The sequence below is a fragment of the Hakea prostrata genome, chromosome 2 (genome assembly GCF_041222555.1).
Source record: "Hakea prostrata isolate BN-2017 chromosome 2, UWA_Hpros_2, whole genome shotgun sequence".
NCBI classification, from domain to species: Eukaryota; Viridiplantae; Streptophyta; class Magnoliopsida; order Proteales; family Proteaceae; genus Hakea; species Hakea prostrata.
The window spans coordinates 40,508,284-40,580,372 of record NC_142601.1 but is presented as its reverse complement, the minus strand read 5'-3'; the positions used below and the strand labels follow the sequence as shown (position 1 = coordinate 40,580,372).

The window sequence follows — 72,089 nt, the reverse complement described above, 5'->3', positions numbered from 1 at the left end:
CGTCTTTTTCACTTGAAGGCTGGTAATTATATATTGGCTTTGTAAACCTTGTCTCTAAGATTACTAATGGCATTTATTAACCCTACCCAATGCACAGCCTTCACGTGTGAAGCTCACAGACATTCTTTTCAAGAACATCAAGGGTACATCTGCCACCAAGGAAGCAGTTGCCCTCATATGTAGTCAAGCCGTACCATGCGAAGGAGTACAGCTCGTTGATATTGATTTGACATCAAGTGATGGTGACAGCACCTCTGTTTGTGAGAATGCAAAAGGGGTTACCTCGGGCGTTCAAATGCCAAGTCCGTGTTTTTGAGTCCATTCAATTTTGATTCTCGTACATCTGTGTAATTGGCTTCTTATGAATTGCTTTTAAAGAGTGATTCCTCAAGCTGGAGTATCTAGTTGTGTTTGGTTCAAGTACCCCAGCAAAGGAGAAACTATGGAAGGAGAAAAGCATATGACACCTTCTCCATTAAAACATAACTACCTACCTATATTACTACTTCTCTTTGACTTGATTCAAAGTTCAATATATTGAAATTTAATTTCTTACTAAATATTCAATCTTTGATGGTCAATTTGTCTGGTTGCAAGGAAATTGAAGGAACGGAAGGGAAATGTTCATACTTAAAAAAACAAATTTTCTAATAATTCATATTCATTACTCTAAGAAACAATATAAATAACATCAAATAATTTAGAAGTTGATTATTAGATTTCACTTTACTTTGCACCCGATCAGCTTCGATTTCCAGAAGTAAATCATATTAACATACTACTTTTATAAACGCATGAACTCATGGAGGATGATAACATTTTTATTCCTAGAATACCCTCAATTACTCGCCAAAAGGGTTTGGTTACTTATGTAAAAAATTGTTATTGTACTTGCTCATTAATTAGTCTTTTACTCTAATTATATATTAATATTAATTGCAATGAATCTCCTCCATTAAAACCCAACTTATGATCTTCTTGATATTCATGCATAAATCCCAACTGTCTCAAATCCCATTAGAGAATTAAATCTATTAACCCCACCCCACCCCTTAAAAAAAAAAAAAAAAAGATGTAGAAAAGCGTCACTATGGCATTGCGAATATATCCACTCGTTTATCTATAGAAAAGGGAAAAGAAAAATATATTCATTTGCAATTTAGTATTAATTGTAATTAATCATCTCCACTAAAGCACAACCTCTTGATATTCATGCTAAGAATCAACCATCTCAATTCTCATACGAACTCCATATACTACAATAGTCCTCATAAAAAAAAAAACATTGTACGAAAATGCCGCTACCAAATGAAATCAAGTGAATTAATCATCTCCACTAAAGCCCAACCTCTTAATATTCATGCTTAGAATCAACCATCTCAAGTCTCATATGAAATCCATATACTACAATAGCCGTCATAAAAAAAAATTGTACGAAAATGCCACTGCCAAATGAAATCAAGTGATCAACACACCTATAATTATTCAAAAACCAACAAAAACTCACTTGCATTGCATGTAGTACTTTACTAGTTATACAAAGTGCGTATATTCCTATTTCATGGAAAATTTTAACTTGATGAATTTATCCTCTATTTTAATTGAAATACCTTTATTTTCTTATTACCTATCATTTATTTACCTATTATTTTCTTTTCATTTTTTCGGTCACATATTCTTGGTAATTTATTTACTACCTTTTAAAAAAATATCTTCAAAGTAATTTTGTGCCTCCTCCACAATTTCAAAAAGAAATCCTTATTGGAAATTTAGTTAACTTTCTTTTCTTTTCTTTTTCGAAGAAATCTTCTCCTGAATTTTATTAAACTCGAATAATGTGTGAGGATAGAGAAGCTCCGAGGGACATGGGGGCTCCAAGAGAATCTGTGTTCCAATGTTTGAAACATCCTGAGGAGGCAGGTAATGGAGGTGCTGGTGGTGGGGAAGGGAAGAAGTCATATGTTGGTGTTGTGGGAAAAATCCAAGGGTCCCTAACATTGACTCTCTCCCATCTCCTGTGCATATTGGTTCTTATCGGAGAACTATGATACCCCAACAGGAGTATGATGAATTGCAAAGCATCCAATTTCATTGTTCATTGATCAACAGATCCAATCTTCGACTTACTTCTATGGATGTGTAGTGAGATCTAGCAAGGAAATCCTGAAAATTAAGTTCGGGGGTGGACTAACATTTGTTGGGTTGAATTTTTATAATTTTTTCTTTCATTTATGAGGGAGATATGTTAGAGGTGTAGCGTCTTGGATAACGGAAGGTGGCAAAATCAGTTTATTCACTTGCAGAGATGGCATCCGGATTTTAGTATTCATGGTCCTCAACCAGTGGCCAAGCTGGTGTTGCAATTGAACCAATCCCTTGAGTTTAGAAAATAGATAATTGTATTAGCATAAAGGACCCATGCAACTTCATTATGGCATTGTGAAAGGACTCTAGAATATATAAAAAAACAATTAATCTCTCTTCATGATCAGTGGAATGAAGTAGAAGAATTAAAACTATTAAAATCCTTCAACAACAATTTCCTGTTTTGAGAAAGTCCAATTTGGCTGTGGATTCTCTCCCACGCAAGGCCTTAACTTGTACGACAGAGCTAGTTTTGCCCATATCCGTTCCTTGGATTCTAGAGGCATGTAATCTGGATTTTAGGCATTTTTCTAGCAATGAAATTAGTCTACTCTTCAACAACAACAACAACAACAACCCAAAAAAAAAAAAAAAAAAAAAGAAGAAGAAAGAGAATTAATTAGGTCCAGAGTATGCTGTGTTTGTTAGCTTAGTCTCCACTTGTGTCATCCCTGTAACTTATTGTGATATTCGTAGTCTGCTTTTGACTCAAGTGCTCCGACTCAAAGATGATTCGACTCTCTTCAATATACCTCAGGCAACTGCTAATATGGCTTGCAGTAGTTGGTCACATAATTTTGCTGGCAACGATGCTTGTTAAATGGTTCCCGTCGCCATGGCTATTGTGGACATTTTGGCAATTATCGTGGTGGAATCTCATTGATCTTTTAGCCAGCCGCTCTTCAGACGATGTTGCCTCCCACTCTCACCATGGTTCTAGTGCTCATCCTTCATCTAATGCATGAAACATATTGTCAGATCTGCAATAAATGGCTCATAAGGCCCTTGATTGTCGCCAGCAATCAGACACGTTCATAAGGCCCTTCTCCTATACAGAAGGACATCGTTATTATGTTTTGTTTCTTAATGCTTTTAGTAATTTATTTGGGTGTCTCCAATTGCCCTTAAATATGAGGCTTTTCCTGTGTTTCAGAAGTTTAAAATGTTGGTAGAGAATGAATTTGAGCCGCAAAATTAAGAGATTCCATAGTGATTGGGCGAGGAGTACCCAACAATCTCTCACTTTCTTAACCAAGCTGGTATTGCACATCGTGTTACACGCTATCCTTCAATTGAGAAGGAGGGAGGTGCAGAATGCGGACTTCGTCGTATTGTAAAGATTAGGCTAGCCACATGCACATGCCCGTACCTTGGAATTTTTGGCAATAAGCATTAACTAAAGCAATTTTTTATCACCGTTTCCCACCCCTATACTACAAAAATCTCTCCAATGTTTTGAACGCATGTTGTGCATCCAACTTACGATCACTACCGATCTTGATGTGCATTATACATTGGCATGCTTCAACCATCCCCTACCGCATCATCCTTTCCCAAAACTCACCATCCTCTCCACCTACTTCCCCTTCACATAGTACATTGACTTCGCCCTCTCCTTCCCAAGCCACTCCCATTCCCGCAAGGACCTGTGGTTGACCCACCGCTCCTCCACCTCCTCCCAAGCATCATCCTATGGTAACTTCAACACGATGGCACTAACCGTCCCAAAGTTTACGTATCTATCTCGGCCCTCTAATTGTTGAACCCACCTACTTCACCATTGCAAACGAACATCCGAATGGCGTCAAGCCATGGACAATGGGTTTAATGCTCTCACAAGAAATGGTACTTTGTCCTCGTCCAAATTTGTCCGGGTTTGAACATCATCGGTCCAAGTGGGTTTTTCGTATAAGAGAAAGGTTGCGCGCTTCATACATATAGAGCACGCCTTGTAAGGGTTACAATCAAGGAGGAGGCCTCGCTTATAATGAAAAAAAATATATATATATATATATATATACCAATATAAGGGTAATCCAGAAAGTTTTAAGTTCGCGGATCAAACTATGCAAAAACTATGCAAATCCTATATGAAATATGACCTATACTCTGAGTATTTTAACAAGATATCTGAAATAAATAGACGAAAACACAAGGCCATAGGGCTCGATACACATCGACCAACCGAGACTTATGGCAAGCCCGCTGAAGTTGCACGCAGCGTGGATGTTTTTTGCATTTCCTTTTGGGCCAAGGAGTGCATGCTTACCTCAACCGGATTTCAACTCTTTTTGAGTTCTAAATGCTTGGATGCAAACTAGAATGGTGTGAAGGTCAAGTGAAAATTTCAAATTTTCGAGGAGTAACCCAACCAAATTAATGGTCTTTGTCTCTTTAGGCCAAGAGAGGCTTCCATGAACGACTCATCTTGAGGAACTGCGACAACGGGACTTACACTCACGCCTTCACGGCTCGCGAGGCCTTTAGCCCTTGTCATAGCCATTCCCGGCTTTATGGATAGGGTCCTTTAACTCTACTCATTCTTTAAGATTTAAAAGACTTTCAGACGCGCACCTCACCGACTATTTCACGGGGTTATAAAAGTCATCCGAAGTTCGAATAATTCTTAGGATTATTTAACATCGCTTCATAAGTTTTTCACCAATTCTAGACAGCACTGGAGTTGGGTCTCTTTCAACTCGTACTATCGAGCATACATCTAGTTTCGGTTATCCACCGAAACTACCATCTGGGATTATTGATGCAGATGATCCTACATGAATGCGGTGGTGGTCGTCACCAAGAACAGAGGCACTCACGAGGCATGTTCCACGGTTATCCACCCGAATATGCATGCAAATGACATGAAATACATAATTACTCCACTACTACAAGCCCAATCTTTGAAACGACTAAAGAAAAAAACTTACTTGGGAGGAAGGGTTCCACGCTTGGATCTTCTTAAGACAAGTGAATATTGGAGAATAATACTTATTAATATCTAACTATTACAAACTAGAGCTCTTACTATTACAGAGCTTCTTTCTCCTTTTTCCTTCTCTCTCGATGCATTTCTAGTAACAAGAAGTCTTATTTATAAACTCGGACTTCAAAGTTTATAAAACATAACTTAATAAAAGATAGAACGAAATTCAAAAACTATTAAACATAGTTTGACAAAAGATAAAAGAATCTTCTTTACGTTACATAGTGTTTGGTGACGCAGATTGCGCAAGAACATCTTTGCATAGTAACAAAGATCTTTTTGTGGCATCGATGACGTAGGAAATGTGTAGGCGGTATTTTCGGACAATCGTTCCTACTTAAATCTTCATTTGTGAGGCTAATGACTTCAGAATAGTCTCATTGTATCTCGGGGTTCATCGTCCATCATCTCCATGATGTTGGACCTACATCTCCTTTTAGCCTTTGTAGTAACTTTCATCATGCTTCTTTTCATATTTTTTCGTAAAACAAGCGCTTTCTTTTTCTTGAATCTTCGCCCAAGTATTTGTCCATATCTGTTTACCCATCTTGGAATCGGACGATCTCCAAGTTCGGCAATGATTATTCTTTCAGATCTTCGTTGTGTTCACTTCTTCTGAAGGCCTTCTACGAGCCATCTGATCTTGTAGAACGGATGAACGGGTCCACCATCTTCCACCGATAGTAGCTTTAACCGCACCAGATTTCATCAATGGATCGACATATTGCTGGATGGGAGGCTCTAGAGCTTCTACAACTGCTTATCCGTAGTGAGATTATCTTTGGGAACTTCATTTGTCTTTTTCTTGTGTTTATTGACAAATGAGGTCATAATCTCCAACTCATTCATGACTAAGAGGTCTTTGGCACGAAGTAAATGAGCTATTAACTCGTCTTTTCACCGCCAAGCTTGCGGTTTGCAAGCCTTAAGTCGTTAACTTCTTCAACAAGACGGAGCGAGCCCGTCTCGTATATCTCACACGTTTCGTTAAATCTTTCATTTCCATCTTTGTGATGGAACACTCATCACATGCCATGAGTGCGCCTTTAAAATCTTTTTGGTCAACTTCTCAATCTTGGGATCTTTGTAGAAGTTGATACCAAGGGTTTTCCGGCATCCTTCGAGCTTCGAAAGATCAACATAACCTTTGTATAGAGGCTTGTCAAAGTTTCGATACAAACAGAGACATCCGACCATTGTGTGTAAATTCGGGAAGCTTTCCTTAAACACAACGTAATATCTGTAGCTGGATTTTGACTTGGAGTAAGCCATATTCATCGATAATTTAAGCAATTCATGACCGAACCGAAGTAGTCACGTTTGCTCTTATCCGGTTCTTGGACACTCTGATGGTGAGAAATCCAAAGATTATCTAAAATTGTTCTATCTTCTTCTTCAACTTCAAGTAAAACCTTGAATTGAAATCTTTCATCTATGGTGTAGAGATATCTCTGCCCATACATAATCTTCTTTGGTACATGCTTCCTTTTCAAGATAGCACTTCCCATCTGAGAAACTTTATCTTTGCTGCTCCGGTATTAACCACGAAGCTATAATCTCTTCGATAGAAGTATCTTTTGACTGGGCCGACCGTATCTTCGAATCTTTGGGTTGGGAATCAGCCATATCTATTTCCTACAAATTATTTTCCAAATAAGGATCTGGATAATCCATCTGCAAGGAAATTATCTTTACCATTAATATGTTCAAAGGTTATATTAAAACCCTTGTTTATAATTGTATCTCTAAAAATCAGCCATCTTCTTTGGGAAATCTTTTTCTCATAAGAGAATTAAGCAAATTGCCCAAAAGCTCCCTCCATTGGAAATCCCCTCTAAAGGTACCCGCAGTTTGCAAACAGATGCCAGTGACAAATTATGGGCAGCAATCCTCTTTGAAGAACTCCATGGAAAAAGACGGGTTTGTGGTTATAAAGGTGGTACTTTCACTACAGCTGAACAGTCATACCATAACAACTTTAGAGAGATCCTTGCTGTCGGAACATGCATTGAAAATTTTCAAATCCACCTCATTGGTCATACACTCTAGATTGAAATGGATATGACAACATTCCCCCCACATACTCCAATTCAAGTCAAGGATGCTTCCAGATTCTCAATTGTTAAAACGGGCGCAATGGTTCAGTAAATGGTCATTTACAAGAAAAGATGTCAAAGGCAAACATAAGGTGCCAACAGATTTCTTATCTAGACCCTTGAAGCCACCCTGTATCCAACCGCCCTCCCTCTCTGCTTTCCCATTTACTCTTGGGGTTTCGTCCTCAAGACCACCTCCGAATTCCCCCAATGGAAAATCTCCTTCGATGACGACATTGGACCACCTCATCTCTCCAACCTACCTCCAACAATTTATAGTGATATCCCCCGTCGCACTATCACCAGCCGATGCGTAACCACTTATCAAGATAATTTGGCAGTTCTCTTCTCTAAATATGGCATAAGAGATGACTGGTTGAAGTGTCATCTAGCTTTTCCCTACCACACCCAATTCAACATCTTCCATACTTGATCATTCTCCAAAGAATATTACGTGTTCTTCCAAAATCTCTTTCTTGTGCACAAAGTAGCCCTTTTCGTCCCTTGCCATTCCATTACGCGTTACCTTCAACACTACCTCCAAGATACTCATCCCACTCTTCCTATTCCACCAGCTTATCAAGGTCCTCTCGCATTGTGGAACCCGACTTACCACGAGGAGCTTGATAAGCATGCATTTACCATTATTTATTTGATTTACATTCCCCATACTTATTTAATTGAAGAGAGCTAATTGAGTATTTTTGTGTATTTTTCAGGAATAAGGTGATTTTGGATATTAGAGATTATATGGAGTAAAGTTGGCAAATATATTAGATATTGGTGGATTTTAAATCATGGCATTCAATCTTGCTGCCCAAGAAATCATGAAAAATGAGATCTTAGTCAAATTGGAAATAGGTGGAGGTCTAAGGAACAAAATTGGTAAAAAATCTGAAAATCGGGTAAATAGACATACCTTCAGTATTTTTGGCATATCTCTCTCGTATGAGCTTGGATTGTGGTGATTCAAGACACTATGGAACGATATTGAAAATATATAAAACTTTATAGTCTTGAGTTTTTCCGAAATCCGAACAAATAGAGGTCAAATATACAGGTAAAAAGAGGGGATTCATTGTGTGCGGGAGACATAAAAGAGAAGCCAGCCAAAGAGAAGAAAAGAAGTCGGCGAACGCGGCTCTCATCTCTCTCATTGCTGAAGAAGATGACCACATCTCTCTCTCTCTCTCTCCCTATGTTTCATCTTTATTTTTCTTATGATCTTTGTGATAATGAGTAGCTAGATCATTTTCTTTGGGATGTAGATGAACCATGTTGATTTCATTAATTTCATTGTTCTGTCTCTTCTAGTTGATTGTGTTTGAGTTTGGCCAAAGATGTTCTATAGCTCAGCGAACTAAGCGTGCCAAGCTTCCACGAAGGACGATAGTCTTGCGAAGATAGGGCATATCTAGGAAGTCCATCCCTAATTTACTTTGAAGTGTAGAGTTATATTGGTTAAGGAAAAGCATTGGGGATTCAAAATCTTCAAATATTCAAAGTTTAAGTTTTTGCATTAATTAATAGATTTAGTTTAAATTAGGTTGTGTTAAATTCAATCTTAGTAACTTAGCCTTTTACTTCCCCATAGTTCAACCCCGTACTTTTTGCTTGCTAGATTAGCATAGCATTTTATTTTTGATTGGTTAGCGACTTGATCAAATTTTGGCGCCATTGCCGGAGAACCAAAGCACGGTTGCTAGGATTGATTTTTGTCAATTAGGCATAAATTTTAGAGTTTTTAATTTTTAATTTTTGTCTTTGATTATTTAACTAATCTCTTTTTCTTTTGTTTTATAGGTTACTGCAAGAGTAGCAATTCGATAATTAGATTAGGTTGTTATCTTTTCTTCTTAGATATAATTGTATTTAGGACTTTTCAATTGTAATATTTGCATTAGATTGGGTTGTTTAGGTTAATTTTTAAAAATCCCATCCCTCAGATCCCACATGTGTAACATTTGTTCGAAAGATCATGTGGATTGCGCTTCAGCTACGTCCTAAACTCTCCCTTTTGCTATACTTATTTTCTTTTAATTTTACTTATTTCGCTTCTTCTTTTTTTTTCTTCTTCTAAATGCATGCATGGTCGTCGGTCCCTATACCTTGAGTTGACTCCACTTGACTTAGAGTTAGAAGAGACTTTGGCCAACCTTAGAAGGCAAAGAACCATGGCAAACTATGAGCCTCCAATGAGGCCCTTGAGTGAGCATTTCATTCCTACGATATATACTCCGGTTTCCTGTATTAAGTTGCCTGAAATAGAGGCGGCTCAATATGAGATGAAATCTAGTGTGATTCAAAATGCTACCATCTTTTTGTGGACTTGCCAATGAAGAGCCTTATAAGCACTGAGATAAGTTTTTAGAGTTGTCCTCCATGGTTAAAAGTCAAAACCTTTCAGTTGATGCTTTAAGGTTACTTCTTTTCCTATTCTCCCTTAGAGATAAAGCTATGCATTGGCTTGATTTTTTAGACAATGTTAAAATTTCTAATTGGGCAGAAATGCAACAAGAGTTCCTTAAAAAGTTCTTCCCCATTGGCCGTACCAATAGCATTAGGAGAGTGATAAAGAGTTTCTCCCAACAAGAAGAAGAACAGTTCATGAGGCCTCGGCAAAGACTAAAAGAATTACTAAGAAAGTGCCCCCACCATGCTATTCCTAAATGGAAATTGGTTCAATGCTTTTATGATGGCCTTAGAGACCGACATAGGCAAATAGTTGATTCTTCTTGTGGTGGGACTTTCATGCACAAGAATGAGAATGAGGCATGGGAACTTTTTGAGACCCTTAGTGAAAACTCCCAACACCATGCTTCAGCAGCTAGGACTGAGATTCCATCCATTGGGCAACCAAAGATGAGTGGTCTCTATGAGATCAATCCTACCATTGAGATGAGCACTAAGGTTGACTTGCTACCAAAGAAATTGGACCATCTCTTATCATTAGGACAACAAACCCCATCTCCACTTCCTACAAGTTCCTCTCCACCTAATCAGATTGAAACATGTGCTTTATGTTCTAGCCTATCCCATTATGTCACCGATTGCTATTTGGCTACACAATATCCTGAGTTTGTTAAGGAGCATACACATTTAGCCCAAGGAGTCTCTAAACTGGGCAATGATCCATATTCCAATACCTACAACCCAGGATGGCGAAACCACCCCAATTTTTCATGGCGAAACTCAATGCCCAATCCCTCTAATCAAATGGAGGCACACGTCACCTATTCTCTCTACGTCGGCTTTCCGATAGACTTGGCCTACATCGTCCCGAATGCCATGTGCGCAAGGCACACACAAAAACAAGACTTGAGCTCATTCTTCTCTATTTTGGGATTCCTTCCTTTATTGTTTCATCCAAACAAGCAATTTCTCCCCCTTTGGACCTCTTAACAGAAAAACAAACTAACCACATGGGATAACTCAAGTAATGGGCCATCCCCTACTTGGAGGGAAACCCAAGCCAAACAAAATCATCTTAACCTTCTATTTAACAAGTTAATATATTCACTAAAACAAACAAATAAAATATTGAACATGTCTCGTACAAAAAAAAATACTAAGTATGTGTAAGGCTTCTTCTATACAATAATTGAATGATCATTCCGTGGACATTTAGGATCTTTCTTCCGTGTGTGCTTCTATATTGGGGTAATCCCATAATTGCCAGATTGGTTACTTACTTTGCTCCATAGAGGACCCAGTCCCTAAATACATCAACAATAACTGAAAATTTAACACCATTATGTGGTGACCTTCCAGCAGTGTAGCGGATCCAAGTTCCTAAATTTATCATCTATACATAAAGCCAGACCATAGACCAACATAAATCCTTTTATTTTTTTCTTTACAAAAAATAAATAAAACATCTTTATGAAAAGGGGATAAAAAGGATTACAAGGAAAAATAAACACTCAAACTGGCAACAACAACTCCCCCAATACACCCATCGCTCACCAGTTCCTTATCAAGTGGTATACTCAGTTGAGGGAGAATCCCCTGACCAAGAACCTTCATTAAGAAATTATTCCACTCACTCAAAAAGAGAGAAAAACAAACTGCGAAACAGCATAACCAAACTAACAAGCCAAAGAACCACATATTACCTACTCTCTTTTTCTTCCTCTCATTCTTTTTCCTAAAGAAAAGGGCAGCCAATCCTTATTTGAATGTGGATTTCTTACCGCACAGTTAATATTAACAAGAACAGTGAGTTAAGATCTCTCTCGCTAAATTCACGTGTAAAGCCCAAATATGGATGGAAATTCAGAGCATAAATATCAACTCCCTCCCACAAGCGTTACAACTTGAACGGAGTCCACTAGACATCTGTTGGAGTTCGTATCAACCAAACCTCTCGTCCCAAGCAAGGTCTCTAAGGCTCTGCCTGATCCTTGTTTATGATCCTAGCTCGTTTGCCTTTCTCACTTGTCTTATAGTCTTTATTTTCTTAGGAGAAATCAACGATGGATTCGGGCAGGCTTCTTATGTTAATATGTTTACTAGGCTTCCTTCTATGGGTGGCTAAAGCTAGAACTATTGAGACTCGGCTTCTCAAATCAAAACATAAAAAAGGAACCTCGAAAGGTGAAACTCCGATCGGAACGCCATCACCAGCATCCGCACCGAGAGATGCTCCGGGCCGCCACCGGGTGATGATTCACAGGGTATGAGTGTTTGATGTCACCAAGTATGGAGCAGTTGGCGACGGGAAAACAAATAATAATAAGGCCTTCCTTAATGCATGGGCCGCTGCATGTAAATCTACTGAACCATCCAGCCTTTTGGTCCCAAAAGGTGACTACTTTCTTACTTCAATCATGTTTAGTGGTCCTTGTGGAAACAAGAAATCTCCTCGTGTTGAGATAAGCGGCAAATTAATAGCTCCAACTTCCTCGGGATCTACCGAGTCATGGATCACATTTGATAGTCTAAACGAGCTGGACATCACCATTGGGTCCGGAACTGGATCTCTCGGATGGTCAAGGAGAAGCCTCTTGGGGCAGTAGTTGTGATCACAATAGCAATTCAAACTGCAAAATGGCTGAATCAGTGAGTTATTGTATTTTTACATGGAAACAATTGGATCCTTAATATTTGTTTCCCTTCTTGAACTTTCGCTTTTGTTGCAGACCTTGCGCCTTTTTAAAATTACCGGCGGATCATTAAGCGGCATCACTTTAATCAACAGTAAGGCTTTTCACATAGGTATTGTTGAAAGCAGTGACTTTACCGTCCATGATATCAATATCCAAGCCCCTGCGACGAGCCGAAACACCGACGGTGTGCACATCGGCGACTCATCGCGGCATCACCGTTAACAAGTAATATTGGAACCGGTGATGATTGTGTTTCTGTCGGAGACGGTACTTCCAACATTTTAGTCTCCAATGTGAATTGTGGACCAGGTCATGGCATCAGGTAATGACATATTAATCATGCCTAAATACTTTGATAAATCTCCTAGTAATTAGTACATCAGATCTGAAACAATAAAGGGGTGTCAGAGAAAAAGCAACTAGCACAAGCACCCTGAGCCCAAATAGGATTAGATCGGGCCTGTATTTGAAGTTAGGTGTGGGCTAGGTTCATCATATATAAAGCATGTGCTTGATATAAATGGGCTTTGATGAGCTTTGTTATTTCCATGATATTATGGGCATTAAAGCTTGGGCTTAGCCCTAGTAGGATGCAATGGGTTTGCAAGTTCCATGACTACATGGGTGCATGATAATCAAGGTCAACTAGGGGTGGGCAGTTGTTGGGAAAACCCTTCTAGGGTTGGTCTGGGTCAAGTTTACGCTTGGCCCTAGCAGGGTTACGCAGGGCTAGGTATTAGATTAAGGCTCCTACGGTTGGGTTAAATCTCAAAGCCCCCTCCGCCGCCAAAAAAAAGGAAACAAGAAAAGGAGGGATGATGAAAATTGTTTCAAACGGCTTTCTCCAAGTTTTGTTCTTTGTTTTGCAGCTTGGGAAGCCTTGGGAGATATCAAAATGAAAAGGAAGTGAACGGTATCACAGTGAAGAGTTGTACTTTTACTGGAACTGACAATGGCGTCCGGATCAAAACATGGCCAGCATCAGAAGACAACAAAGTTTCTAATGTTATATTTGAGGATCTTATCATGAAAAATGTGAAAAACCCCATCATCATCAACCAAGAATATTGTGACAAGAACCAGTGTGACTCCTCGGTAAGTTCGATGAGCCCAACGAGTAAAATAATGTGACATCAACAAAATACTACCCAATTTGATTGTACGAGTCATTGACGGTCTCTCTCCAAGCACAATTAGCATTTTGTTAGAATCACTCTCTTTTCATCAAGTTAATACATATATGCTCCCCACCCAATTAGACTTCGTGTGTGAGCTCACCTTGTCTAGGTTGGCATAAGTATGTTCGTCTAACCATCCCCTTTTGTGTTTGATAGAAGGGAGGTAGGTCGATCGAGGTCATAGGAGAGGATCCTGATTGCTCTACCTCGTCTTTTTCACTTGAAGGCTGGTAATTATATATTGGCTTTGTAAACCTTGTCTCTAAGATTACTAATGGCATTTATTAACCCTACCCAATGCACAGCCTTCACGTGTGAAGCTCACGGACATTCTTTTCAAGAACATCAAGGGTACATCCGCCACCAAGGAAGCAGTTGCCCTCATATGTAGTCAAGCCGTACCATGCGAAGGAGTACAGCTCGTTGATATTGATTTGACATCAAGTGATGGTGACAGCACCTCTGTTTGTGAGAATGCAAAAGGGGTTACCTCGGGCGTTCAAATGCCAAGTCCGTGTTTTTGAGTCCATTCAATTTTGATTCTCGTACATCCGTGTAATTGGCTTCTTATGAATTGCTTTTAAAGAGTGATTCCTCAAGCTGGAGTATCTAGTTGTGTTTGGTTCAAGTACCCCAGCAAAGGAGAAACTATGGAAGGAGAAAAGCATATGACACCTTCTCCATTAAAACATAACTACCTGCCTATATTACTACTTCTGATTCAAAGTTCAATATATTGAAATTTAATTTCTTACTAAATATTCAATCTTTGATGGTCAATTCCCTGCGTTGCAAGGAAATTGAAGGAACGGAAGGGAAATGTTCATACTTAAAAAACAAATTTTCTAATAATTCATATTCATTACTCTAAGAAACAATATAAATAACATCAAATAATTTAGAAGTTGATTATTAGATTTCACTTTACTTTGCACCCGATCAGCTTCGATTTCCAAAAGTAAATCATATTAACATACTACTTTTATAAACGCATGAACTCATGGAGGATGATAACATTTTTATTCCTAGAATACCCTCAATTACTCGCTAAAAGGGTTTGGTTACTTATGTAAAAAATTGTTATTGTACTAGCTCATTAATTAGTCTTTTACTCTAATTATATAATAATATTAATTGCAATGAATCCCCTCCATTAAAACCCAACTTATGGTCTTCTTGATATTCATGCATAGATCCCAAACTGTCTCAAATCCCATTAGAGAATTAAATCTATTAACCCCACCCCACCCCTTAAAAAAAAGAAAAAAGATGTAAAAAAGCGTCACTTTGGCATTGCGAATATATCCACTCGTTTATCTATAGAAAAGGGAAAAGAAAAATATATTCATTTGCAATTTAGTATTAATTGTAATTAATCATCTCCACTAAAGCACAACCTCTTGATATTCATGCTAAGAATCAACCATCTCAATTCTCATACGAACTCCATATACTACAATAGTCCTCATAAAAAAAAAAACATTGTACGAAAATGCCACTACCAAATGAAATCAAGTGAATTAATCATCTCCACTAAAGCCCAACCTCTTGATATTCATGCTTAGAATCAACCATCTCAAGTCTCATACGAACTCCATATACTACAATAGCTGTCATAAAAAAAAATTGTACGAAAATGCCACTACCAAATGGAATCAAGGGATTAACACACCTATAATTACTCAAAAACCAACAAAAACTCACTTGCATTGCATGTAGTACTTTACTAGTTATACAAAGTGCGTGTATTCCTATTTCATGGAAAATTTTAACTTGATGAATTTATCCTCTATTTTAATTGAAATACCTTTATTTTCTTATTACCTATCATTTATTTACCTATTATTTTCTATTCATTTTTTCAGTCACATATTCTTGGTAATTTATTTAATACCTTTTAAAAAAGTATCTTCAAAGTAATTTTGTGCCTCCTCCACAATTTCAAAATGAAATCCTTATTGGAAATTTAGTTAACTTTCTTTTCTTTTCTTTTTCCGAAGAAATCTTCTCCTGAATTTTATTAAACTCGAATAATGTGTGAGGATAGAGAAGCTCCGAGGGACATGGGGGCTCCAAGAGAATCTGTGTTCCAATGTTTGAAACATCCCGAGGAGCAGGTAATGGAGGTGCTGGTGGTGGGGAAGGGAAGAAGTCATATCTGGTGTTGTGGGAAAAATTCAAGGTGCCCTAACATTGACTCTCTCCCATCTCTTGTGCATATTGGTTCTTATCGGAGAACTTTGATACCCCAACAGGAGTATGATGAATTGCAAAGCATCCAATTTCGTTGTTCATTGATCAACGGATCCAATCTTCGACTAACATTTGTTGGGATGAATTTTTATAATTTTTTCTTCAATTTATGAGGGAGATATGTTAGAGGTGTAGCGTCTTGGGTAATGGAAGGTGGCAAAATCTGTTTATTCAACTTCAGAGATGTCATCCGGATTTTAATATTCGTGGTCCTCAACTAGTGGCCAAGCTGGTGTTGCAATTGAACCAATCCCTTGAGTTTAGAAAATAGATAATTGTATTAGCATAAAGGACCCATGCAACTTCATTATGGCATTGTGAAAGGACTCTAGAAAATATAAAAAAACAATTAACTCTCTTCATGATCAGTGGAATGAAGTAGAAGAATTAAAACTATTAAAACCCTTCAACAACAATTTCCTGTTTTGAGAAAGTCCAATTTGGTGTGGATTCTCTCCCACACAAGGCCTTAACTTGTACGACGAGCTAGTTTTGCCCATATCCATTCCTTGGATTCTAGAGGCATGTAATCCGGATTTTAGGCATTTTCTAGCAATGAAATTAGTCTACTCTTCAACAACAACAACAACAACAACCAAAAAAAAAAGAAGAAGAAAGAGAATTAATTAGGTCCGAGTATGTTGTGTTTGTTAGCTTAGTCTCCACCCGTGTGATCCCCGAACTTATTGATATTCGTAGTCCGCTTTACTCAAGTGCTCCGACTCAAAGATGATTCGACTCTCCTCAATATACCTCGGCAACCGCTAATATGGCTTGTAGTAGTCGGTCACGAATTTTGGTGGCAACAATGTTCGTTGAATGGTTCCCGTCGCCATGGCTATTGTGGACATTTTGGCAATTATCGTGGTGGAATCTCATTGATCTTTAGCCAGCCACTCTTCCGACGATGTTGCCTCCCACTCTCACCATGGTTCTAGTGCTCATCCTTCATCTAATGCATCCTTCATCTAATGCATGAAACATATTGTCGATCTGCAACAAATGGCTCATAAGGCCCTTGATTGTCGCCAGCGATCAATCACGTTCATAAGTCCCTTCTCGATACGGAAGGACATCGTTATTATGTTATGTTTCTTAATGCTTTTAGTAATTTATTTTGGTGTATCCAATTGCCCTTAAACCGAGGCTTTTCCCGTGTTTGAAGTTTAAAATGTTGGTCGAGAATGAATTTGAGCCGCAAAATTAAGAGATTCCATAGTGATTGGGCGAGGAGTACCCAACAATCTCTCACTTTCTTGACCAAGCTGGTATTGCACATCGTGTTACACGCTATCCTTCGATGAGAAGGAGGAAGGTCGAATGCCGACTTCGTCGTATTGTAAAGATTAGGCTAGCCTTACATGCACATGCCACCTTGGAATTTTTCGCAATAAGCATTAACTAAAGCAATTTTTATTGAGTCGGTTCCCACCCCTATGCTACAAAATTTCTCTCCAATGTTTTGAATGCATGGTGTGCATCCAACTTACGATCACTTACCCAGATCTTGATGTGCATTATACATTGGCATGCTTCAACCATCCCCACCGCATCATCATTTCCCAAAACCTCACCATCCTCTCCACCTATTTCCCCTTAACCTCGTACATTGACTTCGCCCTCTCCTTCCCAAGCCACTCCCATTCCCGCAAAGGACCGTGTGGTTGACCCACCGCCGTCCACCTCCTCCCAAGCATCATCCCAAGGTAACTCGTCAACGCGATGGCACTCACCGTCCCAAAGTTTACGTATCTATCTCGGCCCCTCTAATTGTTGAACCCACCTCCTTCACCATTGCAAACGAACATCCAGAATGGCGTCAAGCCATGGACAATGGGTTTAATGCTCTCACAAGAAATGGTAATTTGGCCCTCGTCCAAATTCGTCTGGGTTTGAACATCATCGGTCGCAAGTGGGTGTTTCGTATTAAGAGAAAGGTTGATGGCATTCTTCATACATATAGAGCACGCCTTGCTGTCAAGGTTACAATCAAGGAGGAGGCCTCGCTTATAATGAAACATTCAGTCCCGTTGTTAAACCCACTACCACTCGAACGGTCTTATCCCTTGCATTTTCAAAATCTTTGGCTGTTGGCCAACTTGATGTCCAAAATGCATTTCTCCACGGAGTTCTTAATGAAGTGGTATTTATGTCCCAACCTTCAAGGTTCATCAATCCTGTTCGTCCTAACCATGTATGTTGACTTGAGCGCTCACATAATGGCCTAAAGCAAGCCCCACATGCTTGGTTTGATCATCTTAGCTGCTTTCTATTTGAAAATGGTTTTATAGGTTTGAAGACTGATACCTCTCTTTTCATATGCAACAAGGTTGATGCGATGATCTATATGTTAATTCATGTTGATGAGATCACTATCACTAGCAATAGTGATGCAACACTAACCCATTTCATCAGCACCATGGCATCTACCTTCGCTAACAAGGACTTGGGGCCTCTACATTATTTCTTGGGAATTAGTGTGCTCCCTACCTCTCATGGCCTTGTTCTTACACAATGCCAATACATTCTAGATTTACCAGCCAAGATAAATATGTCTCTTTGCAAACCGGTGTATACTCCAATGGCTTCATCAGCCCAATTATCCAAGTTTTTTGGTACTCCAATGAGTGATCTTAATTTGTATCCTAGTACACGCGCCTTGCAATATGCCACATTTACTTGTCCAGATATCAAATCCACAGCTAATCAAATGTGTCAATTCATGCGTTGCCCAACTCTCAATCATTGGGCAGCCGTAAATTGAATTATTCATTATCTCACGGCCACTGTTGACATTGGCCTCATCTTCACAAAACAACCTGGCGTGAAGTTATCTGCCTATTCTGTTGCTGACTGGGCTGGTTGCTCTGATTATCAAAAATCTACAAGAGGATTTGCAATTTTTCATGGAACCAATTTGATATCATGGATTTTTCGAAGGCAAGCATCTGTGGCTAAACCAAGCATGAAGGCCGAGTATTGTGCATTCACTGATACTACTGTTGAACTCACTTGGCTAATATCTCAACTAAAAGAACTACAGTGTTTCTCCCCTCCGCTCCAATACTATGGTGTGACAATGTAGGGGCCATGTATCTCACTTCCAACCCAGTGTTTTATGCTAAAACTAAGCATGTTGAAATCAATTTTCACCTTGTGAGTGATTAAGTTGCCAAGGGCAATTTGGGTGCCCGCTTCATCTAAACTAAAGATGAAGTGGTTGACATTTTCACTAACACATTATCTTGTGCTTGCTTCAATATTTTGGCATCCAACCTCAAGCTGATTTCATCCCTGTTGAGTTTGAAGGGGCATATAAGAGAATATGTTAAAGATCCCTTAGATTAGCAAGATATCAGATGGAATTATCAAGATTTCATAGATTAATGATCACTTTACCATTAATGCTACCACAAGTCAACATATAATATAAGAAAATTAAGCAAATTGCCCAAAAGCTCCCTCCGTTGGAAATCCCCTCTGCTGTGTACGCAGCAGTGTGCACACGAGATGCCGGTGACAAATTATGGGCAGCAATCCTCTTTGAAGAACTCCATGGAAAAGGACAGGTTTGCGGTTATAAAGGTGGTACTTTCACTACAGCTGAACACTCATACCATAACAACTTTAGAGAGATCCTTGCTGTCAGAACAGGCATTGAAAAGTTTCAGATCCACCTCATTGGTCATACGCTCCAGATTGAAATGGATATGACAACATTCCCCCCACATACTCCAATTCAAGTCAAGGATGCTTCCAGACTATCAACTGTTAAAACGGGCCCAATGGTCATTTACAAGTAAAAGATGTCAAAGGCAAACATAAGGTGCCAGCAGATTCTTATCTAGACCCTTGAAGCCACCCCAGGTATCCAATTTGTCCTCCCTCTCTGTGTCCCATTTACTCCTGAGGTTTCGTCCTCAAGACCACCTCCGAATTCCCCCAATGGGGAGTCTCCTTCTGATGACGACTTTGGACCACCTCAACTCTCCAACCTACCTCCATCAATTTATAGTGATATCCCCTGTCGCACTATCATCAGCCGATGCAGAACCACTTATCAAGATAATTTGGCAATTCTTATCTCTAAATATGGCATAAGAGATGACTGGTTGAAGTGCCATCCAGCTTTTCCCTACCACACCCAATTCAACATCTTCCATACTTGGTCATTCCCCAAGGAATATTACGTGTTCTTCAAAAATCTCTTTGTTGTGCACAAGGTAGCCCTTTTCGTCCCTTGCCATTCCATTACACATTACCTTCAACGCTGCCTCCAAGATACTCATCCCACTCTTCCTATTCCACCAGCTTATCAAGGTTCTCTGCATTGTGGAACCTGACTTACCACGAGGAGCTTGATAAGCATGCATTTACCATTATCTATTTACATCCCCCATAGTTATTTAATTGAAGAGAGCTAATTGTGTAGTTTTCAGGAATAAGGTGATTTTGGATATTAGAGATAATATGGAGTAAAGTTGGCAAATATATTAGACATTGGTGGATTTTAAATCATGGCATTCAATCTTGCTGCCCAAGAAATCATGAAAAGATAGATCTTAGTCAAGTTGGAAACATGTGGAGTTCTAAGGAACAAAATTGGTAATAAATCTGAAAATCGGGTAAACAGACATACCTTCAGGATTTTGGATATATCTCTCTCGTATAAGCTTGGATTGAAGTGATTCAAGATGCTATGGAACGATGTTGAAAATATCTACAACTTTTAGTTTTGAGTTTTTCCAAAATCCGAACGAATAAAGGTAAAATCTACGGGTAAAGAGAGGGGATTCATTGTAAGCGAGAGACATAAAAGAGAAGCAAGCTACAAAGAAGAAAAGAAGACGGAAAACGCGGCTCTCATCTCTCTCATTGCTGAAGAAAAAGACCACATCTCTCTCTCTCTCTCTCTCTCTCTCTCTCTCTCTCTCTCTCCCTATGTTTCATCATTATTTTTCTTATGAACTTTGTGATAATGAGTAGCTAGTTCCTTTTCTTTGGGATGTAGATGAACCATGCTTATTTCATTAATTTGATTGCTCTATCTCTTCTAGTTGATTGTGTTTGAGTTTGACCAAAGATGTTCTATAGCTCAGCGAACTAAGCGTGCCAAGCTTCTGCAAAGGACGATAGTCTTGTGAAGATAGGGTATATCTAGGAAGATCATCCCTAATTTACTTTGAAGTGTAGAGTTATATCGGTTAGGGAAAAGCATTGGGGATTCGAAATCCCAAAGATCTTCATATATTCATAGTTTAAGTTTTCGCATTAATTAATAGATTTAGTTTAAATTAGGTTGTGTTAAATTCAATCTTAGTAACTTAGCCTTTTAGTTCCCCATAGTTCGACCCCGTACTTTTTGCTTGCTAGATTAGTATAGGATTTTATTTTTGATTGGTTAGCGACACGATCAAATTTTGGCGCCGTTGTCGGGGAACCAAAGCACGGTTGCTAGGATTGATTTTTGTCAATTAGGCATAAATTTTAGAGTAATTTTAGAGTTTTTAATTTCTAATTTTTGTCTTTGATTATTTAACTAATCTCTTTTTCTTTTGTTTTATAGGTTCTTGCAAGAGTAGCAATTCGATAATTAGATTAGGTTGTTATCTTTTCTTCTTAGATATAATTGTATTTAGGACTTTTAAATTGTAATATTTGCATTAGATTGGGTTGTTTAGGTTAATTTTTAAAAATCCCATCCCTCGGATCCCACATGTGTAACTTTTGTTCGAAAGATCACGTGGATTGCGCTTCAGTGCACGTCCTAAACTCTCCCTTTTGCTATACTTATTTTCTTTTAATTTTACTTATTTAGCTTCTTCTTCTTTTTCTTCTTCTGTATGTATGCATGGTTGTCGGTCCCTATACCCTGCGTTGACTCCACTTGACTTAGAGTTAGAAGAGACTTTGGCCAACCTTAGAAGGCAAGGAACCATGGCAAACTATGAGCCTCCAATGAGGCCCTTGAGTGAGCATTTCATTCCTACGATATATACTCCGGTTTCTTGTATTAAGTTGCCTGACATAGAGGCGGCTCAATATGAGATCAAATCTAGTGTGATTCAAATGCTACCATCTTTTTATGGACTCGCCAATGAAGAGCCTTATAAGCACTTAGATAAGTTTTTAGAGGTGTCCTCCATGCTTAAAATTCAAAACCTCTCAGTTTATGCTTTAAGGTTACTTCTTTTCCCATTCTCCCTTAAAGATAAAGCTAAGCATTGGCTTCATTTTTTGGACAATGTTAAAATTTCTACTTTAGCAGAAATGCAATAGGAGTTCCTTAAAAAGTTCTTCCCCATTGGCCATACCAATAGCATTTGGAGAGTGATAACGAGTTTCTCCCAACAAGAAGGAGAAAATTTTCATGAGGCCCGGGAAAGACTAAAAGAATTACTTAGAAAGTGCCCCCACCATGCTATTTCTAATTGGAAATTGGTTCAATGCTTTTATGATGGCCTTAGAGACCGACATAGGCAAATGGTTGATTTTTCTTGTGGTGGGACTTTCATGCACAAGAATGAGAATGAGGCATGGGAATTTTTGAGATCCTTAGTGAAAACTCCCAACACCATGCTTCAGCAGCTAGGACTGAGATTCCATCCATTGGGCAACCAAAGATAAGTGGTCTCTATGAGATCAATTCTACCATTGAGATGAGCACTAAGGTTGAATTGCTATCAAATAAATTGGACCATCTCTTATCATTAGGACAACAAACTCCATCTCCACTTCCTACAAGTTTCTCTCCACCTAATCGGATTGAAGCATGTGCTTTATGTTTTAGCCTATCCCATCATGTCACTCATTGCTATTTGGCTACACAATACCCTGAGTTTGTTAAGGAGCATACACATTTGGCCCAAGGAGTCTCTAAATTGGGCAAAGATCCATATTCCAATACCTACAACCTCGGATGGCGAAACCACCCCAATTTTTCATGGCAAAACTCAATGCCCAATCCCTCTAATCAAATACCTTATAGGCCATCTCCATTTAATATGCACCAAAATGCCTATAGGAATGAGCAACCATCTTCTCCACAACCCTCACATAATTCATCATTTGAGGATAAGGTACTAAAAGCACTTTGTGGATTAGAGCAAAACACTCAATTGTTGCATTCCCATTCTCAGTCCATTAACAAATTGGAAACCCAACTTGGTCAACTAGCTGATGCCATCAGTAGGAGGGAGGTTGGTCAGTTACCTAGTCAACCAATCGGTAACCCTAATCATCAAATTGGGTCTAGGAAAGAACAGGTCCAAGCAGTCTCTATTGTGACACGTAGTGGGAAGAAATATTATGCACCTTTGCCTACTCCCAAGCCATTGCCCATTGATCTTGAGAGTCGAGAGGAGGTTGATTTGACCCATGACACTTGGCGATGATGCACACAAGCCTAGTAAAGAAACACCACCTGTGAGTATTTCCCATCAATTTCCTTGTAAGGGGTTGCACATTCCGATTGTAGAGGGTCCTACTCCTAAATCTTACACTCCCAAAGCCCCCTTCCCTGAATCTCTTTAGTCCTCAATTCCAGATTCTAGAAAGAATGCTAGGATGCAAGAGATGATTGATTTATTCCAACAAGTTCGTATCAATCTCCCACTATTAGATGCTATTAAGCAAGTCTCAGCTTATGCTAAGTTTCTAAAAGATTTGTGCACCCAAAAGCGTAAGTTGAAGACTCAAACACCTAAAACTGTGCACCTAACTGAACAAGTCAGCTCGGTAATTTCCAACCAACTGCCCCCAAAACTTAAAGATCCAGGTACACCTTTAATTTCATGTGTCATTGGAGATTTATCCATGAGTAAAGCATTGCTTGATTTGGGAGCTAGTGTGAATATTTTACCCGGTTCAGTTTATGATAGGTTTGGTCTAGGAGATTTGAAATCTACTGATGTGATTCTACAATTGGCAAACCGCTCAATCTAACGAACCCGTGGGCTACTTGAAAACGTTTTGGTAAAGGTTGAGGATCTATATTTTCCTGTTGATTTTTTTATCCTAGATATGGACAATACAACTACCAATAACTTACCACCAGTCATTCTTCGATGGCCCTTTTTAGCCACTGCGAATGCTTGCATCAATTGTAGATCAGGTGTCATGGACATATTATTTGACAATAAGAAACTTAGAGTCAACATCTTCAATGCATCCTTAAGCTCAAATAGGGATGAAGAGTGCTTTGTGATTAACTTTATTGATGAGGCAGTGGTTGATTATATTCGAAACATGCTGATTGATGATCCCCTACAACATTACTTGCCATTTGGGGAATCTAACCTAAATATTGAGGAAGTCAACACATTGTTGGACTCTACCACTTCTTTGGAGAACTCACCATTCGCATTTAGATTTGAGCCTCCACCTCCTTGGCTGCATCTCACCGAGTCTGGCTAAAGACTCTAAACTTAGCGCTTTATGGGAGGCAACCCATTTGTTTAGATGTTATTTCTTGTTCTTTTTCATCTCTTTTCTTTGTTTGTTGTTAGGCTTTATTGTTGCGTGCTCTATCATGATTTTAAACTTCGGGTAAACTCTTTCCTCTATTTGCTTCTATCATTTTTTTTTTTTATATATCTTGCATGCGCTGAGGTCATTGCATAATTTAAGTGTGGGGGGGTGTCAACTCGAGTAAGACTTGTTGATAGTTGGTAGAGCATTGTCACAAAGATAAAAAGTGCCCAATTTTTTCTGGCTTTGGTAAGATACATGTTTTAATTCCTTGATTAGATACAAAATGAGAGTTTAAGTGTTTAGAAATCCCATCTAATGTAATGAAAACTCTCTTGAGAGAATAGTAATGGGTTTTACATTTTGAGACTGAGGTTGAATCGGAAAATAGGAACTCCAGGTAGTCCAAAAGGTTTGCTCATCTAGTTATCTTGTATTGCCTTGTGCTTATGGTGACAAGTTGAGACCGATTTTAGATTATTTAAATGTGAAGTGAATTGAAGTATAATGTGAGGAAAAAAAAAAAAAAAATCTGCTGAAGTTTAAAGTTTAGACCTCCTTCTTAGTAACCGGGTCTCGTTGTCACCAACATCGTGCCTCGAGTCAAACAATTGGGGTGTCTTAGGTCTACTCTTGGCCTGTAGCCTAGTTGGCTTGAGTAAGTAAGTTCGAGGGGTATTCTACACCTAATCCCTTAAGGCCATCTGGCTTGAGAGAGGCTGACCCAACACTCGTTACATAGGCCATCTAGAAAGCTTAAGAGGCAAGAAATTGCACGGACTACAACTGCGACCATTAAAGAAAGAAGTGAAGTAATGTGCTTATAAAGGTGAAATGTCTAAGAAGGTCAATATTTCTTAGATCTTGAGTTCTTGGTATTATTTGGTACCTAGTTTAGTCTTATCTGAGGGTGAACTGGTAGACTGAAGATAAGTGGAGACTTCTCGATTGAATTGTTTGCCTAGAGCTAGATTCAAGAGAGGGTGTAAAAAGCTTAAGTGTAGGGGTGCCTATATTCCCTTCAATCTATAATGGAGTGTCTTTGTCTTGGAATCTATCTTTTTACTCTTACTATTGCCAGAATAATTAGAAGAGCACTTAAGAATTTTGTGTGTATATTCTCTGGAAACACTCACGAGACACAACTCGTCCACTAGGGTAACCTAGGGGTTTAAAGGATTGTTGCACATGCTCAGTGCAACCGTGATTCCTATGAAAGTGAGTTAGGTTTTTCTATATTTATTTCCCGTATTGCATTTATTGTTTCGTTTTGCTCGAGGACTAGCAAACACTCAAGTGTGGGGGTATTTGATAAGCATGCATTTACCATTATTTATTTGATTTAATTCCCCATACTTATTTAATTGAAGAGAGCTAATTGAGTATTTTTGTGTATTTTTCAGGAATAAGGTGATTTTGGATATTAGAGATAATATGGAGTAAAGTTGGGAAATATATTAGATATTGGTGGATTTTAAATCATGGCATTCAATCTTGCTGCCCAAGAAATCATGAAAAGTGAGATCTTAGTCAAATTGGAAACAGGTGGAGGTCTAAGGAACAAAATTGGTAATAAATCTGAAAATCGGGTAAACAGACATACCATCAGTATTTTGGGAATATCTCTCTCGTATGAGCTTGGATTGTGGTGATTCAAGATACTATGGAACGATATTGAAAATATCTACAACTATATGATTTTGAGTTTTTCCAAAATCTGAACGAATAAAGGTCAAATCTACGGGTAAAGAGAGGGGATTCATTGTGTGTGGGAGACATAAAAAAGAAGCCAGCCACAGAGAAGAAAAAGAAGAGGAACGGCTCTCATCTCTCTCATTGCTGAAGAAAAAGACCACATCTCTCTCTCTCTCTCTCCTCTCTCTCTCTCTCTCTCTCTCTCTCTCTCTCTCTCTCTCTCTCCCTATGTTTCATCTTTATTTTTCTTATGAACTTTGTGATAATGAGTAGCTAGTTCCTTTTCTTTGGGTGGTAGATGAATCATGCTTATTTCATTAATTCGATTGTTCTATCTCTTCTAGTTGATTGTGTCTGAGTTTGGCCAAAGATGTTCTATAGCTCAGCGAACTAAGCGTGCCAAGCTTTTGCGAAGGACGATAGTCCTGCGAAGATAGGGCATATCTAGGAAGACCATCCCTAATTTACTTTGAAGTGTAGGGTTATATCGCTTACGAAAAAGCATTGGGGATTCGAAATCCCAAAGATCTTCAAATATTCATAGTTTAAGTTTTTCCATTAATTAATAGATTTAGTTTAAATTAGGTTGTGTTAAATTCAATCTAAGTAACTTAGCCTTTTACTTCCCCATAGTTTGACCCCATAGCATAGGATTTTATTTTTGATTGGTTAGCGACACGATCAGAGCTAGTTGGTGAAGAGGACAAATGATTGGTGATAGAGAGCAAGGTGTGGGACATCCACATCCCCTTCTCCACATGGCCGCTAGCACACATACTGGACCTCCTTACGTCCCAAGTGAGAGCAGATGGAATGCACCAGGCTGTGAGTTCGACGACATACTATACTGGATTGAGCACTGGATGGTCTTGTCCATTCTCTGTGATGAGGAGTGCACTATTGTTAAGAAGGACAAGTGCATGCTTCAATCTGCTAGAGTGATCTCACACATTGATAGCGCAAACCTCGTGCCTAAAGGAGGGCACCAAGACAAGATCTCTCCAATGGAGGCGCACGTCACCTATTCTCTCTACGTCGGCTTTCCGATAGACTTGGCCTACATCGTCCCGAATGCCATGTGCGCAAGGCACACACAAAAACAAGACTTGAGCTCATTCTTCTCTATTTTGGGATTCCTTCCTTTATTGTTTCATCCACAAAAAAAAGGCAATTTCTCCCCCTTTGGACCTCTTAACAGAAAAACAAACTTGCCCATCAATAAACCACATGGGATAACTCAAGTAATGGGCCATCCCCTACTTGGAGGGAAACCCAAGCCAAACAAAATCATCTTAACCTTCTATTTAACAAGTTAATATATTCACTAAAACAAACAAATAAAATATTGAACATGTCTCGTACAAAAAAAAATACTAAGTATGTGTAAGGCTTCTTCTATACAATAATTGAATGATCATTCCGTGGACATTTAGGATCTTTCTTCCGTGTGTGCTTCTATATTGGGGTAATCCCCTAATTGCCAGATTGGTTACTTACTTTGCTCCATAGAGGACCCAGTCCCTAAATTCATCAACAATAACTTAAAATTTAACACCATTATGTGGTGACCATCCAGCAGTGTAGCGGATCCAAGTTCCTAAATTTATCATCTATACATAAAGCCAGACCATAGACCAACATAAATCCTTTTATTTTTTTCTTTACAAAAAATAAATAAAACATCTTTATGAAAAGGGGATAAAAAGGATTACAAGGAAAAATAAACACTCAAACTGGCAACAACAACTCCCCCAATACACCCATCGCTCACCAGTTCCTTATCAAGTGGTATACTCAGTTGAGGGAGAATCCCCTGACCAAGAACCTTCATTAAGAAATTATTCCACTCACTCAAAAAGAGAGAAAAACAAACTGCGAAACAGCATAACCAAACTAACAAGCCAAAGAACCACATATTACCTACTCTCTTTTTCTTCCTCTCATTCTTTTTCCTAAAGAAAAGGGCAGCCAATCCTTATTTGAATGTGGATTTCTTACCGCACAGTTAATATTAACAAGAACAGTGAGTTAAGATCTCTCTCGCTAAATTCACGTGTAAAGCCCAAATATGGATGGAAATTCAGAGCATAAATATCAACTCCCTCCCACAAGCGTTACAACTTGAACGGAGTCCACTAGACATCTGTTGGAGTTCGTATCAACCAAACCTCTCGTCCCAAGCAAGGTCTCTAAGGCTCTGCCTGATCCTTGTTTATGATCCTAGCTCGTTTGCCTTTCTCACTTGTCTTATAGTCTTTATTTTCTTAGGAGAAATCAACGATGGATTCGGGCAGGCTTCTTATGTTAATATGTTTACTAGGCTTCCTTCTATGGGTGGCTAAAGCTAGAACTATTGAGACTCGGCTTCTCAAATCAAAACATAAAAAAGGAACCTCGAAAGGTGAAACTCCGACTGGAACGCCATCACCAGCATCTGCACCGAGAGATGCTTCCGGGCCGCCACCAGGTGATGATTCACAGGGTACAGTGTTTGATGTCACCAAGTATGGAGCAGTTGGCGACGGGAAAACAAATAATAATAAGGCCTTCCTTAATGCATGGGCCGCTGCATGTAAATCTACTGAACCATCCAGCCTTTTGGTCCCAAAAGGTGACTACTTTCTTACTTCAATCATGTTTAGTGGTCCTTGTGGAAACAAGAAATCTCCTCGTGTTGAGATAAGCGGCAAATTAATAGCTCCAACTTCCTCGGGATCTACCGAGTCATGGATCACATTTGATAGTCTAAACGAGCTGGACATCACTGGGTCCGGAACTGGATCTCTGGATGGTCAAGGAGAAGCCTCTTGGGGCAGTAGTTGTGATCACAATAGCAATTCAAACTGCAAAATGGCTGAATCAGTGAGTTATTGTATTTTTACATGGAAACAATTGGATCCTTAATATTTGTTTCCCTTCTTGAACTTTCGCTTTTGTTGCAGACCTTGCGCCTTTTTAAAATTACCGGCGGATCATTAAGCGGCATCACTTTAATCAACAGTAAGGCTTTTCACATAGGTATTGTTGAAAGCAGTGACTTTACCGTCCATGATATCAATATCCAAGCCCCTGCGACGAGCCGAAACACTGACGGTGTGCACATCGGCGACTCATCCGGCATCACTTTGTTACTAACAGTAATATTGGAACCGGTGATGATTGTGTTTACGTCGGAGACGGTACTTCCAACATTTTAGTCTCCAATGTGAATTGTGGACCAGGTCATGGCATCAGGTAATGACATATTAATCATGCCTAAATACTTTGATAAATCTCCTAGTAATTAGTACATCAGATCTGAAACAATAAAGGGGTGTCAGAGAAAAAGCAACTAGCACAAGCACCCTGAGCCCAAATAGGATTAGATCGGGCCTGTATTTGAAGTTAGGTGTGGGCTAGGTTCATCATATATAAAGCATGTGCTTGATATAAATGGGCTTTGATGAGCTTTGTTATTTCCATGATATTATGGGCATTAAAGCTTGGGCTTAGCCCTAGTAGGATGCAATGGGTTTGCAAGTTCCATGACTAAATGGGTGCATGATAATCAAGGTGAACTAGGGGTGGGAAGTTGTTGGGAAAACCCTACTAGGGTTGGTCTGGGTCAAGTTTACGCTTGGCCCTAGCAGGGGTACGCAGGGCTAGGTATTAGATTAAGGCTCCTACGGTTGGGTTAAATCTCAAAGCCCCCTCCGCCGCCAAAAAAAAGGAAACAAGAAAAGGAGGGATGATGAAAATTGTTTCAAACGGCTTTCTCCAAGTTTTGTTCTTTGTTTTGCAGCTTGGGAAGCCTTGGGAGATATCAAAATGAAAAGGAAGTGAACGGTATCACAGTGAAGAGTTGTACTTTTACTGGAACTGACAATGGCGTCCGGATCAAAACATGGCCAGCATCAGAAGACAACAAAGTTTCTAATGTTATATTTGAGGATCTTATCATGAAAAATGTGAAAAACCCCATCATCATCAACCAAGAATATTGTGACAAGAACCAGTGTGACTCCTCGGTAAGTTCGATGAGCCCAACGAGTAAAATAATGTGACATCAACAAAATACTACCCAATTTGATTGTACAGAGTCATTGACAGTCTCTCTCCAAGCACAATTAGCATTTTGTTAGAATCACTCTCTTTTCATCAAGTTAATACATATATGCTCCCCACCCAATTAGACTTCGTGTGTGAGCTCACCTTGTCTAGGTTGGCATAAGTATGTTCGTCTAACCATCCCCTTTTGTGTTTGATAGAAGGGAGGTAGGTCGATCAGGTCATAGGAGAGGATCCTGATTGCTCTACCTCGTCTTTTTCACTTGAAGGCTGGTAATTATATATTGACTTTGTAAACCTTGTCTCTAAGATTACTAATGGCATTTATTAACCCTACCCAATGCACAGCCTTCACGTGTGAAGCTCACAGACATTCTTTTCAAGAACATCAAGGGTACATCTGCCACCAAGGAAGCAGTTGCCCTCATATGTAGTCAAGCCGTACCATGCGAAGGAGTACAGCTCGTTGATATTGATTTGACATCAAGTGATGGTGACAGCACCTCTGTTTGTGAGAATGCAAAAGGGGTTACCTCGGGCGTTCAAATGCCAAGTCCGTGTTTTTGAGTCCATTCAATTTTGATTCTCATACATCTGTGTAATTGGCTTCTTATGAATTGCTTTTAAAGAGTGATTCCTCAAGCTGGAGTATCTAGTTGTGTTTGGTTCAAGTACCCCAGCAAAGGAGAAACTATGGTAGGAGAAAAGCATATGACACCTTCTCCATTAAAACATAACTACCTGCCTATATTACTACTTCTCTTTGACTTGATTCAAAGTTCAATATATTGAAATTTAATTTCTTACTAAATATTCAATCTTTGATGGTCAATTTGTCTGGTTGCAAGGAAATTGAAGGAAAGGAAGGGAAATGTTCATACTTAAAAAAACAAATTTTCTAATAATTCATATTCATTACTCTAAGAAACAATATAAATAACATCAAATAATTTAGAAGTTGATTATTAGATTTCACTTTACTTTGCACCCGATCAGCTTCGATTTCCAGAAGTAAATCATATTAACATACTACTTTTATAAACGCATGAACTCATGGAGGATGATAACATTTTTATTCCTAGAATACCCTCAATTACTCGCCAAAAGGGTTTGGTTACTTATGTAAAAAATTGTTATTGTACTTGCTCATTAATTAGTCTTTTACTCTAATTATATATTAATATTAATTGCAATGAATCTCCTCCATTAAAACCCAACTTATGATCTTCTTGATATTCATGCATAAATCCCAACTGTCTCAAATCCCATTAGAGAATTAAATCTACTAAAAATACCTCTACCCCACCCCACCCCTTAAAAAAAAAAAAAAAAAAAAAGATGTAGAAAAGCGTCACTATGGCATTACGAATATATCCACTCGTTTATTTATAGAAAAGGGAAAAGAAAAATATATTTCATTTGCAATATAGTATTAATTGTAATTAATCATCTCCACTAAGCACAACCTCTTGTACACCCCCCACCAAAAAAACCCCCCAAAACACCCCCCCACCCCCCCCCCCCCCCCCCAAAAAAACCCACAGCCACTTTCCCCAATTTTTATACAAAGTGGGTATTCCTATTTCATGAAAAATTTTAACTTGATGAATTTATCCTCTATTTTAATTGAAATACATTTATTTTCTTATTACCTATCATTTATTTACCTATTATTTTCTTTTCATTTTTTCGGTCACATATTCTTGGTAATTTATTTACTACCTTTTAAAAAAATATCTTCAAAGTAATTTTGTGCCTCCTCCACAATTTCAAAAAGAGATCCGTATTGGAAATTTAGTTAACTTTCTTTTCTTTTCTTTTCCAAAGAAACCTTCTCCTGAATTTTATTAAACTCGAATAATGTGTGCGAATAGAGAAGCTCCGAGGGACATGGGGGCTCCAAGAGAATCTGTGTTCCAATGTTTGAAACATCCTGAGGAGGTAGGTAATGGAGGTGCTGGTGGTGGGGAAGGGAAGAAGTCATATGTTGGTGTTGTGGGTAAAATCCAAGGTTCCCTAACATTGACTCTCTCCCATCTCTTGTGCATATTGGTTCTTATCAGAGAACTATGATACCCCAACAGGAGTATGATGAATTGCAAAGCATCCAATTTCATTGTTCATTGATCAATAGATCCAATCTTTGACTTACTTCTATGGATGTGTAGTGAGATCTAGCGAGGAAATCCTGAAAATAAGTTCAGGGGTGGAATAACATTTGTTGGGATGAATTTTTAAAATTTTTTCTTTCATTTATGAGGGAGATATGTTAGAGGTGTAGCGTCTTGGGTAACGGAAGGTGGCAAAATCAGTTTATTCACTTGCAGAGATGGCATCCGGATTTTAGTATTCATGGTCCTCAACCAGTGGCCAAGCTGGTGTTGCAATTGAACCAATCCCTTGAGTTTAGAAAATAGATAATTGTATTAGCATATAGGACCCATGCAACTTCATTATGGCATTGTGAAAGGACTCTAGAATATATAAAAAAACAATTAATCTCTCTTCATGATCAGTGGAATGAAGTAGAAGAATTAAAACTATTAAAATCCTTCAACAACAGTTTCCTGTTTTGAGAAAGTCCAATTTGGCTGTGGATTCTCTCCCACACAAGGCCTTAACTTGTACGACAGAGCTAGTTTTGCCCATATCCGTTCCTTGGATTCTAGAGGCATGTAATCTGGATTTTAGGCATTTTTCTAGCAATGAAATTAGTCTACAATTCAACAACAACAAAATCCCAAAAAAAAAAAAAAAAAAAAAAGAAGAAGAAAAAAGAGAATTAATTAGGTCCAGAGTATGCTGTGTTTGTTAGCTTAGTCTCCACCTGTGTGATCCCTGTAACTTATTGTGATATTCGTAGTCTGCTTTTGACTCAAGTGCTCCGACTCAAAGATGATTCGACTCTCCTCAATATACCTCAGGCAACTGCTAATATGGCTTGCAGTAGTTGGTCACGTAATTTTGGTGGCAACGATGCTCATTAAATGGTTCCTATCGCCATGGCTATTGTGGACATTTTGGCAATTATCGTGGTGAAATCTCATTGATCTTTTAGCCAGCTGCTCTTCTGACGATGTTGCCTCCCACTCTCACCATGGTTCTAGTGCTCATCCTTCATCTAATGCATGAAACATATTGTCAAATCTGCAACAAATGGCTCATAAGGCCCTTGATTGTCGCCAGCGATCAGTCACGTTCATAAGGCCCTTCTCCTATACAGAAGGACATCGTTATTATGTTATGTTTCTTAATGCTTTTAGTAATTTATTTGGGTGTCTCCAATTGCCCTTAAATATGAGGCTTTTCCTGTGTTTCTGAAGTTTAAAATGTTGGTAGAGAATGAATTTGAGCCGCAAAATTAAGAGATTCCATAGTGATTGGGCGAGGAGTACCCAACAATCTCTCACTTTCTTGACCAAGCTGGTATTGCACATCGTGTTACACGCTATCCTTCAGATGAGAAGGAGGGAGGTGCAGAATGCGAACTTCGTCGTATTGTAAAGATTAGGCTAGCCTTACATGCACATGCCTCTGTACCTTGGAATTTTTGGCAATAAGCATTAACTAAAGCAATTTTTTTATCAGTCCGTTTCCCACCCCTATACTACAAAAATCTCTCCAATGTTTTGAATGCATGGTGTGCATCATCCTTTCCCAAAACCTCACCATCCTCTCCACCTATTTCCCCTTCACATAGTACATTGACTTCGCCCTCTCCTTCCCAAGCCACTCCCATTCCCGCAAAGGACCGTGTGGTTGACCCACCTGCTCCTCCACCTCCTCCCAAGCATCATCCTATGGTAACTCGTCAACACGATGGCACTAACCGTCCCAAAGTTTACGTATCTATCTCGGCCCCTCTAATTGTTGAACCCACCTACTTCACCATTGCAAACGAACATCCAGAATGGCGTCAAGCCATGGACAATGGGTTTAATGCTCTCATAAGAAATGGTACTTTGGCCCTCGTCCAAATTCGTCTGGGTTTGAACATCATCGGTCGCAAGTGGGTTTTTCGTATTAAGAGAAAGGTTGATGGCAGTCTTCATACATATAGAGCACGCCTTGCTGTCAAGGGTTACAATCAAGGAGGAGGCCTCGCTTATAATGAAAATTAATATATATATATATATATATATAAGAGAATTAAGCAAATTGCCCAAAAGCTCCCTCCATTGGAAATCCCCCCTACAGGTACCCGCAGTTTGCAAACAGATGCTAGTGACAAATTATGGGCAGGAATCCTCTTTGAAGAACTCCATGGAAAAAGACAGGTTTGTGGTTATAAAGGTGGTACCTTCACTACAGCTGAACACTCATACCATAACAACTTTAGAGAGATCCTTGCTGTCAGAACAGGCAATTAAAATTTTCAGATCCACCTCATTGGTCATACGCTCCAGATTGAAATGGATATGACAACATTCCCCCCACATACTCCTATTCAAGTCAAGGATGCTTCCAGATTCTCAATTGTTAAAACGGGCGCAATGGTTTAGTAAATGGTCATTTACAGTAAAAGATGTCAAAGGCAAACATAAGGTGCCAGAAGATTTCTTATCTAGACCCTTGAAGCCACCCCAGGTATCCAATCTGTCTTCCCTCACTGTTTCCCATTTACTCTTGGGGTTTCGTCCACAAGACCAGCTCCGAATTCCCCCAATGGCAAATCTCCTTTTGATGACGACATTGGACCACCTCATCTCTCCAACCTACCTCCACCAATTTATAGTGATATCCCCTCGCACTGTTGACGAAAGGAAACAAGACACGAGAGGGAACCAGGGACAACGCGCAAGACGAACGCCCACACCAAGGGCGAGGAGAAGCCCCAGGAACAAAGAAGCCAACCGAGGAACCGAGGAGCACGCAAACAAGAACGAGAAGACCGGCACCGGAAGCAGACCAAAAAGGCAGAGGGCCACACGCAGAGCGAGGGGACCCGAGGGAACAAAGCCAACGCGAGAGCCGGGAACGAGGGAACAAAGAACGAGAGAGCGGGACGACGACGACAACGGGAGAAACAAGAGACAAGGACCCACGCCAGATCCGGACAAAAAGAGGGGAGGGGAAGGCAAGGGGACGCCGCCCAGCGGGGGACCGCCGCACCAGGCAGTCGAATAAATCAAAAAGGGACCATAAACGCACTCGGCAAGGGGACATATACCACCCAAAAAAACAAAGAAAGTTTCCGCACTTATAAATCCAATTTAACGAAGCAGCCGATGCAGAACCACTTATCAAGATAATTTGGCAGTTCTCTTCTCTAAATATGGCATAAGAGATGACTGGTTGAAGTGCCATCCAGCTTTTCCCTACCACACCCAATTCAACATCTTCCATACTTGATCATTCACAAAGAATATTACGTGTTCTTCCAAAACCTCTTTGTTGTGCACAAAGTAGCCCTTTCGGTCCCTTGCCCTTCCATTACGCGTTACCTTCAACACTGCCTCCAAGATACTCATCCCACTCTTCCTATTCCACCAGCTAATCAAGGTCCTCTGCATTGTGGAACCTGACTTACCACGAGGAGCTTGATAAGCATGCGTTTACCGTTATTTATTTGATTTACTTTCCCCATACTTATTTAATTGAAGAGAGCTAATTGAGTATTTTTGTGTATTTTTCATGAATAAGGTGATTTTGGATATTAGAGATAATATGGAATAAAGTTGGCAAATATATTAGATATTGGTGGATTTTAAATCATGGCATTTAATCTTGCTGCCCAAGAAATCATGAAAAGTGAGATCTTGGTCAAATTGGAAACAGGTGGAGTTCTAAGGAATAAAATCGGTAAGAAATCTGAAAATCGGGTAAACAGACAAACCTTCAGTATTTTGGGCATATCTCTCTCGTATGAGCTTGGATTGAAGTGATTCAAGATGATATGGAACGACATTGAAAATATCTACAACTTTATAGTTTTGAGTTTTTCCAAAATTCTAACGAATAAAGGTAATATCTACGGGTAAAGAGAGGATATTCATTGTGTGCGGGAGACATAAAAGAGAAGCCAGCCACAGAGAAGAAAAGAAGACGGCGAACGCGGCTCTCATCTCTCTCATTGCTGAAGAAGAAGACCACATCTCTCTCTCTCTCTCTCTCTCTCTCTCTCTCTCCCTATGTTTCATCATTATTTTTCTTATGAACTTTGTGATAATAAGTAGCTAGTTCCTTTTCTTTGGATGTAGATGAACCAAGCCTATTTCATTAATTTCATTGTTCTATCTCTTCTAATTGATTGTGTTTGAGTTTGACCAAAGATGTTTTATAGCTCAGCGAACTAAGCGTGCCAAGCTTCCGCGAAGGATGATAGTCTTGCGAAGATAGGGTATATCTAGGAAGACCATCCCTAATTTATTTTGAAGTGTAGAGTTTTATCGGTTAGGGAAAAGCATTGGGGATTTGAAATCCCAAAGATCTTCACATATTCATAGTTTAAGTTTTTGCATTAATTAATAGATTTAGTTTAAATTAGGTTGTGTTAAATTCAATCTTAGTAACTTAGCCTTTTAGTTCCCCATATTTCGACCCCGTACTTTTTGCTTGCTAGATTAGTATAGGATTTTATTTTTGATTGGTTAGCGACTCGACCAAATTTTGGCGCTGTTGCCGGAGAACCAAAGCACGGTTGCTAGGATTGATTTTTGTCAATTAGGCATAAATTTTAGAGTTTTTAATTTTTAATTTTTGTCTTTGATTGTTTAACTAATCTCTTTTTCTTTTGTTTTATAGGTTACTGCAAGAGTAGCAATTCGATAATTAGATTAGGTTGTTATCTTTTCTTCTTAGATATAATTGTATTTAGGACTTTTCAATTGTAATATTTGCATTAGATTGGGTTGTTTAGGTTAGTTTTTAAAAATCCCATCCCTCAGATCCCACATGTGTAACTTTTGTTCGAAAGATCATGTGGATTGCGCTTCAGGTACGTCCTAAACTCTCCCTTTTGCTATACTTATTTTCTTTTAATTTTACTTATTTAGCTTCTTCTTTTTTTTCTTCTTCTGTATGCATGCATGGTCGTCGGTCCCTATACCCTGAGTTGACTCCACTTGACTTAGAGTTAGAAGAGACTTTGGCCAACCTTAGAAGGCAAAGAACCATGGCAAACTATGAGCCTCCAATGAGGCCCTTGAGTGAGCATTTCATTCCTACGATATATACTCCGGTTTCTTGTATTAAGTTGCCTGAAATAGAGGCGGCTCAATATAAGATCAAATCTAGTGTGATTCAAATGCTACCATCTTTTTATGGACTTGCCAATGAAGAGCCTTATAAGCACTTAGATAAGTTTTTAGAGGTGTCCTCCATGGTTAAAAGTCAAAACCTTTCAGTTGATGCTTTAAGGTTACTTCTTTTCCTATTCTCCCTTAAAGATAAAGCTATGCATTGGCTTCATTTTTTGGACAATGTTAAAATTTCTAATTGGGCAGAAATGCAACAGGAGTTCCTTAAAAAGTTCTTCCCCATTGGCCGTACCAATAGCATTAGGAGAGTGATAACGAGTTTTCCCAACGAGAAGGAGAACAATTTCATGAGGCCTGGGAAAGACTAAAAGAATTACTTAGAAAGTGCCCCCACCATGCTATTCCTAAATGGAAATTGGTTCATTGCTTTTATGATGGCCTTAGAGACCGACAAAGGCAAATGGTTGATTCTTCTTGTGGTGGGACTTTCATGCACAAGAATGAGAATGAGGCATGGGAACTTTTTGAGATCCTTAGTGAAAACTCCCAACACCATGCTTCAGCAGCTAGGACTGAGATTCCATCCATTGGGCAACCAAAGATGAGTGATCTCTATGAGATCAATCCTACCATTGAGATGAGCACTAAGGTTGACTTGCTATCAAAGAAATTGGACCATCTCCTATCATTAGGACAACAAACCCCATCTCCACTTCCTACAAGTTCCTCTCCACCTAATCAGATTGAAGCATGTGCTTTATGTTCTAGCCTATCCCATTATGTCACCGATTGCTATTTGGCTACACAATACCCTGAGTTTGTTAAGGAGCATACACATTTGGCCAAGGAGTCTCTAAATTGGGCAATGATCCATATTCCAATACCTACAACCCAGGATGGCGAAACCACCCCAATTTTTCATGGCGAAACTCAATGCCCAATCCCTCTAATCAAATAGGGTCAACATCTTCAATGCATTTTTAAGCTCAAATAGGGATGAAGAGTGCTTTGCGATTAACTCTATTGATGAGGTAGTTGTTGATTATATTCCGAACATGCTTATTGATGATCCCCTACAAAATTACTTTCCATTTGGGGAATCTAACCTAAATATTGAGGAAGTCAACACATTGTTGGACTCTTCCACTTCTTTGGAGAAGTCACCATTCACATTTAGATTTGAGCCTCCACCTCCATTGGCTGCATCTCACTGAGTCTGGCTGAAGACTCTAAACATAGCGCTTTATAGGAGGCAACCCATTTGTTTAGATGTTATTTCTTGTTCTTTTTTTCTCTTTTCTTTGTTTGTGGTTAGGTTTTATTGTTGCGTGCTCTATCATGATTTCAAACATCGGGTAAACTCTTTCCTCTATTTTCTTCTAACATTTTTTTTTATATATCTTGCATGCATTGAGGTCATGGCAAAATTTAAGTGTGGGTGGGGTGTCAACTCGAGTAAGACTTGTTGATAGTTGGTAGAGCATTGTCACAAAGATGAAAAGTGCCCAATTTTTTCTGGCTTTGGTAAGATACATGTTTTAATTCTTTGATTGGATACAAAATGAGAGTTTAAGTATTTTAGAAATCCCATCAAATGTAATGAACACCCTCTTGAGAGAATAGTAATGGGTTTTACATTTTGAGACTGAGGTTGAATCGGAAAATAGGAACTCCAAGTAGTCCAAAAGGTTTGACCATCTAGTTATCTTGTATTGCCTTGTGCTTATTGTGACAAGTTGAGTCCGATTTTAGATTATTTAAATGTGAAGTGAATTGAAGTATAATGTGAAAAAGAAGGAAAAAAAAAGAATCTGCTGAAGTTTAATGTTTAGACCTCCTCAGTAACCGGGTCTCGGTGTCACCAACATCGTGCCTCACATCAAACAATTGGGGTGTCTTGGGTCCAGTCTTGGCATGTAGCCTAGTTGGCTTGAGTAAGTAAGTTCGAGGGGTATTCTACACCTAATCCCTTAAGGCCATCTAGATTGAAAGTGGCTGACCCAACACTCGTTACATAGGCCATCTAGAAAGCTTAAGAGGCAAGACATTGCACGGACTAGAACTGCGACCATTAAAGAAAGAAGTGAAGTAATGTGTTTATAAAGGTGAAATGTCTAAGAAGGTAAATATTGCTTAGATTTTGAGTTCTTGGTATTATTTGATACTTAGTTTAGTCTTATCTGAGGGTGAACTGGTAGACTGGAGATAAGAGGAGACTTCTCAATTGAATTGTTTGCCTAGAGCTAGACTCAAGAGAGGGTGTAAAGAGCTTAAGTGTGGGGGTGCCTATATTCCCTTCAATCTTTAATGGAATGTCTTTTTCTTGAAATCTATCTTTTTACTCTTACTATTGCCAGAATAATTAGAAGAACACTTAAGAATTTTGTGTGTATATTCGCTGCAAACACTCATGAGACACAACTCGTCCACTAGGGTAACCTAGGGGTTTAAAGGCTTGTTGCACATGCTAAGTGCAACCGTGATTCCTATGAAAGTGTGTTAGGTTTTTCTATATTTATTTCCCGTATTGCATTTATTGTTTTGTTTTGCTCGAGGACTAGCAAACACTCAAGTGTGGGGGTATTTGATAAGCATGCATTTACCATTATTTATTTGATTTAATTCCCCATACTTATTTAATTGAAGAGAGCTAATTGAGTATTTTTGTGTATTTTTTAGGAATAAGGTGATTTTGGATATTAGAGATAATATGGAGTAAAGTTGGCAAATATATTAGATATTGGTGGATTTTAAATCATGGCATTCAATCTTGTTGCCCAAGAAATCATGAAAAGTGAGATCTTAGTCAAATTGGAAACAGGTGGAGGTTTAAGGAACAAAATTGGTAAAAAATCTGAAAATCGGGTAAATAGACATACCTTCAGTATTTTTGGCATATCTCTCTCGTATGAGCTTGGATTGTGGTGATTCAAAACACTATGGAACGATATTGAAAATATATAAAACTTTATAGTCTTGAGTTTTTCCGAAATCCGAACAAATACAGGTCAAATATACAGGTAAAGAGAGGGGATTCATTGTGTGCGGGAGACATAAAAGAGAAGCCAGCCAAAGAGAAGAAAAGAAGTCGGCGAACGCGGCTCTCATCTCTCTCATTGCTATGACCACATCCTCTCTCTCTCTCTCTCCCTATGTTTCATCTTTATTTTTCTTATGATCTTTGTGATAATGAGTAGCTAGTTCATTTTCTTTGGGATGTAGATGAACCATGTTGATTTCATTAATTTCATTGTTCTGTCTCTTCTAGTTGATTGTGTTTGAGTTTGGCCAAAGATGTTCTATAGCTCAGCGAACTAAGTGTGCCAAGCTTCCACGAAGGACGATAGTCTTGCGAAGATAGGGCATATCTAGGAAGTCCATCCCTAATTTACTTTGAAGTGTAGAGTTATATCGGTTAAGGAAAAGCATTGGGGATTCAAAATCTTCAAATATTCATAGTTTAAGTTTTTGCATTAATTAATAGATTTAGTTTAAATCAGGTTGTGTTAAATTAAATCTTAGTAACTTAGCCTTTTACTTCCCCATAGTTCAACCCCGTACTTTTTGCTTGCTAGATTAGCATAGGATTTTATTTTTGATTGGTTAGCGACACGATCAGAGCTAGTTGGTGAAGAGGACAAATGATTGGTGATAGAGAGCAAGGTGTGGGACATCAACATCCCCTTCTCTACATGGCCGCTAGCACACATACTGGACCTCTTTAAGTCCCAAGTGAGAGCAGATGGAATGCACCAGGCTGTGAGTTCGACGACATACTATACTGGATTGAGCACTAGAAGATCTTGTCCATTCTCTGTGATGAGGAGTGCACTGCTGTTAAGAAGGACAAGTGCATGCTTCAATTTGCTAGAGTGATCTCACACATTGATAGCGGAAACCTCGTGCCTAAAGGAGGGCACCAAGACAAGATCTCTCCAATGGAGGCGCACGTCACCTATGCTCTCTACGTCGGCTTTCCGATAGACTTGGCCTACATCGTCCCGAATGCCATGTGCGCAAGGCACACCCAAAAACAGGACTTGTGCTCATTCTTCTCTATTTTGGGATTCCTTCCTTCATTGTTTCATCCACAAAAACAAGCAATTTCTCCCCCTTTGGACCTCTTAAGAGAAAAACAAACTTGCCCATCCATAAACCACATGGGATAACTCAAGTAATGGGCCATCCCCTACTTGGAGGGAAACCCAAGCGAAACAAAATCATCTTAACCTTCTATTTAACAAGTTAATATATTCACTAAAACAAACAAATAAAATATTGAACATGTGTCGTACCAAAAAAAATACAAAGTATGTGTAAGGCTTCTTCTATACAATAGTTGAATGATCATTCCGTGGACATTTAGGATCTTTCTTCCGTGTGTGGTTCTATATTGGGGTAATCCCCTAATCGCCAGATTGGTGACCTACTTTGCACCATAGAGGACCCAGTCCCTAAATTCATCAACAATAACTTAAAATTGAACATCATTATGTGGTGACCTTCCAGCACCGTAGCGGATCCAAGTTCCTAAATTTATCATCTGTACATAAAGCCTGACCATAGTCCAAAATAAATCCTTTTTATTTTTATTTTTTTTCTTTACAAAAAATAAATAAAACATCTTTATGAAAAGGGGATAAAAAGGATTACAAGGAAAAATAAACACTCAAACTGGCAACAACAACTCCCCCAATACACCCATCGCTCACCAGTTCCTTATCAAGTGGTATACTCAGTTGAGGGAGAATCCCCTGACCAAGAACCTTCATTAAGAAATTATTCCACTCACTCAAAAAGAGAGAAAAACAAACTGCGAAACAGCATAACCAAACTAACAAGCCAAAGAACCACATATTACCTACTCTCTTTTTCTTCCTCTCATTCTTTTTCCTAAAGAAAAGGGCAGCCAATCCTTATTTGAATGTGGATTTCTTACCGCACAGTTAATATTAACAAGAACAGTGAGTTAAGATCTCTCTCGCTAAATTCACGTGTAAAGCCCAAATATGGATGGAAATTCAGAGCATAAATATCAACTCCCTCCCACAAGCGTTACAACTTGAACGGAGTCCACTAGACATCTGTTGGAGTTCATATCAACCAAACCTCTCGTCCCAAGCAAGGTCTCTAAGGCTCTGCCTGATCCTTGTTTATGATCCTAGCTCGTTTGCCTTTCTCACTTGTCTTATAGTCTTTATTTTCTTAGGAGAAATCAACGATGGATTCGGGCAGGCTTCTTATGTTAATATGTTTACTAGGCTTCCTTCTATGGGTGGCTAAAGCTAGAACTATTGAGACTCGGCTTCTCAAATCAAAACATAAAAAAGGAACCTCGAAAGGTGAAACTCCGACTGGAACGCCATCACCAGCATCTGCACTGAGAGATGCTTCCGGGCCGCCACCAGGTGATGATTCAAAGGGTACAGTGTTTGATGTCACCAAGTATGGAGCAATTGGCGACGGGAAAACAAATAATAATAAGGCCTTCCTCAATGCATGGGCCGCTGCATGTAAATCTACTGAACCATCCAGCCTTTTGGTCCCAAAAGGTGACTACTTTCTTACTTCAATCATGTTTAGTGGTCCTTGTGGAAACAAGAAATCTCCTCGTGTTGAGATAAGCGGCAAATTAATAGCTCCAACTTCCTCGGGATCTACCGAGTCATGGATCACATTTGATAGTCTAAACGAGCTGGACATCACTGGGTCCGGAACTGGATCTCTGGATGGTCAAGGAGAAGCCTCTTGGGGCAGTAGTTGTGATCACAATAGCAATTCAAACTGCAAAATGGCTGAATCAGTGAGTTATTGTATTTTTACATGGAAACAATTGGATCCTTAATATTTGTTTCCCTTCTTGAACTTTCGCTTTTGTTGCAGACCTTGCGCCTTTTTAAAATTACCGGCGGATCATTAAGCGGCATCACTTTAATCAACAATAAGGCTTTTCACATAGGTATTGTTGAAAGCAGTGACTTTACCGTCCATGATATCAATATCCAAGCCCCTGCGACGAGCCGAAACACCGACGGTGTGCACATCGGCGACTCATCCGGCATCACTGTTACTACAAAGTAATATTGGAACCGGTGATGATTGTGTTTCATCGGAGACGGTACTTCCAACATTTTAGTCTCCAATGTGAATTGTGGACCAGGTCATGGCATCAGGTAATGACATATTAATCATGCCTAAATACTTTGATAAATCTCCTAGTAATTAGTACATCGGATCTGAAACAATAAAGGGGTGTCAGAGAAAAAGCAACTAGCACAAGCACCCTGAGCCCAAATAGGATTAGATCGGGCCTGTATTTGAAGTTAGGTGTGGGCTAGGTTCATCATATATAAAGCATGTGCTTGATATAAATGGGCTTTGATGAGCTTTGTTATTTCCATGATATTATGGGCATTAAAGCTTGGGCTTAGCCCTAGTAGGATGCAATGGGTTTGCAAGTTCCATGACTAAATGGGTGCATGATAATCAAGGTGAACTAGGGGTGGGAAGTTGTTGGGAAAACCCTACTAGGGTTGGTCTGGGTCAAGTTTACGCTTGGCCCTAGCAGGGGTACGCAGGGCTAGGTATTAGATTAAGGCTCCTACGGTTGGGTTAAATCTCAAAGCCCCCTCCGCCGCCAAAAAAAAGGAAACAAGAAAAGGAGGGATGATGAAAATTGTTTCAAACGGCTTTCTCCAAGTTTTGTTCTTTGTTTTGCAGCTTGGGAAGCCTTGGGAGATATCAAAATGAAAAGGAAGTGAACGGTATCACAATGAAGAGTTGTACTTTTACTGGAACTGACAATGGCGTCCGGATCAAAACATGGCCAGCATCAGAAGACAACAAAGTTTCTAATGTTATATTTGAGGATCTTATCATGAAAAATGTGAAAAACCCCATCATCATCAACCAAGAATATTGTGACAAGAACCAGTGTGACTCCTCGGTAAGTTCGATGAGCCCAACGAGTAAAATAATGTGACATCAACAAAATACTACCCAATTTGATTGTACAGAGTCATTGACAGTCTCTCTCCAAGCACAATTAGCTCTTTGTTAGAATCACTCTCTTTTCATCAAGTTAATACATATATGCTTCCCACCCAATTAGACTTCGTGTGTGAGCTCACCTTGTCTAGGTTGGCATAAGTATGTTCGTCTAACCATCCCCTTTTGTGTTTGATAGAAGGGAGGTAGGTCGATCAGGTCATAGGAGAGGATCCTGATTGCTCTACCTCGTCTTTTTCACTTGAAGGCTGGTAATTATATATTGGCTTTGTAAACCTTGTCTCTAAGATTACTAATGGCATTTATTAACCCTACCCAATGCACAGCCTTCACGTGTGAAGCTCACAGACATTCTTTTCAAGAACATCAAGGGTACATCTGCCACCAAGGAAGCAGTTGCCCTCATATGTAGTCAAGCCGTACCATGCGAAGGAGTACAGCTCGTTGATATTGATTTGACATCAAGTGATGGTGACAGCAACTCTGTTTGTGAGAATGCGAAAGGGGTTGCCTCGGGCGTTCAAATGCCAAGTCCGTGTTTTTGAGTCCATTCAATTTTGATTCTCGTACATCTGTGTAATTGGCTTATTATGAATTGCTTTTAAAGAGTGATTCCTCAAGCTGGAGTATCTAGTTGTGTTTGGTTCAAGTACCTCAGCAAAGGAGAAACTATGGAAGGAGAAAAGCATATGACACCTTCTCCATTAAAACATAACTACCTGCCTATATTACTACTTCTCTTTGACTTGATTCAAAGTTCAATATATTGAAATTTAATTTCTTACAAAATATTCAATCTTTGATGGTCAATTTGTTTGGTTGCAAGGAAATTGAAGGAAGGGAAGGGAAATTTTCATACTTAAAAAAACAAATTTTCTAATAATTCATATTCATTACTCTAAGAAACAATATAAATAACATCAAATAATTTAGAAGTTGATTATTAGATTTCACTTTACTTTGCACCCGATCAGCTTCGATTTCCATAAGTAAATCATATTAACATACTACTTTTATAAACGCATGAACTCATGGAGGATGATAACATTTTTATTCCTAGAATACCCTCAATCACTCGCCAAAAGGGTTTGGTTACTTATGTAAAAAATTGTTATTGTACTTGCTCATTAATTAGTCTTTTACTCTAATTATATATTAATATTAATTGCAATGAATCTCCTCCATTAAAATCCCAACTTATGATCTTCTTGATATTCATGCATAAATCCCAACTGTCTCAAATCCCATTAGAGAATTAAATCTATTAAAATACCTCTACCCCACCCCACCCCTTAAAAAAAAAATAAAAAAAAAAAAAAAAGAAGATGTAGAAAAGCGTCACTATGGCATTACGAATATATCCACTCGTTTATTTATAGAAAAGGGAAAAGAAAAATATATTTCATTTGCAATTTAGTATTAATTGTAATTAATCATCTCCACTAAGCACAACCTCTTGATATTCATGCTAAGAATCAACCATTTCAATTCTCATACGAACTCCATATACTATAATAGTCGTCATAAAAAAAAAACATTGTACGAAAATGCCACTACCAAATGAAATCAAGTGAATTAATCATCTCCACTAAAGCCCAACCTCTTGATATTCATGCTTAGAATCAACCATCTCAAGTCTCATACGAACTCCATATACTACAATAGCCGTCAAAAAAAAAAAAATTGTACGAAAATGCCACTACTAAATGAAATCAAGTGATCAACACACCTATAATTATTCAAAAACCAACAAAAACTCACTTGCATTGCATGTAGTACTTTACTAGTTATACAAAGTGCATGTATTCCTATTTCATGGAAAATTTTAACTTGATGAATTTATCCTCTATTTTAATTGAAATACCTTTATTTTCTTATTACCTATCATTTATTTACCTATTATTTTCTTTTCATTTTTTCGGTCACATATTCTTGGCAATTTATTTACTACCTTTTAAAAAAATATCTTCAAAGTAATTTTGTGCCTCCTCCACAATTTCAAAAAGAAATCCTTATTGGAAATTTAGTTAACTTTCTTTTCTTTTCTTTTCCGAAGAAATCTTCTCCTGAATTTTATTAAACTCGAATAATGTGTGAGGATAGAGAAGCTCCGAGGGACATGGGGGCTCCAAGAGAATCTGTGTTCCAATGTTTGAAACATCCTGAGGAGGCAAGTAATGGAGGTGGTGGTGGTGGGGAAGGGAAGAAGTCATATGCTGGTGTTGTGGGAAAAATCCAAGGGTCCCTAACATTGACTCTCTCCCATTTCCTGTGCATATTGGTTCTTATCGGAGAACTATGATACCCCAACAGGAGTACGATGAATTGCAAAGCATCCAATTTCATTGTTCATTGATCAACAGATCCAATCTTCGACTTACTTCTATGGATGTGTAGTGAGATCTAGTGAGGAAATCCTGAAAATTAAGTTCGGGGGTGGACTAACATTTGTTGGGATGAATATTTATAATTTTTTCTTTCATTTATGAGGGAGATATGTTAGAGGTGTAGCGTCTTGGGTAACGGAAGGTGGCAAAATCAATTTATTCACTTGCAGAGATGGCATCCGGATTTTAGTATTCATGGTCCTCAACCAGTGGCCAAGCTGGTGTTGCAATTGAACCAATCCCTTGAGTTTAGAAAATAGATAATTGTATTAGCATAAAGGACCCATGCAACTTCATTATGGCATTGTGAAAGGACTCTAGAATATATAAAAAAACAATTAATCTCTCTTCATGATCAGTGGAATGAAGTAGAAAAATTAAAACTATAAAAATCCTTCAACAACAATTTCCTATTTTGAGAAAGTCCAATTTGGCTGTGGATTCTCTCCCACGCAAGGCCTTAACTTGTACGACAGAGCTAGTTTTGCCCATATCCGTTCCTTGGATTCTAGAGGCATGTAATCTGGATTTTAGGCATTTTTCTAGCAATGAAATTAGTCTACTCTTCAACAACAACAACAACAACAACAACCCAAAAAAAAAAAAGAAGAAAGAAAATTAATTAGGTCCAGAGTATGCTGTGTTTGTTAGCTTAGTCTCCACCTGTGTGATCCCTGTAACTTATTGTGATATTCATAGTCTGCTTTTGACTCAAGTGCTCCGACTCAAAGATGATTCGACTCTCCACAATATACCTCAGGCAACTGCTAATATGGCTTGCAGTAGTTGGTCACGTAATTTTTGTGGCAACGATGCTCGTTAAATGGTTCCCGTCGCCATGGCTATTGTGGACATTTTGGCAATTATCGTGGTGGAATCTCATTGATCTTTTAGCCAGCCGCTCTCTTCGACAATGTTGCCTCCCACTCTCACCATTGTTCTAGTGCTCGTCCTTCATCTAATGCATGAAACATATTGTCAGGTCTGCAACAAATGGCTCATAAGGCCCTTGATTGTCGCCAACGATCAGTCACATTCATAAGGCCCTTCTCCTATACAGAAGGACATCGTTATTATGTTATGTTCTTAATGCTTTTAGTAATTTATTTGGGTGTATCCAATTGCCCTTAAATATGAGGCTTTTCCTGTGTTTCAGAAGTTTAAAATGTTGGTAGAGAATGAATTTGAGCCGCAAAATTAAGAGATTCCATAGTGATTGGGCGAGGAGTACCCAACAATCTCTCACTTTCTTGACCAAGCTGGTATTGCACATCATGTTACACGCTATCCTTCATATGAGAAGGAGGGAGGTGCAGAATGCGGACTTCGTCGTATTGTAAAGATTAGGCTAGCCTTACATGCACATGCCTCTGTACCTTGGAATTTTTGGCAATATGCATTAACTAAAGCAATTTTTTTATCAGTCCGTTTCCCACCCCTATACTACAAAAATCTCTCCAATGTTTTGAATGCATGGTGTGCATCCAACTTACGATCACTTACCAGTATCTTGATGTGCATTATACATTGGCATGCTTCAACCATCCCCTACTGCATCATCCTTTCCCAAAACCTCACCATCCTCTCCACCTATTTCCCCTTCACATAGTACATTGACTTCGCCCTCTCCTTCCCAAGCCACTCCCATTCCCGCAAAGGACCGTGTTGTTGACCTACGTGTTCCTCCATTTCCTCCCAAGCATCATCCTATGGTAACTCGTCAACACGATGGCACTAACCGTCCCAAAGTTTACGTATCTATCTCGGCCCCTCTAATTGTTGAACCCACCTACTTCACCATTGCAAACGAACATCCAGAATGGCATCAAGCCATGGACAATGGGTTTAATGCTCTCACAAGAAATGGTACTTTGGCCCTCGTCCAAATTCGTTAGGGTTTGAACATCATCGGTCACAAGTGGGTGTTTCGTATTAAGAGAAAGGTTGATGGCAGTCTTCATACATATAGAGCACTCCTTGCTGTCAAGGGTTACAATCAAGTAGGAGGCCTCGCTTATAATGAAAATTAATATATATATATATATATATAAGAGAATTAAGCAAATTGCCCAAAAGCTCCCTCCATTGGAAATCCCCTCTACAGGTACCCGCAGTTTGCAAACAGATGCTAGTGAAATATTATGGGCAGCAATCCTCTTTGAAGAACTTCATGAAAAAGACGGGTTTGTGGTTATAATGGTGGTACTTTCACTACAGCTGAACAATCATACCATAACAACTTTAGAGAGATCCTTGCTGTCAGAACATGCATTGAAAATTTTCAGATCCACCTCATTGGTCATACGCTCCAGATTGAAATGGATATGACAACATCCCCCCCCCCCCCCACATACTCCTATTCAAGTCAAGGATGCTTCCAGATTCTCAATTGTTAAAACGGGCGCAATGGTTCTGTAAATGGTCATTTACAGTAAAAGATGTCAAAGGCAAACATAAGGTGCCAGCATATTTCTTATCTAGACCCTTGAAGCCACCCCAGGTATCCAATCTGTCCTCCCTCTCTGTTTCCCATTTACTCTTGGGGTTTCGTCCTCAAGACCACCTCCGAATTCCCCCAATGGAAAATCTCCTTCTGATGACGACATTGGACCACCTCATCTCTCCAACCTACCTCCAACAATTTATAGTGATATCCCCTGTTGCACTTTCATCAGCCGATGCAGAACCACTTATCAAGATAATTTGGCAGTTCTCTTCTCTAAATATGGCATAAGAGATGATTGGTTGAAGTGCCATCCAGCTTTTCCCTACCACACCCAATTCAACATCTTCCATACTTGATCATTCCCCAAAGAATGTTACGTGTTCTTCCAAAATCTCTTTGTTGTGCACAAAGTAGCCCTTTTCGTCCCTTGCCATTCCATTACGCGTTACCTTCAACACTACCTCCAAGATACTCATCCCACTCTTCCTATTCCACCAGCTTATCAAGGTCCTCTGCATTGTGGAACCTAACTTACCACGAGGAGCTTGATAAGCATGCATTTACCATTATTTATTTGATTTACATTCCCCATACTTATTTAATTGAAGAGAGCAAATTGAGTATTTTTGTGTATTTTTCAAGAATAAGGTGATTTTGGATATTAGAGATAATATGGAATAAAGTTGGCAAATATATTAGATATTGGTGGATTTTAAATCATGGCATTTAATCGTGCTGCCCAAGAAATCATGAAAAGTGAGATCTTGGTCAAATTCGAAACAGGTGGAGTTCTAAGGAATAAAATCAGTAAGAAATCTGAAAATCGGGTAAACAGACAAACCTTCAGTATTTTGGGCAAATCTCTCTCGTATGAGCTTGGATTGAAGTGATTCAAGATGATATGGAACGATATTGAAAATATCTATAACTTTATAGTTTTGAGTTTTTCAAAAATTCTAATGAATAAAGGTAATATCTATGGGTAAAGTGAGGATATTCATTGTGTGCGGGAGACATAAAAGAGAAGCCAGCCACAGATAAGAAAAGAAGACGGCGAACGCGGCTCTCATCTCTCTCATTGCTGAAGAAGAAGACCACATCTCTCTCTCTCTCTCTCTCCCTATGTTTCATCTTTATTTTTCTTATGAACTTTGTGATAATGAGTAGCTAGTTCCTTTTCTTTGGGATGTAGATGAACCATGCTTATTTCATTAATTTGATTGTTCTATCTCTTCTAGTTGATTGTGTTTAAGTTTGACCAAAGATGTTTTATAGCTCAGCGAACTAAGCGTGCCAAGCTTCCGCGAAGGACGATAGTCTTGCGAAGATAGGGTATATCTAGGAAGACCATCCCTAATTTACTTTGAAGTGTAGAGTAATATCGGTTAGGGAAAAGCATTGGGGATTCGAAATCCCAAAGATCTTCACATATTCATAGTTTAAGTTTTTACATTAATTAATAGATTTAGTTTAAATTAGGTTGTGTTAAATTCAATCTTAGTAACTTAGCCTTTTAGTTCCCCATATTTCGACCCCGTACTTTTTGCTTGCTAGATTAGTATAGGATTTTATTTTTGATTAGTTAGCGACTCGATCAAATTTTGGCGCCATTGCCGGAGAACCAAAGCATGGTTGCTAGGATTGATTTTTGTCAATTAGGCATAAATTTTAGAGTTTTTAATTTTTAATTTTTGTCTTTGATTACTTAACTAATCTCTTTTTCTTTTGTTTTATAGGTTACTGCAAGAGTAGCAATTCGATAATTAGATTAGGTTGTTATCTTTTCTTCTTAGATATAATTGTATTTAGGACTTTTCAATTGTAATATTTGCATTAGATTGGGTTGTTTAGGTTAGTTTTTAAAAATCCCATCCCTCAGATCCCACATGTGTAACTTTTGTTCGAAAGATCTTGTGGATTGCGCTTCAGGTACGTCCTAAACTCTCCCTTTTGCTATACTTATTTTCTTTTAATTTTACTTATTTAGCTTCTTCTTCTTTTTTTTTTTTTTTTTTTTTTTTTTTTTTTTTTTTCTTCTGTATGCATGCATGGTCGTCGGTCCCTATACCCTGAGTTGACTCCACTTGACTTAGAGTTAGAAGAGACTTTGGCCAACCTTAGAAGGCAAAGAACCTTGGCAAACTATGAGCCCCCAATGAGGCCCTTGAGTGAGCATTTCATTCCTACGATATATACTCCGGTTTCCTGTATTAAGTTGCCTGAAATAGAGGCGGCTCAATATGAGATCAAATCTAGTGTGATTCAAATGCTACCATCTTTTTGTGGACTTCCCAATTAAGAGCCTTATAAGCACTTAGATAAGTTTTTAGAGGTGTCCTCCATGGTTACAAGTCAAAACCTTTCAATTGATGCTTTAAGGTTACTTCTTTTCCTATTCTCCCTTAAAGATAAAGCTATGCATTGGCTTCATTTTTTGGACAATGTTAAAATTTCTAATTGGGCAGAAATGCAACAAGAGTTCCTTAAAAAGTTCTTCCCCATTGGCCGTACCAATAGCATTAGGAGAGTGATAACGAGTTTCTCCCAACAAGAAGAAGAACAGTTTCATGAGGCCTGGGAAAGACTAAAAGAATTACTAAGAAATTGCCCCCACCATGCTATTCCTAAATGGAAATTGGTTCAATGCTTTTATGATGGCCTTAGAGACCGACATAGGCAAATGGTTGATTCTTCTTGTGGTGGGACTTTCATGCACAAGAATGAGAATGAGGCATGGGAACTTTTTGAGCCCTAAGTGAAAACTCCCAACACCATGCTTCAGCAGCTAGGACTGAGATTCCATCCATTGGGCAACCAAAGATGAGTGGTCTCTATGAGATCAATCCTACCATTGAGATGAGCACTATGGTTGACTTGCTAACAAAGAAATTGGACCATCTCTTATCATTAGGACAACAAACCCCATCTCCACTTCCTACAAGTTCCTCTCCACCTAATCAGATTGAAGCATGTGCTTTATGTTCTAGCCTATCCCATTATGTCACCGATTGCTATTTGGCTACACAATATCTTGAGTTTGTTAAGGAGCATACACATTTGGCCCAAGGAGTCTTCCCCTTCACCTAGTACATTGACTTCGCCCTCTCCTTCCCAAGCCACTCCCATTCCCGCAAAGGACCGTGTGGTTGACCCACCTGCTCCTCCACCTCCTCCCAAGCGTCGTCCATGGTAACTCGTCAACGCGATGGCACTCACCGTCCCAAAGTTTACGTATCTATCTCGGCCCCTCTAATTGTTGAACCCACCTTCTTCAACATTGCAAACGAACATCCAAAATGGCGTCAAGCCATGAACAGTGGGTTTAATGCTCTCACAAGAAATGGTACTTTGGCCCTCGTCCAAATTGTTTTGGGTTTGAACATCATCGGTCGCAAGTGGGTGTTTTGTATTAAGATAAAGGTTGATGGCAGTCTTCATACATATAGAGCACGCCTTGCTGTCAAGGATTACAATCAAGGAGGAGGCCTTGCTTTTCCTGTTGATTTTTTTTATCCTAGATATGGACAATACAATTACCAATAACTTACCACCAGCCATTCTTGGATGGCCCTTTTTAGCCATTGCGAATGCTTGCATCAATTGTAGATCAGGTGTCATGGACATATTATTTGGCACTAAGAAACTTAGAGTCAACATCTTCAATGCATCCTTAAGCTCAAATAGGGATGAAGAGTGCTTTGCGATTAACTTTATTGATGAGGTAGTGGTTGATTATATTTCAAACATGCTTATTGATGATCCCCTACAACATTACTTGCCATTTGGGGAATCTAACCTAAATATTGAGGAAGTCAACACATTGTTGGACTCTTCCACTTCTTTGGAGAAGTCACCATTCACATTTAGATTTGAGCCTCCACCTCCATTGGCTGCATCTCACTGAGTCTGGCTGAAGACTCTAAACTTGGTGCTTTATGGGAGGCAACCCATTTGTTTAGATGTTATTTCTTGTTCTTTTTCTTCTCTTTTCTTTGTTTGTTGCTAGGTTTTATTGCTGCGTGCCCTATCATGATTTTAAACTTCGGGTAAACTCTTTCCTCTATTTGCTTCTATCATTTTTTTTATATATCTTGCATGCACTGAGGTCATTGCAAAATTTAGGTGTGTGTGGGGGGGGTGTCAACTCGAGTAAGACATGTTGATAGTTGGTAGAGCATTGTCACAAAGATAAAAAGTGCCCAATTTGTTAATGATCATTACCATTAATGCTACCACAAGTCAACATATAATATAAGAAAATTAAGCAAATTGCCCAAAAGCTCCCTCCGTTGGAAATCCCCTCTACAGGTACCCGCAGGTTGCAAACAAATGCCAGTGACAAATTATGGGCAGCAATCCTCTTTGAAGAACTCCATGGAAAAAGACAGATTTGTGGTTATAAAGGTGGAACTTTCACTACAGCTGAACAGTCATACCATAATAACTTTAGAGAGATCCTTGCTGTCAGAACAGGCATTGAAAAGTTTCAGATCCACATCATTGGTCATACGCTTCAGATTGAAATGGATATGACAACATTCCCCCCACATACTCCAATTCAAGTCAAGGATGCTTCCAGATTCTCAATTGTTAAAACGGGCCCAATGGTCATTAAAAGTAAAAGGTGTCAAAGGCAAACATAAGGCGCTAACAAATTTCTTATCTAGACCCTTGAAGCCACTCCAGGTATCAAATATGTCCTCCCTCTCTGTTTCCCATTTACTCCTGGGGTTTCGTCCTCAAGACCACCTCCGAATTCCCCCAATGGCGAGTCTCCTTCTGATGACGACATTGGACCACCTCATCTCTCCAACCTACCTCCACCAATTTATAGTGATATCCACTGTCGCACTATCATCAGCCGATGCAGAACCACTTATCAAGATAATTTGGCAGTTCTCGTCTCTAAATATGGCATAAGAGATGACTGGTTGAAGTGCCATCCAGCTTTTCCCTACCACACCCAATTCAACATCTTCCATACTTGGTCATTCCCCAAGGAATATTACGTGTTCTTCCAAAATCTCTTTGTTGTGCACAAAGTAGCCCTTTTCGTCCCTTGCCATTCCATTACGCGTTACCTTCTACACTGCCTCCAAGATACTCATCCCACTCTTCCTATTCCACCAGCTTATCAAGGTCCTCTGCATTGTGGAACCTGACTTACCACGAGGAGCTTGATAAGCATGCATTTACCATTATTTATTTGATTTACATTCCCCATACTTATTTAATTGAAGAGAGCTAATTGAGTATTTTTGTGTAGTTTTCAGGAATAAGGTGATTTTGGATATTAGAGATAATATGGAGTAAAGTTGGCAAATATATTAGACATTGGTGGATTTTAAATCATGGCATTCAATCTTGCTGCCTAAGAAATCATGAAAAGTGAGATCTTAGTCAAATTGGAAACATGTGGAGTTCTAAGGAACAAAATTGGTAATAAATCTGAAAATCGGGTAAACAGACATACCTTCTGTGAAACCCAGCCCTAACCTTGACCCGGAAACTTTGATAATTGTAGGTCCAGTGACCCGAAGTAAAGTAAGAAGTCAGCTTTGGGCCATCCCAGTGGAGGACTTGGTGTCTGGCTTTGAATCCATGAGAGTTGATGATGAGGTTCTATTTATGGAAACTGAATCTTGATGAAGATCGGATTAGTTGATGGACTTGGAGTGCTCTCTATCATGGTTTGAAAGCATTTCTACCTATTAGGTAAGTCACTTGATATGTGTGCAAAACCCCTTTAGGATTGGATTTGATCTGGGTCTTCGATTCCCTGTTTAGGAGTTGCTGAACCGATTGGTCGATTGATTGGTCGATGGACCGATCGACCAATCCACTCGACCAATGGGTTCTGTCTTTGGTAATTAGGTCTTGCTTGCTCTATTTAAGTCCAATCTCGAGTCTACTTCGTATTTTCTGCCTCCAAACTCTTTGGAACGAACCAAAGACCTCTGCAAGTCATCTCCCATGCATCCTTGGTGTTTATCTTGACGGATCTTCGTCAAAACTCTTCCTCTTGCATCAAAGGTATGTCTACACTCTCTTCTTCTTCTCCATCTCTGTTCTTCTTTCCTTTTTGAGTTAAGACAGTAGAGGAGATGCTGCATTCTCTGTTGCAAACATCTCTGGACTTGTCTCTCATGATCTTCCTAAGGATTAATGGCTAATGCAATGATCTTAACCATGATCATTGCAAGCTTTTGAAGGAATCATGATCAAATCATGATCTTGTCTTTGTTCATCTTTTGATTTAAATTCTGATCTTCTTAGCTCTACTATATTGATCATGTTAGTAGTCAATTGCTGTGTTTTCTTTACATGATCCATGATCTATCAATCTCTAGTTGTTTCTCTTCTATCATACCATGCTTTCTTCATGAATCATGATAGTTACATCTATGGTAGGTTTTGTTTCCTTATTTAGATTTATGCTCTTAGGTATATTTTCTTGAAGATCTAAGTATGCCTTCCATGATATCTTTATCTGAATCAATGATTCATTCTCTTATTGTTCTTGTCTATGATTTCTATCTTGAATTCTTCAAGAACCATGATTGATCTAATTATGGTAACTTTTTGTTTTCTAATTTGTATCTTGAAGACTTGATCTGATTAGTGTTTTGAGGTCCTCTATATGTTAGGATACTACCAATGTAGTTTACCCCTTGTTTAGTACCCTTTTGAACCACCAAATTCGGATCTTATTTCTTAAAACTCTGATTTTGTAGGCCACAGTCTTCATTGGTCGACTGATTGGTCGACTGAGGCAGTAGACCAATCCAATCGACCAATGAGTACAGCAACTCCAGATTTGGTCTGTTTTGGATGTTTTGGTATCTTTTCTGTTAGGGATCTTTCCTAATATGTTGTATACACTTGTTTAGGACCTTCTTCTCAAGTTTGTCAAGATCTTACTTGATTTCTTAGGATTCCTTTGCAAGTTATAAAAGGTAAGGATGGTTACTTCTTTAACAACATAAATTGCATATCTTAGTTTCTATATTTGAATCTTGTTAATTTATTTCTTTAATTAGATTCTTATAATGCTATACTACTGTGGTACTGTCTTGATATCAGTAGCATTACTTGTTTATATTAAATTGACTCATGTATGATTTACTTACCAGTTATATACAAGTTGATTGTAATTATTGATTTCTTTCCATATATGAAGTTACTATATATGGGATGTTATGAATTGATGCTTGTGTATGCTTAAGTATGGTTTGGAAAGGAGGGGTGTCCTTTTGATACTTTTGTCCTAGGACTACTACGGGAATATTATGGGATGTTTCCGGAGATGCCCTCTGGACACCTTCCTAAACTGTTGGATGACATATTTAGGACTGTCTAGTAGTGTTTGGCTAGGATGTCCCGTTATGTCAAACCCTAATCGGAGGGGTATTGAGACCAAACGACCCGTGGTAGCAATGGGGATTCATGGGCGCTCAAGACCGGTAACCAACCCGTGAGAGGACAGGAATCACATTGTGGGGGCCATTTATTGGTAGGGTTGCATATGGATAGACTTGGGCTCACGGGTGCTCAAGACCGGTAACCAACCCATGAGAGGACGTGAGAGCTTCCCGTTTACCATATGTGGATGACCAATAGGGTTGATGAGTCCGTAGTCAGGGACTATGAGGACTCTAGTGTGAAGGATACCGGAAAGGATCGTCGGGGGACGAGGAATGGACGTATCTGGATCTGACTTGATGTAACTAAGTAGAAGACTTGCATTTGGCTAGGCTTTACCCTGACATGCGCCGGTACTTAGACCAATGGTGATGTGAGAGAGTGGTGACCTATACCCCCAGCCATGTAATGTCCCGAGGGATGCCGGACCCATTACCAACTGATGATGAGTGAATGAGACTTTCCTAAAGAAGTACGGTGCTATGACTTAAAGCATGTCTGCCATTAGAGACCAGCATATGTAGAGTTAGATTCATACATTCATTGTTTGTCTCATACCATATTGCATTTATGTTTGTTTTGTAATCCTGCCATTTATGTTATTATGGATTTAACTGCCTTACTGAGTTTCTTTGAAACTCATTCCTTTATTGTACAATGTTTGTTAGACTATTCTACAGGTTCTGAGTATCATGACTGCTCGTATGATGAAGCGCAAGGAGAAGAGGCATATCTCCAGGAAGGTGATTGCGGTTACGACAATTACACTGAAGATCCCGCGAGTGGTTATGCTCTGTACGATGCTTAGTCCGACCATAGAGTGGAAGCGCCCTTGTGCCATTTATGAGATTCATACTTATAGGGATATTGTCTATAAGATTGAGAACAATTTAGTTACCTTTTGTACCTGCTATTGGGATTAGATTATATCCTGTTTATTCTCTTTTAAAACTACTTTTCCGCTGGTTGTAGAGTGGGATTTCGCCTCACTTTACTTATTTGATTTAGACACTCTGATTATATTTAGTACTCTGATTTATATATGATTCATTCTTTCCTTATTTGGATCTATGGTTTATCTTTCGCACATCGATTATTATTGTTCATGATTATGTTATTGTTTATGTGGGAGGTTGATTACTCGATACCTGATCTTCGGGCTGTGGATCACACTCTCAGGTATGCCAGTTAGGGTACCGGCTGGGAGGATGTGACACCTTCAGTATTTTGGATATATCTCTCTTGTATGAGCTTGGATTGAAGTGATTCAAGATGCTATGGAACGATGTTGAAAATATCTACAACTTTTAGTTTTGAGTTTTTCCAGAATCCGAACGAATAAAGGTAAAATATACGGTCAAAGAGAGAAGATTCATTGTGTGCGAGAGACATAAAAGAGAAGCTAGCCACAAAGAAGAAAAGAAGACGGCGAACGCGGCTCTCATCTCTCTCATTGCTGAAGAAAAAGACCACATCTCTCTCTCTCTCTCCCTATGTTTCATCATTATTTTTCTTATGAACTTTGTGATAATGAGTAGCTAGTTCCTTTTCTTTGGGATGTAGATGAACCATGCTTATTTCATTAATTTGATTGTTCTATCTCTTCTAGTTGATTGTGTTTGAGTTTGACCAAAGATGTTCTATAGCTCAGCGAACTAAGCGTGCCAAGCTTCCGCGATGGACGATAGTCTTGCGAAGATAGGGTATATCTAGGAAGACCATCCCTAATTTACTTTGAAGTGTAGAGTTATATCGGTTAGGGAAAAGCATTGGGGATTTGAAATCCCAAAGATCTTCACATATTCCTAGTTTAAGTTTTTGCATTAATTAATAGATTTAGTTTAAATTAGGTTGTGTTAAATTCAATCTTAGTAACTTAGCCTTTTAGTTCCCCATAATTTGACCCCGTACTTTTTGCTTGCTAGATTAGTGTAGGATTTTATTTTTGATTGGTTAGCGACACGATCAAATTTTGGCGCCGTTGCCGGGGAACCAAAGCACGGTTGCTAGGATTGATTCTTGTCAATTAGGCATAAATTTTAGAGTTTTTAATTTCTAATTTTTGTCTTTGAGTATTTAACTAATCTCTTTTTCTTTTGTTTTATAAGTTACTGCAAGAGTAGCAATTCGATAATTAGATTAGGTTGTTATCTTTTCTTCTTAGGTATAATTGTATTTAGGACTTTTCAATTGTAATATTTGCATTAGATTGGGTTGTTTAGGTTAATTTTTAAAAATCCCATCCCTCAAATCCCACATGTGTAACTTTTGTTCGAAAGATCACGTGGATTGCGCTTCAGGTACATCCTAAACTCTCCCTTTTGCTATAGTTTTACTTATTTAGCTTCTTTTTTTTTTTTTTTTTCCTTCTTCTGTATGTATGCATGGTCATCGGTCCCTATACCCTGAGTTGACTCCACTTGACTTAGAGTTAGAAGAGACTTTGCCCAACCTTAGAAGGCAAAGAACCATGGCAAACTATGAGCCTCCAATGAGGCCCTTGAGTGAGCATTTCATTCCTACGATATATACTCCGGTTTCTTGTATTAAGTTTCCTGACATAGAGGCAGCTCAATATGAGATCAAATCTAGTGTGATTCAAATGCTACCATCTTTTTATGGACTTGCCAATGAAGAGCCTTATAAGCACTTAGATAAGTTTTTAGAGGTGTCCTCCATAATTAAAATTCAAAACCTCTCAGTTGATGCTTTAAGGTTACTTCTTTTCGCATTCTCCCTTAAAGATAAAGCTAAGCATTAGTTTCATTTTTTGGACAATGTTAAAATTTCTACTTGGGCATAAATGCAACAGGAGTTCCTTAAAAAGTTCTTCCCCATTGGCCGTACCAATAGCATTAGGAGAGTGATAACGAGTTTCTCCCAACAAGAAGGAGAACAATTTCATGAGGCCTGGGAAAGACTAAAAGAATTACTTAGAAAGTGCCCCCACCATGTTATTTCTAAATGGCAATTGGTTCAATGCTTTTATGATGGCCTTAGAGACCGACATAGGCAAATGGTTGATTCTTCTTGTGGTGGGACTTTCGTGCACAAGAATGAGAATGAGGCATGGGAACTTTTTGAGATCCTTAGTGAAAACTCCCAATACCATGCTTTAGCAGCTAGGACTGAGATTCCATCCATTGGGCAACCAAAGATGAATGGTCTCTATGAGATCAATCCTACCATTGAGATGAGCACTAAGGTTGACTTGCTAGCAAAGAAATTGGACCATCTCTTATCATTAGGACAACAAACTCCATCTCCACTTCCTACAAGTTGCTCTCCACCTAATCAGATTGAAGCATGTGCTTTATGTTTTAGCCTCCCATCATATCACTCATTGCTATTTGGCTACACAATACCCTGAGCTTGTTAAGGAGCATACACATTTGGCCCAAGGAGTCTCTAAATTAGGCAAAGATCCCTATTCCAATACCTACAACCCAGGATGGCGAAACCACCCCAATTTTTCATGGCAAAACTCAATGCCCAATCCCTCTAATCAAATACCTTATAGGCCATCTCCATTTAATATGCACTAAAATGCCTATAGGAATGAGCAACCATCATCTCCACAACCTTCACATAATTCATCATTTGAGGATAAGGTACTAAAAGCACTTTGTGGATTAGAGCAAAACACTCAATTGTTGCATTCCCATTCTCAGTCCATTAACAAATTGGAAACCCAACTTGGTCAACTAGCTAATGCCATCAGTAGGAGGGAGGTTGGTCAGTTACCTAGTCAACCAATAGGTAACCCTAATCATCAAATTGGGTCTAGGAAAGAACAAGTCCAAGCAGTCTCTATTGTGACATGTAGTGGGAAGGAATATTATGCACCTTTGCCTACTCCCAAGCCATTGCCCATTGATCTTGAGAGTCGAGAGGAGGTTGATTTGACCCATGAGACTGGCGATGATGCACACAAGCCTAGTAAAGAAACACCACCTGTGAGTATTCCCCATCAATTTCTTTGTAAGGGGTTGCACATTCCGATTGTAGAGGGTCCTACTCCTAAATCTTACACTCCCAAAGCCCCCTTCCCTGAAGCTCTTGAGTCCTCAATTTCAAATTCTAGAAAGAATGCTAGGATGCAAGAGATGATTGATTTATTCCAACAAGTTCGTATCTATCTCCCACTATTGGATGCTATCAAGCAAGTCCCAGCTTATGCTAAGTTTCTAAAAGATTTGTGCACCCAAAAGCGTAAGTTGAAGACTCAAACACCTAAAACTGTGCACCTAACTGAACAAGTCAGCTCGGTAATTTCCAACCAACTGCCCCCTAAACTTAAAGATCCAGGTACACCTTTAATTTCATGTGTCATTGGAGATTTATCCATAAGTAAAGCATTGCTTGATTTGGGAGCTAGTGTGAATATTTTACCCGGTTCAGTTTATGATAGGTTTGGTCTAGGAGATTTGAAATCTACTGATGTGATTCTACAATTGGCAAACCGCTCAATCAAACGACCCCGTGGGCTACTTGAAAACGCTTTGGTAAAGGTTGAGGATCTATATTTTCCTGTTGATTTTTTTATCCTAGATATGGACAATACAACTACCAATAACTTACCACCAGTCATTCTTCGACGGCCCTTTTTGGCCACTGCAAATGCTTGCATCAATTGTAGATCAGGTGTCATGGACATATTATTTGGCAATAAGAAACTTAAATTCAACATCTTCAATGCATCCTTAAGCTCAAATAGGGATGAAGAGTGCTTTGCGATTAACTTTATTGATGAGGCAGTGGTTGATTATATTCCAAACATGCTTATTGATGATCCCCTACAACATTACTTGCCATTTGGGGAATCTAACCTAAATATTGAGGAAGTCAACACATTGTTTGACTCTACCACTTCTTTGGAAAGTCACCATTCACATTTAGAGATGAGGCTCCACCTCCATTGGCTGCATCTCACTGAGTTTAGATGTTATTTCTTGTTCTTTCTCTTCTCTTTTCTTTGTTTGTTGTTAGGCTTTATTGTTGCGTGCTCTATCATGATTTTAAACTTCGGGTAAACTCTTTCCTCTGAGAAAGATTTAGGGAGTCGGACGGCCAGCAGCGGCTGCTACAAATAAAAATCCCTCATCTTTACCAATGTAGGCGACAGGTAATTCCAAAAACTCTTTATCTTTGTTTCAACGAGTGCATCTCTCACTTATCCCCCATGAACCCAATTTTTAGGTTAATTTTGAAGCGCAAAATGTCCAAAGAAGGGCTAGAGTTACAAGCTGATAAGAAACTAATAAGGCCCTCTACCATTCTTGTCATTTCTCCATCCCTTGAGACATTCCTGGTAAGCACAGAATGTCATGACACCCTGAGGGCCTTTCCTGAACATGTGTGGTCTTTGTCCACAAAGGGCTTCCTACTCCTGAGCTTCCCAAGGCCATGAATGGTATAGAGTTTTCCTATCCTCATCTGAGACCCCTGGGGACCTGAATCCATGCATTTTCAAGTGAAAGAAGCCATATCTGCATTCTCTATATAGGGAATCCAAAGGACCAAGACGTCTCTTAGCCAAGGCCGAGAACAACTCATCCGAACTGATCATGAAGAAGGTGACAGCTAAGCTCGTAGTAGCCAAAGGAGGGCTGCAACATCTGCTCCTCCTTGATGCTTGGCTTTGGGGAATATCAAGGTTCTCCAAGCTAAGATTATTGAACCGAAGCTTGCCCAGGCCAACTATCAATCACAAATGCAAACTGTTAAGGGTGAAGTCCTTGGCTTGGTAACTCTTCACGAGGATTTGAACTCAAAGTTATCAAGGTCTTTCTAAAATTAAAGATTCCACCGATCAATTGGCCAAGCTTACGACAAGAGTTGAAAAGACCTTCTTTTCCTTGTGTCATTTTGCCAATTTGCTGGAACCCTAAATAATTGGTATGTATCCCACAAACTAGGCACATTGGCCTTAGGGTGCTTTCTGTTTATTGGCTTTAAATGGATTCTTCCTTCTAGGTCTTGTAGTATGTACGTGCCCCCCCCCCCCTTTTTTTAACTTGGGAGATCCGACAAACATATCCTTAATAGTATTTTTTAGCAAAAATCAAAACTATGATTTTATCATATTCTATATATTATAACTTGAAAGACCATTATACCCTTTATCTTTTTTTTCCCATCAAAATCTACGATTTCTTATTACACCAAAAAAAAATCTATATATATATATATATATATATATATATATATATATATATATATATATATATATATATATATATATATATATATATATATAAAAAAAAAATATATATGCATGTAGTGATATATAAAAAAAATATATATATATATATATATATATATATATATATATATATATATATATATAAAAAAAAAAAAAAAAAACAAAAAAAAAGGGGAAAATAATTGAAGCAACTATAAATTTGAAAAAAAAGAAAAAAAAAGGTAGAGTACATGCTTTTATAATAGTAGTATAAAATGCATTCCCCACGAAACAAGGTAATCATAACTTTCTAAGCTGCATTTGGGCACGTAGTTATGCGGTTATACATAAGGTTAATCCCAAATATTGGGCACGTGATTTATAAAATATCTAGAGCTTGATATAAAATCATAGAGTATATCCCCGTGCCCAGTATAGTGGTAACGAAGATGTCCGACCTTTGAAAGCACATCTTTAAGGGTCAGGACATTGAAGCCTTCCATCAAAGCTTGAAGGGCACAAATAATGTTAACCGTATCAGTGATAATGTTAGGATGTTAGCAAATAATGTTAATGCCGTATCAGAAGATAAGATAATGTTAATTCTCGATTTTGTGAATCCAGAAGTCAATAAATCAGAATCCAAATTTCGAGTTCTATAACAAATTCGAAGAGCTAATAAAAAACTCTTTAGCAAATTGTTGAATTTCAACGGAATTGAAATTCAAAAAAAATGTAGAAGACGAACACTACAAATGGTACAGAGAGTGGATTAATACCTTGAAAACCCTTGACAGCCCACTTTATTTTCTTGACACATCCTTTGCAATATGCATGTCGACCTTCAAAACCGCCATTATCGATCCATCTTCTTTCTTCCCCCATCTCCTTCTTCTCACCATTGTTCGGCTTTTCACCATCGTTCGGTTTCTGATTATCTTTCTGCAATGAGAGAACAAATACATAGAAACCCAATAAATTCCTCGAATATAACTGAACATCAAATTCAAATTTCAAAATTGAGAGGAAGAGAGAAGTAGAAGGCAACCCACCTCACCCATTATAGCTTGCTTTTCTGTGAACATGCGTTAACAATAATATACCAAAAGAAGAACTTGAACTGTGCAAGGGTTTACTTCAAGAAGCTCTTACCTTCGATTCAACGGAAGGTGCAGAATATCTCTTCAGTTATTACTTTAATCGAACTCGCAGAGGTAAATTCTGCAATAATCGAAAGTTGGGAATTTGGAAAAATTAGATGAAAGAGAAAAATCGGACGAACGGGAAAAGAAAGATTCGAGAGAGATTCGGAGAGATTGAGAGGGATTTAAAGAGAGATTCAGCCGAGAGAGTTCGAGAGGGAGAAGGGAAAAGAAAGATTGAAGACTCAGAGAGATCGAAAGGGATTTAAAGAGAGATTCAAAGAGAGAGTTCGAGAGGGAGAGGGATATAGAGAGCGACAGACTTTGAGAGAGATTGAGAGAGGTCGTAGAGAGATTTAGATAGTGCGGTAATTTAGAGAGAGAGATTCAGAGAGAGTTTGAGAAGGAGAGGGATATAGAGAGTGACAGACTTTGAGCGAGATTGAAAGAGGTCGAGAGATAAATCGAGAGAGAAATTGAGAGAGGGATTAAAATTAATGATAAATTAATAATAATTAATGACTAAAATGTCTAAATTATCCTTATAAAAATAAATAAAGAAATAACAAATAGTACAACATTATTGGTATTTAAAACAATGATAGGGATAGAAAAGGACAGAAAAAGATTTGCGAAAAAGGTAGAGTACATGCTTTTATTATAGTAGTATGATATATATATATATATATATATCCACGATCTTTTTCCTTTTTAACTACCAGAATCAAAATTGTATTTCATCAAAATACCTGTAATTTGGCTGTTGTATATATAGGAATGAGATTGATCTTTCCTTTCCTATCCCTAAAAAAAATTTTAAAAAGATTAAAATAAAATATAAAAAAAAAAAGAAAAAAAAAAAAAAAAAGAAGAAGAAGAAGAAGAAGAAGAAACGAACGTCTATGTTCTACAAAATCAAAGTAATAGCTAAACAGAATTACTTTTCATCAACTTTTATCTTGGATTACTTTCTTTATCTCCATCGGCAAGTGTGCTTTCATCTCTCTAACAGTCTTTTTCCTCTCTTTCTCTTTCTTCCCATGAGTAAATTAAGGTTGATCCCAAGTTTTTCACACTCTATTGTTATTATTTTCTTGAGAACACCATTCCTCGCTTTTTCTAATTGTTCTTCACGTTGAAATGCCGAAACGTTGGAATGATGGAAAATTGATGATTTTTTTCTTTTTTTTGGTAAAAAAAAGAAAATACTATTAATTGGGATCCTCATCCTCCACTTTTCGGCTGAAACAACCAAATGATGGTTTTTTCTTCTTTTTCTTCTTGTTTCTTCTTCTTCTTTTTCTTCTTTATTTTCTTTCCTTTTCTTTCTTTCTTTCTTTCTTTTTCTTCTTCTTCTTTCTCTCTCTCTTTTTATTTTTTTAATTTTTTTATTTTTGCAGAAGAAGAAGATGCAATTAATTGGGGTTTATTGAACTAGGACTAAATTCCAATAAAACCAACATTGTAAGACTAAAAAAATTAGAGACAAGTGGTTAAGAGTAATACTGTAAAATCACAAGGTAGTAAGGGCAATTTAGGAATTATGAATTATCTAATGATGACTTATTACGAATCTACTAACAGAGTGTACCATTGTGCCATTTTAAGAGACATTTTTGGGGTGCCTCTGCAAATTTGATACATTTTAGTGGTGTCCATTATTTTTGTTATATATTTTCGGTGTCCTTGAAATTTTCCTTGAAATTAACGGGCAGTGGTGGGTGGTTTATGGTGAGGTGTAGGAAGAAGACGGGTGAACCCCCCTAAGGTTTGGGTAGGAGAGGGATGGGGACATTATGGTCATATCACCATCTTTAAGGGTATTAAAGTCATTTCAATTTCAAAATTTAAATTGATTAAGGGCCTTTTTTTTGGTTACTTGAGTTTGGAGATTTCAAATTTATGGAGTCATGGTTCATAAAATTAACTGTTTGGTTAGCCTGAATCTTTGGAATGAAATTTGTCGATTCATTCTGAAAAAACATCCATGGAATCATGGTTCAAATGTTTAGCACTTTTATAGTAATGATGAAATCTGTGGATTTTACCTCATACCCATAAATTTACATATTCACATTTTTAGTGTAAAAATGTGAATCTCTAGATTTCATTAATCCAGAGATTCACACAACCAAATAGGTATAAATCTCCTATTTGTGAATCTAGAGATTTAAAATCTCTCGTACCAAAAAAAAAAAAGATTTGGAATCTCTGGATTTATGTAACCAAACAAGCCCTAACAGAATCAGAGTTATAATGGGTGTTGCTGCACAATCCTGTTCATCCCTTCAGCCGGTTGAACCTACAAGAATGAGCTAGACAGTGGAGGTCGAGTTTTCACCTCCGACGATCTAGTTAGGGATCCGACTAAGGAAGACAAGAAAGTAATGAACAATAAGAATTCGAATAGTGATAGTTCTATTCAGCGTACCTTTCTCTTGTGCTCCTTTACCTTTTTATAGATTTTCTATGTATGAGTTTGAGTGAGGCTCAAACCCTAGTTAGGTTGTGATCTGACTCTTAGTCATTGAGTCATACTCAAACACGAGTAGTTGAGTCGTGACTGAATACTATTTCCTTGGCTAGAATCTTATTCAGATTTACCTTGTTATTCAGCCTTTGTACTTGTTTGACTGACCTTGACTTGGTCGGTCTAACGTGATCCGAGCTGGTCGGACTAGGCTCAAACCGACCTGGTTTGATTCCGCTCTGGTCGGACTGGGCTTAAACCGGACTGGTTTAAGCTTATTTATTCTTTCCTTATCATAAGCCCCCTAGTCTCCGAAGTTCGAGCTTTCTGCGGTTCGGGCTTTAGAGATTCGGTGACCGGACACATATCAGCTTTCGACCAATATCACTTGGGAACTGCCCATGCTCGTGCTTCCGAGCAAGGGAGTTCAATTTGGGAACTGCCCATGCTCGTGCTTCCGAGCAAGGGAGTTCAATTTGGGAACTGGCCGTGCTTAACAGCAAGGAAGTTCAATTTTTGGGAACTGGCCGAGCTTAACAGCTAGGGAGTTCAATTTTGGGAACAGCTGAGCTTATGAGCAAGGGAGTTCAGTCTGGGAACTAGCCGAGCTTAACAGCAAGGGAGTGCAATTTGGGAACTGGCCAAGCTAATAAGCAAGGGAGTTCAATCTGGGAACTGGCCAAGCTAATAAGCAAGGGAGTTCAATTTTGGGAACTGGCCAAGCTGATGAGCAAGGGAGTTCAATTTTGGGAACTGGCCGAGCTGATGAGCAAGGAAGTTCAATCTGGGAACTGGCCGAGCTAATGAGCAAAGGAGTTCAATTTGGGAACTGGCCGAGCTGATAAGCAAGGGAGTTCAATCTGGGAACAACTGAGCTTATGAGCAAGGGAGTTCAGTCTGGGAACTAGCCGAGCTTAACAGCAAGGGAGTTCAATTTGGGAACTGGCCAAGCTAATAAGCAAGGGAGTTCAATCTAGGAACTGGCCAAGCTAATAAGCAAGGGAGTTCAATTTTGGGAACTGGCCAAGCTGATGAGCAAGGGAGTTCAATTTTGGGAACTGGCCGAGCTAATGAGCAAGGGAGTTCAATCTGGGAACTAGCCGAGCTGATAAGCAAGGGAGTTCAATTTTGGGAACTGGCCAAGCTGATGAACAAGGGAGTTCAATTTTGGGAACTGGCCAAGCTGATGAGCAAGGGAGTTCAATATGGGAACTGGCCGAGCTGATAAGCAAGGGAGTTCAATCTGGGAACTAGCCGAGCTGATAAGCAAGGGAGTTCAATTTTGGGAACTGGCCAAGCTGATGAGCAAGGGAGTTCAATCTGGGAACTTCCCATGGTAATGAGCCAGGGAGTTCAATGTTGAGAACCGAAGAAATCTTTTTGTATAGGTCGAGATGTGAGTTGTTTATCTCTCTTTACTCCCCCGAGCATGATAGGTCAAGTATTTTTTGAGCTGTTATGCTTCATCCAGCTGAGAACTTTTGCTTGTATGTAGAACTCCTTTCTCTCGATCATGTATGCTCGATTATATCTCGAGCTTCCATACTTGTAATTTTGATGATATTTTGCTATCCACGAACTCAAAAGCTTTGAAAATATTGTATACAAGGTTTTTGTTGTTGAAGCTAAATATATTGTTGTTTGCTGAATTCCAGTGTTAGCTGACTTAAAGAATAATATTGCTTGATATTCCACTTCCAACTCTAGGTTGTATATGGAAAATAATCTCGATCATGCATCAAATGTAAAAAGAATTTTGCAGATTGAAGATCAGAAAAAGAAATAATAATAAGAAATCTATGATATAGAGTCATCTTCTCTGAAGAAGGTGATAACATCTCTTGAAGGATCTTTGCTGTCAGAACGAGAACTCCACTTTGAAAATATTATATATAGTGAATAATCCAGATCATGCACCATTAGAAGAATAGTAACGATCATATAGATAAATAGATCTTTAGGAAAACCCATAGAGAAAAATAGATGCCATATTTTGTTGCCACTTTAATATATCATCACTTGAGTCCCACTTTTATGGACACATATAATCTTAGATTCAACTAAGCAGCTTTAATGGCATCCAACATAGTCACCAGGTCCTCTACCGATCAACACGACATCATTGTCTTCGGATCCAGAAGAATAAAAGTTTATGGAGAAGAGAGAGAATATCTTTAGAGCACTGGATCAACCTCTGCACTGGAAAAAAGGTCCTTCGTCTTCATCTCCACGTGAAACCCATACGATTGCTTTGGATTTCTTTCTTTCCTGACTCGAAGAACGAAGTCGACTCGAGATGCTCAATTTGTTGAGGGTACTGCTTTACTTTCTTCTTCATTGCCATTCTTGAATGTGAGTTTCTTTCAGCTTCTGGATTCGCGTTCCACCATACGCAGCGAACCGCGATTTTTTCTGCAATCAAGACCAACGACGTGGCCGGAGCTGCTTCCTTTTTCAGCTGTAGCGCCACTGCATTGAGGAGGGTTCCTCGGCCGCATCCAAAGTCCAGGGCGATTTTTACGGTTGACCAGTCACTGACGACGTTGATCATACGCTGTGCCATCTCCTAGTGAAGGGTTGCTGCCTGTGGCGCAGAAGAGACCGAGAGCCAAGAATGCAGTGACGGAACCGGTGAATCCAGCAATGAATACAACGCATGAATTAACAGGAAAATCAGTCTGCCATTCTTCTAAACCGTAGATCGCGTAGATCTGATTCCAATCTCTCCCGTTTTTCCCACCTCACTAGGGAAAATTCAAGAAAACACAGAGTGATAGTATTGATGATGATCCGTAAAGCAGAAGCAGATAACTTACCATACTTTGGCAAAAAGACAAATAAAGTAGATCACTTTATTGAACATACTTAGAGTTTATAACATACTTTGGCTTTTGGCTAAAAGACAAATAAATAATAGTTATATGAACCTCAATCACGTTATTGTGAATCAAATGGCATCGTTTGGCAAAATAATCATGCAAAACCAATGCACTCAACAATGTGATCGGATTTAAGAAAACTGAGTGAGTTCCCACCGAATTTCGGATAATTCGTTCGACAAATATCGATTTCAGAATGAAGTAATGATAAATAGTTCCTCAATCTTCATGAAAGATTATTACTTGAAGGAGAAGAGGAACGTACATGTATACACGTACCTTATGAGTAGATTACTCAAAAAGAGAATTTGAAGGTAGTATTATCTCACAAGGGAATTTGATCACCTTATTATTATTGAAGGGTTGATTTAGCGATCTGATTTGCACGATAGCCTTTTGATCAAGTTTCCCACAGACGGCGCCAATTGTTGCTGCACAATCATGTTCATCCCTTCAGCCGATTGAACCTGCAAGAATGAGCTCGACAGTGGAGGTCGAGTTTTCACCTCCGACGATCTAGTTAGGGATCCGACTAAGGAAGACAAGAAAGTAATGAACAATAAGAATTCGAACAGTGATAGTTCTATTCAGCGTACCTTTCTCTTGTGCTCCTTTACCTTTTTATAGATTTTCTATGTATGAGTTTGAGTGAGGCTCAAACCCAAGTTAGGTTGTGATCTGACTCTTAGTCATTGAGTCCTACTCAAACACGAGTAGTTGAGTCGTAACTGAATACTATTTCCTTGGCTAGAATCTTATTCAGATTTACCTTGTTATTCAGCCTTTGTACTTGTTCGACTGACCTTGACTTGGTCGGTCTAACGTGATCCGAGCTGGTCGGACTAGGCTCAAACCGACCTGGTTTGATTCCGCTCTGGTCGGACTGGGCTTAAAACGGACTAGTTTAAGCTTATTTATTCTTTCCTTATCAATGGGGAACAAGTAACTTTCTAGTTTATTAAAAATGGGGGAGACAGAGTTTCACTCACACTTAACTTACTAAGGATATATTTGTTTTTTTCTTTTTTTAATTTAATTTTTCATTTTGATGGAAAAGGCCGTGGTGGCCATTTAAGAAACTTTTTTTTTTTTTTTTGATAAACATTTTAAAAAACATTTTCGATGTCAATATCAATTTCTATACCTTTTGAGGTATCTATGATTTTTTACTATTTATTTTTCAATATCTCTGAAATTTTTCCTTAAAATTATATGTAAAAAGTAAAAAGGGTAAATATCACTTACCTCCCCTCTTAGATGGACAAATAGCACTTACACCCCCTCTTAGTTGGATAATATCACTTACCTCCCCTCTTACCTAGCAAATATATCAAACACCTCCCTCTGTTAATTTTCTCGATTAAATTTAACTTTTACTGTTAAATGTTTTTCTAAAACCCCAAACTACCCTTAACTAAAAATATTTTTTATTTTAAACTCTAAATTACAGTAATCACTTTAACAGTTAAAATACTAAATTACCTTCAATTAAAATAATTATTAAAAACCAAAACATTATAGTTAAAACCAAATTATCATTAATTATTAAAAGTCCAACATACTTCTTTTTTTTTAAATTATCAAATAATTAAAAAAACCCAAAATAGTAGTACATGTTTGATTTTATCAACATACTTTTTTTTTTTATTGCATTTTTAATTTTACTTGATGGTAGTATATGTTTTCTTAATTGTTTGATAAAATTTTAAAAGAAAGAGAGGGTATGTTGGGCTTTTAATAATTAAAGATATTTTGGGTTTTAACTATGGTGTTTTGATTTTTAATAATTATTTTAATTGAGGGTAATTTAGTATTTTTACTGTTAGGGTGATTACGATAATTTAGGGTTTAAAATAAAAAAATATTTTTAACCAAGGGTAGTTTGGGGTTTTAGAAAAATATTTAACGGTAAAAGTTAAATTTAACGAAAAAGTTAACAGAGGGGAGGTATTTGATATATTTGCTAGGTAAGGGGGGAGGTAAGTGATATTATCCAACTAAGAGGGGGTGTAAGTGCTATTTGTCTAGCTAAGAGGGGAGGTAAGTGATATTTACCCAAGTAAAAATTATTTGAAGATGTAGTTGAGATGTGTATAAGCTGACCCTAATGAATCTCATATCTTCCAAAAAAAAAACATTGTTTATTATTACCAACAAGACCATCCAATGTGCCTTGTAACACTTGCTCTTACTTATGAGTACGCAAATTGGAATTTCAATATCCAGATTTCATGTAAACCCTACTTTTCATTACGAAGAAAGAAGAAACAAAAATAAATCCTACTTGCCTTCATACCACTTATTATTATTATTATTATTATTATTATTATTATTATTATTAGAGTTGTTTTTACTAGTGATTACCTTAAGTGGGTGTGAAACTCTAGTCGTACCCTTACAATAGAAAAAACCTTACTTGCCTTCATACCACTTATTATTATTATTATTATTATTATTATTATTATTATTATTATTATTATTATTATTATTATTATTATTATTATTATTATTATTATTAGAGTTGTTTTTACTAGTGATTATCTTAAGTGGGTGTGAAACTCTGGTCGTTCCCTTTCAGTAGAAAAAATTACTGGTGACCCACTTTTAATAAACTAGAAAATTATTCACCAAAAACACCCCGCCGCCCCCTCCCTTGTCACCACGCCCACCTTCTCCACTCCCCCTGCTGGAATCAGTCACCGAATTGGCAGTTCACCAGTGCTAATTAACTGAGCTGACAATCATTTACCCCAATACATTCCTCGTCTCAGGCCACAGATCCTGCCTCCACCTCCAACAATGCCAAACTGTGATAATTGCTTCACGTTGTCAAATACTTTCTCCAATGTCTCCCATTTCAGCTGATAGAGGCCCTAATTCCGGATTGATATTGATACGGAGAAATTATGATCAGACTGGGTTCATACTTGGCCCGACCCTCGACCCTGGTCGAGACGGAAAGAACCGATTCGCTC

General features: G+C 38.5%; 1 protein-coding gene, 4 non-coding genes and 3 pseudogenes across 5 annotated transcripts in view; 4 read left to right on the top strand and 4 right to left on the bottom strand.

The window, feature by feature from the left end:
• LOC149024356 (exopolygalacturonase-like) overlaps window positions 1–316 on the top strand; it is a 17,277-nt gene extending 16,961 nt beyond the window's left edge. The window contains exon 4 of the mRNA XM_089143458.1: window positions 98–316. Within this exon, the coding sequence (XP_088999584.1) occupies window positions 98–316 (219 nt within the window). The remainder of the gene's footprint in view (window positions 1–97) is intronic.
• A 1,519-nt stretch (window positions 317–1,835) lies between these two features.
• LOC149024355 (exopolygalacturonase-like) lies at window positions 1,836–14,037 on the top strand (annotated as a pseudogene).
• Window positions 14,038–22,084: 8,047 nt separating this feature from the next.
• LOC149024354 (small nucleolar RNA R71) lies at window positions 22,085–22,189 on the bottom strand. The gene has a single exon (XR_016171920.1). It is a non-coding gene; the product is annotated as a small nucleolar RNA R71 (small nucleolar RNA).
• Window positions 22,190–28,210: 6,021 nt separating this feature from the next.
• Window positions 28,211–30,544, top strand: LOC149024353 (exopolygalacturonase-like; annotated as a pseudogene).
• Window positions 30,545–37,472: 6,928 nt separating this feature from the next.
• On the bottom strand, window positions 37,473–37,578 carry LOC149024352 (small nucleolar RNA R71). The gene has a single exon (XR_016171937.1). It is a non-coding gene; the product is annotated as a small nucleolar RNA R71 (small nucleolar RNA).
• A 4,819-nt stretch (window positions 37,579–42,397) lies between these two features.
• Window positions 42,398–44,729, top strand: LOC149024351 (exopolygalacturonase-like; annotated as a pseudogene).
• Window positions 44,730–51,532: 6,803 nt separating this feature from the next.
• LOC149024350 (small nucleolar RNA R71) lies at window positions 51,533–51,639 on the bottom strand. The gene has a single exon (XR_016171897.1). It is a non-coding gene; the product is annotated as a small nucleolar RNA R71 (small nucleolar RNA).
• A 7,651-nt stretch (window positions 51,640–59,290) lies between these two features.
• LOC149024349 (small nucleolar RNA R71) lies at window positions 59,291–59,397 on the bottom strand. The gene has a single exon (XR_016171885.1). It is a non-coding gene; the product is annotated as a small nucleolar RNA R71 (small nucleolar RNA).
• Between the last annotated feature and the right edge of the window lie 12,692 nt (window positions 59,398–72,089).